We start from the raw sequence: 69,055 nt of genomic DNA, 5'->3' as shown, positions 1-69,055 counted from the left end.
CAACCGCTCCAGCGGGGCCTTGGTCATCTCCTGCTGCTCTTCCAGCTCCTTCAGCTTACACTTCATCTCCTGCAGCGTGGACCTGGTCAGTGAGACAGGGGCACAGGCAGGCTTAGCCTCCACAGGGCCGCTCAGGGGGTGTCCCTTGTCCCCCCGGGCTCCTCCTGCAGGGTAGGAAACCCTGTCCCGTCCTTTTACGCCAGTTGCAGGGTGATCTGGTCGCTGACATCCCCTTTCCAGTTGGCTCCAGCTACCTCCAGCTTTCCGAGGGCATCTTCCAGCTGCCTGATCTGGGAAAGGCAGTGGTGGATGAGTCAGGGCACAGCCCCCTCTGTTGTCCCAGCCCAGGGGCCCTTCAGCTGCCTCCTCCCTGCCCAACTCCCCCCTGGCATCCCCGCAGCCCCCCCAGGGACTGCTGCCAGCTCACCTTCCCATTCTCGCCCTGCAGGCCACTGGTCAGGCCCTGCAGCGAGGACACCTGGCCCTGGAGGTCGGCCAGGATGCTGGCGATGCTCTCCTTGTCTAGATGTGGTCCGAGGGGACATGCTGTCAGTGAGGGGGTCTCGGCCTTGAGGCCAGGCTCTGAGCACAATGAGCCCCCAGCCCAGGGTGTCCCCATGCCAAACACCCCCCTGCCAGCCCCCCCAGGGGCTCCTACCTCCCTCTGAGAAGAGCAGGCGCAGCTTCTCAAGCTCGGCGTGGTCTGACTTGGTGGCTTCCAGCTGGGCCACCTGCTCCTTCAGGCTGGCACAGAGGTGGCTGAGCTGCCCGATCTGGCGGAGAGCCTCCACCGTCTCTGCGCAGCGGTCGGAGACACTGCTGGAGCCTGAGGATCCCCAGGGCACGGGCGGCTCTTGCATAGGGGATGTGGCCCTGGGATCAGTGTCAAGGGGGATCTCTAACCCCTGGGCTGTCGGTGAGAGGGTCCTCACTGCCGGCTGGCCTGCCCAGGCAAGCTGTGTGCTGGGTAAAGCCTTGCCTCCCTCCTTGGGACTTGTGACATCCATATGTGTCCCCAGAGCATCAGGGATAGCTTCAGCAGGGACTTTCTCAGTGCCAGAAAGCCTGGAGTCCATGCGGGAGGGGCTTGGCTGAACCCCTGCTCCTCCTCCTTGGGTCCCTGGAGGTGTTGGCTGCACCCCTGGGGTGGTGGTTTGGATGCCAGGGGATCCTGGCTGCACCCCTGGGGTGGTGGTTTGGGTGCTGGAGGTACTTGGCTGCACCCCTGGGGTAGTGCTCTGGGTGTCAGAGGCCCCTGGCTGTGCCCCTGGGGTGGAGGTCTGGGTGTCAGGGGCCCCTGACTCTGTCCCCAGCGTAGTGGTCTTGATGCCAGGGGATCCTGTCTGTGTCCCCAGGGTGGTGGCACGGGCATCAGAAGTCTTTGTCTCAACTGAGGAAGTGTGGCATCGCTGGAGAACAACGGATATGTTGTGAGCGATCCAGACCAAGGGGCCTCACTGTAACAGCAAGCTGCAGCTGTGTTCAAGGACATAAAAAAGGCCGAGACGGCCTGAGAAACTACATTCCTGGCCAAGAGATAAAGATGTTGGAATGTCGAAAACAGGGGGTCTACCTGGGGGGAGAGCAGCGCGTGGACACCACACTGGGACCAATCATAGAGGGCAGAAGGGCGCGTGAACAAGTAGCTTTAGCCTATTAGCAATAAGATAGCGGCGCGTGAAGCTTGTGATAGAGTATAAATTGCTGCGTAGCCTTTAATAAAGTGGCATCAACTTGATCATGTTGGTCGTCTAAGTTGTGTCCGAGACTTCTGCGTCGGCAAGGAAGCACCTGCCCCCTTCTCAGGGGCCACTGGTGCTCTCTGCGTCCCCGGGGAGCCAGGCTGTGTCCGCGGAGTCCCCTTGCTGGTCCCTTTGCTGGTCCTGGGTGCAGGCTGTGTCCCTGGTCCCTTCAGTCCCAGCGCTGAGCTTGCCCCATGCGGGGTGTCCATGTCTGCAGTGGGGGGCTCGGCGGGGGCAGCCTGGCCCTCACTGCCATCCTGCGAAGAGGAGGCAAAGGGGAGCAGGTTTATGGGCGGAAGTGCAGCGGCAAGGGCCGCCCGCCCTGTCCTCAAACCCCCCAGCTCACGGAGCCAAACTCAAGTACCCCAAAGGCAGAGACTGCCCAACCCACAGGGACCCCCGGGCGCCCCAGCCGCACGGCCCCTCCCCAGTCCCCTTAGTCCTTTGGCCACCTCTGTGCCTGCAGAGTCATTTCAGCAGCCGATCCTGGAGATCAGCAAACCCCCTGCTGATGCCACCTGACACAACAGCAAGGCATTCTTCTCTCCAGCAATGGGATTCTGTACTCCAGAGCTGCTGGACCAGACCCGCTTCCCAGCCTAATGGGCTGCGCCTTCATTTCAGGAGCAGCAGCCCCAGGTAGGATTTGGAAACCATCTCATGGTGCAGAATGCTGGGGTTTGCCCCAAAATGTCCCTCCGCTGTCCCCGGCTCCCACCTACCAGCCCCAGAGAGACCAGGAGGGCAGGGAGCCGTGGTCCTGCCCAACGCTGAGCAAGGACAGGGGGCTGCGCGGTCACCCCAAGGGTTTCGGGCGCTCCCTTGCCCCACGGAGGGGCTGTTGGGGGCTGTCAGTGGCACAGACGATGAGGACGATGAGGAGGTCTCTGTTGGGGCAGCCGAGGAGCTGCCCTGGCTCTGCTGGTGCCAGGTCCTGCCTCCCGGCGGGATGCACAGGGAAGAGAAGTGCTGAGCAAACCTCCGCCGAGGCCCCGGGGGCTGCGGTCCTGCTGAGTCCCACTCCCATAGCTGGGATGCCCCAGCACTCACCACTGACAGAGCTCGGCCTTCTCCTCCTCCTTCTCCTCCTCCCGCTTTGCTGCCCACCAGGCAATCCTCCAGCACCTCCCAGCGCACCAAGTTGCTTACCTGCTCCGGGGCTGGGGAGAGGCTCAGCCTTTCCTTCAGCTTTTTTCTGGGGAAAAAGGGGATTAGGGGGTCAACCCTGGCCACGTAGCCGGGTGAGATGGCACCCACAGGAGCACTGACCCCCTCCAGCATCGCTGCCCAGCCCTGCTGGGACCGTGCCCTGACACCGAGGGACTGGGTGCACCGGTGCCCCGGGCACGCAGCCGCCTCCGTCCCGGAGCAGGATCCGGGCGTGCGCGCGGCCGTACCATGTCACTGTCCAACGCTGTCTGGTCACGGAGGGCCGGCAGCTGGCTGGCAGCGTCCTGGAGATTCCCCTGGAGCGGGACAAGGAGAGGGATGGCAGCCCAGACACAGGAGCAGGATTGAAAAGGAGCATCCAAAAATTAACTTGGGCACAGGACAGAGGGATGCCAGGCAGGGTTGTGGCTGTGTTGCATGGGTAGATCTTTATCTCCTCTCCTTCTTAGCACCCATGTTTCTTTCTTTACAGCTGCTTAGTTAAAAAATGTCTTAGCATCACTTTGGTTGGTGCATGCAGTTACCTCTTCAGCCTTGGGACACGCTTCCTGCTCTTCCCTCCTGGCACCCTTCACGCCGGGTGACACCCAGGGCCGTGGGGCAGGGGTAGCAGGGTGACACAGAGGCAGGGAGGGGGGTGAGGGCCCAGCTGCCTCCTGGGGACACCGGCAGCAGCTCACCATGCCAAGCGTCTCCCGGATCATCCGAATGTTCTCCTCCATGCGGGACTGCGCCGCCTTCATCCTGCCCATCTCCTCGAGGAGATCCTGGGAGAGCGCCACGGTCTGAGAGAGGGGAGTGGCGGGGGTGAGTCCCGGGGGCACTGCGGGCAGCACTTACCATTCATCACACCTTCAGCAGCCAAGAAGCGGCAGCAGCTCCCCAGAGACCCCCCCCAACCCTGCCCTGGGGGGGGCCCACTGCACAGCCCAAGTAAGTGGGGACAGATCCAGCCCTGCCTCCCCACACCGGGCTCTGGGCAAGACTACTGAAGCCGATCCAAAGGGCAAAGAGCTGCTGCCACCCTCTCAACCACAGCCTGGCCCGCGAGGGCAGCGGCAACCGCGGCTAACGAAGCGGGGAAGCGGGGAGCGATCAAGCAGGGGCCTGCCCCGAGGAGGGTGAGCTCAGCCACCCGGGGAAACCCTCCCTGCTGCCTTCTCCCTACATGTCCCAGCCCCAGCAGGATCCGGCCCTGCAGCACTGAAGGTGACCGTTTCCTTGAACGTGAGCTTATTTCTTCCCACTGGGGATGCTCGCAGCCCCAAATGGCTCAGCGTTGTGCAGGATGAGGCCCCTCTCCAGTCCCCACCAGTGCTGGGTCTAGCCCTTGGGCAAGCCAAGGGGATTTGGGCTGGGAGACGAGGCTCATGAGATGCTGATGGAGCCTCTCAGCTGCCTGAGGAGCGGGTGCCGTACCTGGCTGTGGGTCAGGAGTGGGGAAGGGAGGGATGGAGAGTGGTAGGGCTGGATCTCCACAGGTGCTGAGCCTCTGGCTGGTGGAGCCGAGGGCACCGGCTGCTGTACCGGACCCACGACTTGCTGATGGCAACTTGGGGAGAACCCAGAGCAACTGGAGCAGCATTTCAGCCCCAGCTCTTTCTCCCCAAAACTCCATCCCTTTCCCACAGTGAAGCCCCACATACCACCTCGAGCTCAGGCTTAAACCAGACCTAAGGGCACCACAATGGTGGTGCAGACCCCAGAGGAGGGGGTGTCTCACGGGGGGGGCACCCAGGGAACGGGGAAGAGCCTCTACCTTGGAGATGCTGCTCTCGTTCTCTTCAATCTTTGTCGTCATCTGCCCCCTGTCAGCAGCCACGGAGGCGTCCTGGGGAGTGCTCACGGTCCCCTGCAGCGGGTCCTTCGCGGGCGTGAGCGACTCTGTGCCTGGGCCTCCGCCCTGTCCCCCTTCTTCTCTCGGGGGTGACTCGGGGGGCTGGTCCCGCCCCAGGAGGGGGGTCGGGCTGTGCCCTTGGCCCAGGGCAGGCAGGTCCTGTAGGCCCAGGTGCCTGAGCATGGCCTGCAGCAGGCTGTGCAGTGCCGTGAAGTTCACGGTCCCGACCTGGGGCGGCCCGATGGCGACGTCCAGCAGCTGGGACAGGCTGAGCGGGTCCATGGCTGCTGCCCTGCCCGAAAACACAGAGCCTGAGCGGGGGGGACACGACAGCACCCCTTGTGCCTGGAGGGGACCTGGGCGGGTGGGAGGGATGGGCAGCCGCCCTCCTCCTCCTCACCACAGAAAGTGGTCGAAGCGGCGGGGGGGCGGGTGACACGGTGACCCCCCGAGGGCAGGGCTGTCTGGGGGAGAGGGAGGGGTGTCTCCTTCCCCGGCCACCCCCAGCCTCATACCCAGCTCTGCCTGCCCCTGCCCCCCGCCTCACTTTCTCGCCAGCCCCCCGGGCCCCCCAGTCCCCCCCTCCCGACCGCGCACCCCCAACCTTACTCGTCCGTCCCCGCCGCCGCTCTGCTCTCCCCTAGCCCCGCCCCTCACCCTGAGCCCACCCCTTCCCTTTCCTCATTGGCCACCACCCGCCGCTGCCCGCTGCCCATTGGCCGAGCCCGCTGCCCACGTGCCCGTGTTTACAGGGCGGGATAACGCAGCGCCTCCCGTTGCCAGGCGACGCGGCGGCCCCGGCGGCGGGCAGGGCCCGGGCTCCCCGCTGCCTTTTCCACTGTGACGACACAAAATACAACTGGTGACGTCGAATATTTTGACGCAGCTCCCTGCAGCCCGTGGCTGCGCCGCGCACAGAGACCATCCTGCCCGTCCGGCACCCTGCTCCCCCCTGAAACTCTCCCAGACAAGCCCAGTCCCGGCAAGGAAGCACCTCCATTGATTTATTGGCTGAGGTGTCAAAAGCATGACAGATTTTACCCTCTCCCTCAGACGTGGCAATGGTGGAAGGCTGCTGCTGACTGCATCAACACACAGATTTCTCGCACCTTGCACCGAAGCAAAGGAGCCGAAAAAAGAAACGCAGCTAAACACAGGCATCCAGACAGCCCCAGGAAGTATTCAAACACTGGGAAAAATCTTCGAGCCCGAGGGATCCATCAAAGTACTTACAAAAATAATCGACAAGCATTTCTTTTCCCTTAGAAACCTCCAGGTCGGGCCGTCACACGGTCAGAGCACCCCCTTGGGTGAGGCACTCAAAGACCATTTCCAAGAAAGGATGAGGGTGGGCAAGCAGGAAGCAGAACTCGCTCTTCTAAATGACACCAGATACCTGTTCTCAGGCATTAAAACCAAAGCATCTAGTCTGTATTCTTCTCTTCCAAACTGGGAGGACTGAATTCAAAGAGGGAGCAGAGAGATTAAGAGATGGGAACAAGATGCACTGAGGCAAGAAGCTAAACCCTCCTTGGAGTGCCCCTAAGTCTTACCTCCAAGTCAGCGGCAGAGCGGGGGGCTCAGGAGTGCTAAAGCTACGCCCAGGGGCTGCTCAAGCTGTCTAGACAGCACTCGGGACCGGCAGGAAAAGCTGTAAGACTCCCTAAAATAGCACAGGCCCCATCAGCACAGTGGTGCAGCAACAGCAAGGGGAGGGTCTTGGGGCTGGAGAGAAAACGCTGAGGTTTGATGCTGACGGGATGGCAACCTAGGTCTGGGTTGGTCAGGTCGGGCAGATGCCGTGTCCCCAACGCACCATCCCCCCGCCACCCCTGTGGTTTTATTATTATTTTTAGGGGGGGGAGACGGGACATGCTGCCGGGGAGGCCACCGGCCCATGAGAGCCTCTGCAAGAGTCACTAGCTGGTCTTTTCTCCCCCCATTTTTTTTTTTAAATATATAACTATAGTATATAAATAATGTATATAAATCCAGAGAGAAGGAGCAGCAGCACGGAGGTGGCTGCTGGGTGGGTGGGGGGGTTTCCCTGTGGCTCCCCCCCCAGCATCCCTGCAGCAGGGCAGGAGAAGGAAGGGTGGGGGGGAAATAACGGAAAATAAATGGAGGCAGCTGTTGGCACCCCGGATCGTGGCCACAGACACAGAGCCACTGGCCCCCCCATCCCTGGCTCTGGATTTCCTGGACGCTTGTTGCAGCGCCCAGAGCAAACACGCCTCTTCTCTGGCTTCGGAAATTCAGCCTGGCTTCTTGCACAGACCCCCCCGGACCCCCCCCAACCCCATCCTCCCTCCCTCGGCACCCCCAGGGCATAGGGGGATTTATCAAGGTGATGCCCCTCCTGTCCCTGCAACTGCCAATCATGGCCCTTCCCCAGAGAGGGGGGAGCTGGGGGGAGGTTTTTTAGTTTTTAAATCAACCTTGCTAAAAAAAAAAAACCACACACAAAACCCAACAAAAAACAGGGTGAAGGTTTTTTATTAATTTAAAAATAATTAAAAAAAATCACTTTTTTAACACCAGCTGTCCCTGCCTTCTCTCTTTGCTGGCAGCACATCCCTGCAGGGGCACCAAGAATGGGCGTGAGCCCCCCCCCAAGCTGCAGCATTACCAGTGGGGACAGGCCCCCCCCAGGAGGCTGCGCCGAGTCCCACGTGCTGCCCGCGCTCTGCCTGCAGAAGCTCCTGCTGCCATCCCCGAAGGGGGCAGCAGAGGGAAGGGGAGACCCCAGAGCCATGGGGGGGCCACGTGAGCACAACGAGGACCCCCATGTCCTGGGGTGCAGCCCAAACCCCATCCTGCACCCTCACAAAATACTGCGGTTTGCAACCCACCCCCCGGCAGCTTGTGGCCCCCTCCCCAGCGCCATCACCCACCCATGTGATGAGCCCCCCAGGCCTCAGCCCTGCAGGGACCCCTTCGATAGCAGGGCTGCCAGGCTTTTAGGCAAACCCTGCTCTGAGGTGGGGGGGGGGTGATGACTTTTCAGTGTCCCCCACTGCAGGAGGGCCATGGGTGGGGGCTCGCTGGCCACCAACTCCTTTCCCCCCAGGCCCAGGACACTGCTCAGCCCCAGGCCCTGACCTCCCAAGCCACTTGCTGTGCCACCCACCCCCCTTTCTATCGACTCCAAACAATGCACCTGGCAGTGGTGGATGAGTCAGGGCACAGCCTCCTCTGTTGTCCCAGCCCAGGGGCCCTTCAGCTGCCTCCTCCCCACCCAAACCACCCCTGGCATCCCCGCAGCCCCCCCCCAGGGACTGCTGCCAGCTCGCCTTCCCTGAGAAAGCAGGGACTTTCTCAGTTCCGGAACGGCTGGAGTCCATGCGGGAGGGGCTTGGGTGAACCCCTGCTCCTCCTCCCTGGGTCCCTGGAGGTGTTGGCTGCACCCCTGGGGTGGTGGTTTGGGTGCTGGAGGTACTTGGCTGCACCCCTGGGGCAAGGCTCTGGGTGTCAAGAGTACCCTGGCTGTGCACCTGGAGTGGACGTCTGGGTGTCAGGGGCCCCTGACTCTTTCCCCAGCATAGGGGTCTTGATGCCAGGGGATCCTGCCTGTGTCCCCAGGGTGGTGGCACGGGCATCAGAGGTCTTTGCCTTATCTGAGAAAGCACCTGACCCCTTCTCAGGGGCCACTGGTGCTCTCTGCGGCCCCAGGGAGCCAGGCTGCCCCTGTGGAGTCCCCTTGCTGGTCCTGGGTGCAGGCTGTGTCCCTGGTCCCTTCAGTCCCAGCGCTGAGCTTGCCCCATGCGGGGTGTCCATGTCTGCAGTGGGGGGCTCGGCGGGGGCAGCCTGGCCCTCACTGCCATCCTGCGAAGAGGAGGCAAAGGGGAGCAGGTTTATGGGCGGAAGTGCAGCGGCAAGGGCCGCCCGCCCTGTCCTCAAACCCCCCAGCTCACGGAGCCAAACTCAAGTACCCCAAAGGCAGAGACTGCCCACCAGGCAATCCTCCAGCACCTCCCAGCGCACCATGTTGCTCACCTCCTCTGGGGCTGGGTAGAGGCTCAGCCTTTCCTTCAGCTTTTTCTGGGGAAAAAGGGGATTAGGGGGTCAACCCTGGCCACGTAGCCGGGTGAGATGGCACCCACAGGAGCACTGACCCCCTCCAGCATCGCTGCCCAGCCCTGCTGGGACCGTGCCCTGACACCGAGGGACTGGGTGCACCGGTGCCCCGGGCACGCAGCCGCCTCCGTCCCGGAGCAGGATCCGGGCGTGCGCGCGGCCGTACCATGTCACTGTCCGACGCCGTCTGGTCACGGAGGGCCGGCAGCTGGCTGGCAGCGTCCTGGAGATTCCCCTGGAGCGGGACAAGGAGAGGGATGGCAGCCCAGACACAGGAGCAGGATTGAAAAGGAGCATCCAAAAATTAACTTGGGCACAGGACAGAGGGATGCCAGGCAGGGTTGTGGCTGTGTTGCATGGGTAGATCTTTATCTCCTCTCCTTCTTAGCACCCATGTTTCTTTCTTTACAGCTGTTTAGTTAAAAAATGTCTTAACATCACCTTGGTTGGTGCATGCAGTTACCTCTTCAGCCTTGGGACACCCTTCCTGCTCTTCCCTCCTGGCACCCTTCACGCCGGGTGACACCCAGGGCCGTGGGGCAGGGGTGGCAGGGTGACACAGAGGCAGGGAGCGGGGTGAGGGCCCAGCTGCCTCCTGGGGACACCGGCAGCAGCTCACCATGCCAAGCGTCTCCCGGATCATCCGAATGTTCTCCTCCATGCGGGACTGCGCCGCCTTCATCCTGCCCATCTCCTCGAGGAGATCCTGGGAGAGCGCCACGGCCTGAGAGAGGGGAGTGGCGGGGGTGAGTCCCGGGGGCACTGCGGGCAGCACTTACCATTCATCACACCTTCAGCAGCCAAGAAGGGGCAGCAGCTCCCCAGAGACCCCCCCCAACCCTGCCCCGGGGGGGGCCCACTGCACAGCCCAAGTAAGCGGGGACAGATCCAGCCCTGCCCCCCCCACACCAGGCTCTGTGCAAGACTACTGAAGCCGATCCAAAGGGCAAAGAGCTGCTGCCACCCTCTCAACCACAGCCTGGCCCGCGAGGGCAGCGGCAACCGCGGCTAACGAAGCGGGGAGCGATCAAGCAGGGGCCTGCCCCGAGGAGGGTGAGCTCAGCCACCCGGGGAAACCCTCCCTGCTGCCTTCTCCCTACATGTCCCAGCCCCAGCAGGATCCGGCCCTGCAGCACCCAAGGTGACCATTTCCTTGAACCTGAGCTTATTTCTTCCCACTGGGGATGCTCGCAGCCCCAGACGGCTCAGCGCTGTGCAGGATGAGGCCCCTCTCCAGTCCCCACCAGTACTGGGTCTAGCCCTTGGGCAAGCCAAGGGGATTTGGGCTGGGAGATGAGGCCCATGAGGTGCTGATGGAGCCTCTCAGCTGCCCGAGGAGTGGGTGCCGTACCTGGCTGTGGCTCAGGAGTGGGGAAGGGAGGGATGGAGAGTGGTAGGGCTGGATCTCCACAGGTGCTGAGCCTCTGGCTGGTGGAGCCGAGGGCACCGGGTGCTGTACCGGACCCACGACTTGCTGATGGCAACTTGGGGAGAACCCAGAGCAACTGGAGCAGCATTTCAGCCCCAGCTCTTTCTCCCCAAAACTCCATCCCTTTCCCACAGTGAAGCCCCACATACCACCTCGAGCTCAGGCTTAAACCAGACCTAAGGGCACCACAATGGTGGTGCAGACCCCAGAGGAGGGGGTGTCTCACGGGGGGGCACCCAGGGAACGGGGAAGAGCCTCTACCTTGGAGGTGCTGCTCTCGTTCTCTTCAATCTTTGCCTTCATCTGCCCCGCGTCAGCAGCCACGGAGGCGTCCTGGGGAGTGCTCACGGTCCCCTGCAGCGGGTCCTTCGCGGGCGTGAGCGACTCTGTGCCTGGGCCTCCGCCCTGTCCCCCTTCCTCTCTCGGGGGTGCCTCGGGGGGCTGGTCCCGCCCCAGGAGGGGGGGTCGGGCTGTGCCCTTGGCCCAGGGCAGGCAGGTCCTGCAGGCCCAGGTGCCTGAGCATGGCCTGCAGCAGGCTGTGCAGCGCCGTGAAGTTGACGGCCCCGACCTGGGGCGTCCCAATGGCGATGTCCAGCAGCTGGGACAGGCTGAGTGGGGTCATGGCTGCTGCCTTGCCTGACAGTCCGTTGCATCCTCATGGGGCTGGGCAGCGGGAGCCCCCAGCCTCCTCTCATAGCAGCAAGCCCAGGGCTGGGGACTCAGCCTACAGGGACAGAGAGAAAAGACCCAGGCCCTTCAGCTTCGGGGGCTTTCTGGTGGGACCCTCAGCCCCCAAAGGCAGGCACGTGTCTCGCCCGCAGCTGTGCCCCGGCTGTGCTAACTTGCGCACACACAGGAACGCTCTCGGGGAGGTAAAGCCCTGAGGAGAGCATCTCCTCCCAGCCCGGGAACGGCCACCCAGCCCCAGCCTCCTGCAGTCCCTCCTCTACACATCTCCAGCCCAACCCCACTGCTGCCCAGGTGACACTCGGCAGCCCCTACCCCAGACACAAGCACGCTGGGCTCTTCCTTCTCTGCAGACAGACTTGAGGAGAAGACCTTGCGAGGCCTCTGGGAGACAGCGTGTGTCCTGCCACCAGGGCCGGGCCGGGAGGTCCAGCTTCATCAGAAATGGAGGCTTCGAAGTCCAAGCAAGAGCTGCCCTCCCTGTCACAGTCTACGATTCCCCTTCACTTGTCTAGAAACAAGCTCAGAGCATCTTCACCACCAGAACTGGGGAAAACCAGCTGAAGAGAAAGCCCTTCGTCAGCTGCAGCCTCTGATGTCTCATTAATAGGAGACAGAGATGCCTGGGGAACTCTGTCAACACTGCTCAGGCAATGCAGGCTTGTCAATGCACACGATTTACAAAGCAGCCACAGCACACACGCTTTGGCCTGACAAATACAACTGGTGGCATCTCAGGGCTCTCCAAAGCCTTTGCCTCCATGAACACAGGCTCCCAGGGCTGCAAAGCGGGGCACAGCCATCCTCCTGCCCAGGGAGCATGGGCAGAGCTGGGTGACGATGAGTTGGCAGGGGAGGGCTCACGATCACCACCCTGATCCTGCACCTCTTGGGGGCACAGGCCCAGCAGACCTACCTGAGCCAGCGGGGCAGGGCGCTGCGTCTCCTGCTCTCCTGGGAACAAGGCTGCGGGGACTGAAAGTCAACAAGTCTGTGATTCAGACAGGCCAAGGGGAACCATTCCCTCCCAGAGGGATGAGGGCCTGGGTCTCCTCAGCAGAACGAGAAGGGTCCTGCCCCGCTCTGGCAGCTGGGGATGGGGACGGAGGCTCAGACAGGCTTGTCCAGACCCACACCCCTACCCCACCCCACGCACAGTGGCAGGGACTCTGCTCTGCAGAGTAAGTCTGGGGGCAAAGCACGGCTCCTCCTCCACCTCCCTCAACTAGGGAGGAGGCTGGGTCCCCTCAGCCACTTGCAGTGGCCTCTGAAGCGATGCTCAGCCTCAGCCGAGGGCAGGAGGGGGTCTGCCTGCACACAGCACTAGTGGCACGAGTGTTGGGGCAGCACGAACTTAGGCCCACCCATTGCTCAGAGAGAGCAAGTCCCCGGCAGCCCTCTCAAACCCCACAGGCAGCGCTGCGGAGCTCAGTGCGCCCCAGCACCGCGTCCCCACCACACCACGACATGGGCATGGTGGGATCCTGCAGCCTGGCAACCCCCTCCAGCAACGGCTGGGCAAAGCCCGGGCAGCGTTCACATGGACAAGGGCGATGCTGCGGCTCCTGCCTTTCTGTGGCTGCTTGTTTTTGCAGGGCCGGGGCACCCTCTCTGTCTCCTGCTGCCCAAACCGTACAACCACACGAAACTCACCCAAGGCACTGGCGTCTCTGGAGGGATCCCCCTGCGCAGCCTCCCAAGGGGGGAGCTGAGGCTTGTTCCGCGGTGCTGAGCCAGGGGAGTGGTGGCCTGCGTGGGCACAGAGACACGAGTGATGCACAGCAGCGCCGCAGCTCAGGGAGAAGCGCGCAGACATTCTCCTGCTCGGCATTTCAGGGAGTTTAAAGCTTGGCCGTCCCACTGTGACACCCCTCCCGTGGAGTACGCCTGAAACGCGAAGGCGGCCTTACCTGGAGCTGCGTGTGCTCGCTGCCTTGTCCGGCACGGCGGCTGCCTGTGGCTGTGCTCCTGGGGAGGCTGCTGGCGGGCTGCAACCAAAAAGCATCCGATGTGGGAGAGCCAAGGAGGCAAGACAAGATCCTCTCCCCCAACACCAGTTCCTGCCTGGCAGGGGAAAGCCTCTGTCCCACTCAGCTGTGGCAGGATTCAGCCTTTGGGCTGCAGGGGGAGCAAAGACACCTCAAAACCTCCCTCACCGCTGTTTCTCCTTGCTGCATCCACCCCTTCCCCTGGGCAGCACCAGCCCCAGGCAACACAGCCCTGCCCACGCCACAGGGCTCTCTGTCTGCAATTCGCTTCAGAGTCCCCTTCAGTGGCACAAGTCTGGACCTGGCTCCGTGTCGACTCAGCTGGAGGAGGTGCTTTGCCTCAACTAGGAGGAAGGAAAGGGAATGAAGGCAGCAACGAGGAGCACAGGGAGGAGCTCGTGGGGGTGTGCTGATCCAGGACAGCTCCGCGGGACCCACGGCACTGTGTGTCCTCTTGGCTACAATTGGCAGGAGAGCCCAGAGGTGGGAGGGGACTGTGCGCTGGATCACTGGGACACAGCCCCACGTTATTACCCCAACCCGAGACAAGACAGTGCTTAAAATTCATTTCTCACATCCGAGCCCAGGGTTTCTGAGAGCTCCTGCTGGAGCAGCTACACGCGGAGCAGACGGGAGCGCTGCGGCCATCAACCACGCCTTTACCTGACAGGAGAGCCGGGATTCAGCCCTTCGCCTGGGACTTCGGAGGGCTTGGCGGTCCTCTCCTGGGCCTTCGCCTGCGCTTGGGCTTTTTTCCGAGCCAAGGCAGCACTCAGCCAGTCCTCCTCCTCCTCCACCGGGTCAGTTTTAGCGGCTGCCTCCTCTGCAGCCAGGAGCTGTCTGGCAGGGCCGGGCTGCCCAGCTGCGGCAGGGCTGCGGGAGCTCCCTGCAGGACTGGCCTTTGCTGGAGACGACAGCTCCAAATCAAAAAATTCTTCACGTTTCAAGCCCAGCCAGCCACTTCTATTTCTGCAGCCCCATGCGGGGCTCTGGCTGGCTGACAGAGGAGCTTTGGAGAGGGGCTCTGCTTTAAGTTCGCTGTTCTTCTCGGCTGAAAACCTGCTGTGAGGAGCAGCAGTCACATCCCTGTCTGCGAAGGGACACCGGGGACCCTGCCCGCTCTGCTGCAGGGGCAGCGTGCCCGCTGGCTGCAGCTACAGACACACAGAGAGCACAATACCTCAGAGGCTGCCTTCTCGCCGGCCGGCCCTTGGCTATGGAGGCCACCGTGGGCTGGTATGCTCCAAACACAAAATCGTCCTTGTGCCGACCCTCTTCCTTCTCTGTTCAGACAAGCGGCCTTGAGTCAGCGCCCAGAGGAGCAGCCAACGGCAAAGACTCCAGCCCTCCTCCTCCTCCCCCCCTGCAATTCCCACTGACAGTGCTGCCTCTGGGAAAACACAGCTGGAAACGTCTTGCCCAGAAACCGGCGAGCAAGGGGCCTCCTCGGAGTGGCTGTGAAAAACTTTTGTTGGGAATCAGCCCACGGCCAAAGGCAGCCGAGTTACAGCTCCTGTGCAAATGCTGCCAGGCTGCCGCGAGGGCAGAAGGGCATTTCCCCTGTAAGGGCAGTAGAAATCAATCTCGCTCGCCCAGGCCAACGCTGCCACCTCTGCAGCCCTTCCCAGCATCCCTGGCTGTGCTCACCCAGCTGCTTTTGGTACTCCTTCGCCAGTTTGACCTCCCGGCGCTCTCCCAGGTCTGGCTCTTCCAGGGTTCTGGTCATGGAGCCTCGTCCCAGAAACTCATCCAGCTTGGCGCGGGCTGGCCGGACCTCCTCTCTGTTGGGGACACAGCGGCAGATGGGTTTCTCCCGCAGGCAGGGCTGGTCCTCCTCACACAGCCTTGCCAGCCTGCTCTGCCTCTTCTCTGCCACACAAGGCTGCTCCTGCCCCTTTTGGGGACCCACAGGCACAAGCTCAGCATCCCCCACCCACCATGGTGGCACCATCTCAAGACACAAGCCATCCCCCTCCTTTACTCCCCCCGCCCCTTCACCGCCCTTACTCTTCTGCCTTCTTGCCCTGCCTGCCAGCTCTTCCTGGGCCACTGCCAAGTCCCAGGGCAGCCATCAGGTCGTCACTGTCCTCTTCAAAGGTGAGCTCCTTCCGCTTCCACACTGGGGTCGCGGTGCACAGGGGCGTCTGGGCTGCAGGTGGCTCTGTGGGTGGGATCACACATGGTACGAGGTTTGAGCTGGGCTTGGGGCTTGTCTCTTTTTTTTTTTCTTTTCCTTCCTCCCAACAAGAGATCAGAGCAGCCCTGCCTGCTCTTATCTCTCAGGACCGTTTACAGAGCCACTTTTAAATAGCTCTTTTCAGTGACCAAATCTCACAGCAAGTGACAAAGTGGCAACGTGCTACTGCCTGGTCCGTGGCCACTGATGGGACATTGCTGGGTGTCACTGACACTGGGGTTTCCAGCTCTGGCGGACACGAGCAGCTTCTTCAGCTTTGCAAGTTTCCATTCAGACAATTGCTCCCCACCTTCGCACAAAGTCCCTCTTCCACCAACGCACCTTAGTCCTTGCCCCAACCCACCAGCTGCTACTCGTGTCCAGAGGGGATTTTTCAGGGTGAAAGGAGATTTGAGGGGACTACCAGACCCACTGGCATCCCTGCTGCAGCAACAAGAGAGACGAGTGCCTGTAACATGGTCACAGTGCAGCTGGATCCCACCCAGAGGTGCAACTGTGCTTTGGGGTGGACCAGCGACGCCCTCAGCCACCCAAATCCTGACCCAGAACACCGGTTCTCACCTGGCCGTGTGCAGAACAGGCTGGATGAGGTCCAAGGGAAGAGCTGAGGCTCCATTCCCAGAAAGGAAAGGTCAGTTCTGTAACCTGTAGCACCTTTCACAGTTGTCTTCCCTGGCCCAGAACCGGGTCTCGACGCTCCCAGCAGATCCGCTTCCAGGTCGTCCAAACCCTGGAAAGCAACAGGACGGCGACGGGAGCAGGGCGAGTGCTACTCCTGCCTCAGCGCTGCTTCTCCCTTCGGAGGTTGGTGCTGGAGGCCACGGCTGCAGCCCACGCGGGGCTCAGACCAAGGGTATTTCTGCACTGACCTTCAGGCTCTGCAGCAGACCTTGGGGCTCTCCGCCGGAGGCACTGGAGCCCTGCACGCCAAGGAGGGCAGAGATCAGAGACAAGCAGACTTTGGAAACTCCTCACCCCTCGCTTCCATGCTCCACCCCCCGGTTTTCCTCATTGTTTGGATTGGGAGAATACACGCCCAGCTCCTCCTGGTGTGCCCCTCACTGGAAACCCCCCGTGCCTTGATTCCTTTGCTGACATCCTACTGCCTCTGGGAGAAGCGTCAGCAACACCCAGGCTGGTGCTTTGGGTGAGGGTCCTTCCTGTGACGCTTCCTCCCAAGAGCACCCACAGCAGGGCTGGGCTGCAGCACGACGTGCCCCCCTGGCTTTGCTCCAGCCCACCCAGGGCACCCTCAAGCCCTTCTCCCACCAGCCACCCGCTCCCCCGGCCCAGCTCCCCCACAGCCACACCACAGAGGGGTCACCTCTTCAGCCAGACCTCACGGTTCCCCCCGATATCCCACTGCTGACTTGCCTGGGGTGACACCAGGGGCAAGCCTGGCCCAGCTCAGTCCCAGCCCTCAGGATACCCAGGCTCTCTCCCAAAATTCGGGCTCACCTCTGCAGCTTCCACGCCCTCTGCAGGTAATCTGTCAAAGAAATCCTCCGCTACACGGGACCTGTGACACGAGCCCGGGGGTCAGCAACAGCACCCGGGAGCGTTGGGGACAGCCAGGCCAGGTGGCAGCAGGCGGAGGGGACCACGTGGGCACACCGCGGCAGCCACGTCGTGCGACAGAAAAGGAGGCGAACATAGCACCCGCATAAAAGATGGGAGTGCTGGGACTGCTGCAGTTAAGCGAGCAACTCTCCTAAGGCAGATGTACAGGAGATGTACCGGGCTGGGCGCACCCAGCTCTCGCTGGAAAGCTGCAGGCTCTGGGCTCCCAGTTCCCAAAGGCATCGCCAGTAACTCGCCTTCCCGGGCACTCGCTGTCGGGGCAGGGAGCGAGGGGGAGAAGCCGAGGACCTGGGGCAGGTCACAAGGACCTGGGGAGCACAGGGAGATCTCCAAGAGCAAGAGGCTGTGTCTGAAAGGCACTCACTTCTGGCTGGCCGGTGAGCTGGTGCCCCGGGCTCTCCCACTGCGGCCCTTGGCCAGCCAGGAAGTTCTTGTAGAATTCACGGGGCTTTCGTCTGGAAACAAGACAGGGAGACGTGAGGATGATGGACACGGGCATATTCCTGACCTGGGCACCCCAAAGGGGGATTTGCTGTCTCCCCAAGGGACACAGAGGCTTTCAATCAGAGGCGAACTTCACTGGGCCTCCCCAAGCTGACGTCCAGCCTATTCAATGGCCTCTGACTCTGGGAAACCCTGCTTGCTGCTTCCTCCCCCTCAGAGATCACTGGCTGTTGCACCAGCACCTCCTGCTCCCAGCAGGGGACTAAGAGCACAAGGATGCTGCCCTTTCAGCTGCAGAAAAGGTTCCTTTTACCGTCCTCGAATCCCAGGAGGTCACTAAGCAGATCATCGACAGACTCTGAAACCAGACAAACTAAAGGTGTTGAGGCAGGGGAGCTCACCACGCAGGTGCAGAAAAGCTCCCAGTTTCAGTATGCCTTGCTCTTTTGAAAGCCCCCAAGCATACAGGTTTGGGCTCAAGCACCACCAGCGTAAGGCCTTCCTAGAAAGAACTGCCAGGACCTGACCCAGTACTGGGCGGAGAAAAGATTGCGCTTCACCTAGCCACAAAGGAGATCTCTCTACCGAGGAGCCAGCGGCTTCCTGTTCAGTCTCTGGCCACAAGCAGCCCTTCCTCTGGGAGCTCTCGCCCCACAGTGGCTCAGAGGCCCTGGGCAACCCCAAAAGCGCCGCTTCAATTACCAGGGGCTGCAAGAGGCCCCCAAACAGGCACCTGGGCGTCAGGTGAGGCGGAGAACTGAACTAACGACATCTATTCTGCTCTGGACTGGGGAAAGCCCGCAGGAAAGGGCTGTAGCACCCCGGTAAGCAAAGCCCCTCGGATGGCAGAGGCAGGTCAACGTCTCTGCTTCAGGGATGAGACGACGCACCCAACTGCAGCTCTCAGCCAAGGACCAGGAACCACCGCCGCAGCCAGGACCCCCACCTGATCCCGCTGCCCCCCGCCTCCGGCCCCGCGTTCCCGCAGAACAAAGCGCCTACGGACAGCGAAGGGAACGCGCCCCAGGCTACGTACCGCCGAAACTTCTCCGGGGTTTTGTAGCCTACGGAGAGAGACAAATTCCCTCATGAGAAAAGGGCGCGGGGCTGGCCGGGTCCTGCTCCAACCCCGCCGGAGCCAGGGGCACGGTTCTCCAGAGCACCCCGCAAGCAACACCGAAGCCCCCCCGCCCCCCTCCCGGCCCCGCCGCTCGGGAAACGGCCCCTGAACCGCCGGAACCCCGAGACATTCCCAACTGCAGCGGCAGCGGCGAGCACAGCCCCGCCCGCCCCCCGCGGGGTCCCTCCTGCCCCCCCCAGAGGGGCCGGAGCAGCACAGCCGCATTGCCCGGGCCCGCCTCGGCACCCCCCGCACTCACCACCGCGGCGCCCCGGCCTTCCCCTGCTCTCCCGCCGCCTTCCCGGCTCCTCCCGCTCTCCGCCGCTCCCCGCAGGGACACAAGGGTCTCCTCAGCGGCCGGCCCGGCCCGCGGCACCCCCCGTTACCTCTGGCCCACGCGATCGCCTGCTCCTGCCGGGGCCCCTCTCCGCCTCCGCGCTGCTCCGCCTCGCCCGGCCGCTCGGAACAAGGCTCCGGCGCTGCAAAAGAGCCCCGCAGGGCGCGAGTCCCGCCTGTTACTGGTTACTTGTAATTTAGTGGGAAATAACCACTTCTCAAGTTTTAGTGGTCAATAAAAACTTAATAGCAAGCGGCGAGTGAGCAAAACAGCGCTGGGTGTGCCGGGAGTCTCTGCTCTACCAGCACACACACCTCACAGGACAGAGCTGAGTCCTTTTATAGTGTAGGCTTCATCCATATTCATGATGGGCGTACCCTGAGGGGGCTGCAAAGGTGTAAACAAGGTTCGCGGGCTTTTCTCCGGTTTTCGCGGGCTTTTCTCCGGTTTTCGCGGGCTTTTCTCAGGTTTCCATCAGAGAAGGGGGGATGACTCAGCACAGGTGTTTTTGTAGTGGCTTGAAGATGGGGGCCATTTTAGCTCCCTTCTAACAACTGATTTTAACAATAGAAACTATATACATATATCTTATTTCTTATTTACAGAAGAGAATTACAAAACTGTTCGGCCACAACATCCTGACTACAACTTCTTTTTCCCCTTGAGATTTGAATAACAAATACCATATATGTTTTATTATAATTCCCCCCTTTTAACTAATTTTGTTTTTCAAATCTCCTTAACACATCAGAAACTTGTTAAATATACATGGTTCGAAAGTTAACCCAATTAATAATAACACTAGGGGCCTCATAAAATGGGGGCTTAACATCAAAATTGCGATTCCTCCCACAGCCCAAATGACTACTATAGTGAGGAGAGTTGGTGGGTTCATCTTCCAATTACTAGCTAATTGTACAAACGTGTCCCCTTTCTGTCTTGCGACAGGATTTGCATGCTCAGATCTTTTCCTTCCCCATACTTTCCAGTTCTCCTTGCCACAACAATCACCTGAACTGGTTGCTTCGAGGCCTTTCTTATTTTCCCCTCTCCATACGTCTCTGCCTCCTCCGCCTACTCTATTCCTTAGAGCAGCGGGGCTTTCCATCTTCTCGGCAGCAGTCGTATTCTTTGGGGTTAGGGTCTCGTTGTTGACACCTAAACGCCTCCCAGTTCCGGGCTTTCACTTGTGGGATCGTACGGGGCACTTGGAGTATTTGGAATTTGCAAAGAGTTTGTACTATATTCACGTTATGGGGCTTAGGTTCATTGGTATGCACACACCCTTTTTCAGGATTTATCCCTTTTATAAATATAGTCCACCATTCATGGGACTCCTTTACAATTTTTCCTGTTGATACCCCCACTCGTAAGGTTTGACTGGTTAATTTTCTTTCTCTTATATAGCACTGGTCACAGTATTCCTCTGGGGAATAGCCGTGGACGCAGTGCGCCCACCAACTTTCCTCACCAATAGTGCATTTAAAACTCACAAAAGGGTAACAAACACAGTTGGGGGTTTTACAAAACTCATTTAGTCCTTCTTCTTTCGCAACACTAGCTTCAGATCTCCTGATGTTTCAGCTACTTCCCAGTGATCAGGCGTTAAGGGTCCTTTCACTCTGGTAGCATGAGTCCATCCCTTTTCAGCAGTCCGGACAGCAGTCTCTGTTGTGAGTATAACAAGGAACGGTCCCTCCCAACGAGGGGTAAGAGAGGATTCTTTCCAAGTTTTTATTAACAGCTTGTCTCCGGGTCTTATGGAGTGCATACAAATTTCTAATGGAGGTCTCTGTACTACCATGAAGTGCTAAGGCTTGGACAATAAGCCCAAGCCAGAGTTGACCTATAGATGAATCCTGTACATTTTATAACTGATAACCATTGTGCTAATAGGTATTATACTAAGTTATAGCAAACCAACTGTTCTGATGTAAAAGGTGGGAATACTGAAGCCTGAGCAACAGGCCCTGAACTGAAACTGCTAACCCAGTGTGTAGTCATTAGTGAAATATGCATAGAAGATGTAGCTTAAACATCATAAAACATGTCTATCCTGAATGTATCCTTATATTTCTTTATGTGTGAGCAAGATAACAAGGCCACAGAAACAGTTGTCTGGCCTTGTGACCTTGCTCATAAATTAACTAGATAAGCAGGGAAACTCCCTTAGCTTCTCCCTTAAGCCCTGGCCAGGCTCTGGGGGGAACCTAACGTGAGATGAAAACCAGACATTTCCGCTTAAAACAAAGGTGTCAGCTATTCTGGCTTACTGATTTTTAGGTATATAAGGCTGGGCCCGCTCACAGCGACTTTGGAAGCCTCACCTACGGGTGGACGCACCGCGTAGGATTTCCCACTTGCAGGGAAAGGTTCTCCAAATCCTCGCTGTAACCGGGGCTCCCCAGCGACTGCGGATCTGGATGATGGTAAAGTATGCAAGTGGTGATGTATCTTTCTTAATCACTATTCTCTCTCTCTCTCAAGTAGTAATGATTTGGTGCATTACCCTGTATTTTCCTATTTGTTTAAGTGCACTGTTCTGTCTTTTCTTACTGTGTGTTTTCTGTATTATTCTGTTACATTATTTAGTTATTTCTAGTAAAATATGCCTGCTCTTTTCACTCTGGTGTCTGAGTTTAATTGATATCCCTGATCAGCAAAACATAAATTGGAGTCAGAAGTGGGATCCGACAAAAATGCCATTATTTAAAGTAACCATTGGATGTTTTAAATTGTATGAAAAGGTACCTATTGAAAAAGGAAAAGAAACTACAAATTCAGGTAAACGAGGGTGGATTTTGTTAACTGCATGTAGAAAACAACACCAGAGTAAAGAGAGGCTGTTGTTAGAGCGCTCCCAGATGGAGCGACAGAGATGTGATTTGCAGAGTCAAATAGTGATGTTGCAATGCCAGAATAAGTTGTTTGCTGATAAGGTGGATACTTATCAGACAGTGGCAGAGAAAGCTGCGGTGCGAGTAGCACAATATAAGTATAGGAAAAGGAGAAAGTGTAAGAAAGTGCATGCAGTGATTGCAGAAGCGGGTGTGCAGTGGGATCCTGGTAGAGATCCTAATAGTGGGCAAGCTGTGAGGAAGGATATGATAGAGGATCATACACAGTATGAAGTAAATGATATAATTGAAAGATTTAAGCAGAGACCGGGGGAATCCTTGCTCTCTTGGATGGTGCATTTGCAGGATCAGGGAGTGGCAGGGGTAACCCTAAACGCAGGAGATTCTAAAAGGTTTTTGATTTTAAGTTCAAATGCTTTTGTGCAGGATGCATTTCAAAACAACACTCAGGATATTAATTTGTTAGCACTGGCTGCTCTGGGATGTAATACCAAATATCCTACAGAGAATGATTGGCTGGCATCTGACCGTCAGTGGTATACTTTGCGAGATTGTATACAGCGAATGAAAGAGGAAGGGATGAAAGCAGCTGTTTCTGTAGGAGACGCTGACTTTATGATGTGGCATCCTTTGTCGGTCACTATGAGAAACAGAGTGATTCAAACCGTTCCACTGACATATAAAAATGTAATTATGCCCCTTCGCATTAATGAAATGGGGGATCCCCTCGATGAAGTAATAGAAAAAGTGCAACAGTTACGTGACCTTGAAGAGTGGAGCCCCCGAGGGAGTGCAGGGAATCGAGATACTCGAGACAGCCCTAAACGCAGTGAAAACAGGATTTCTCGTAAGGAAATGTTTACGGCTTTGTTAAAAGACAGCATGTCTCATGAAAAAATTTATGGTGTTCCAACTAACGAGCCGTGGCGAATATATACACAGAGAGGGCTGAATAAACCTAGCAAGAGAGTGCAGAGTGCTAAAACTAAGGATCCAGGGACAACTCAGCCTATGGCACCCCTTCTCGAACCTCAACGGGACCCTCCATCTGCCCACGGAGGGTCCCCCATGAGTGGATCACTGGTTCCGGGGGTGAAAGAGGATTGGGCAGCATTTTCTGACTTGTACCCTTTGCAGGAGGCAAGGGAGGGGAATCAATATTATAATCAGCACATATGAATTAATGGCCAAGTTCCAGGGCAGTGAGTGCAGAAGGACCGATGGCCCCATGTAGAACTTAAAGTTTTGGTTTGGTTTTTTTTTTGGTTTTTTTTTTTTTTCTTTTGTTGTTGTTTGTTTTTTATCTAGAACAACCAGTCCCCACAAACTGTAAATACCCTAATTGAGGCTGGAGCAGAGGCCTCCTTAATATATGGGAATCCCAGGAAATCTAAAAGACAACCTGTAATTATTACAGGTTTGGGAGAAAAATAAATTAAAACTGTACAAACACAAATGGAAATGAAAACAGGAAACCTCCCAAAATTATTATATTCAGTCATGATTGTCCCCATTCCTGAATATAAAATCAATATAGACATTCTAAAAAGACTAACTTTAAATCTTTCTGATAGTCAGTATCAGTTTGGAGTTAAACCCTGTATTAGTACCAGACCTGTTATGGTCAGCAAAGTAAAAAAAAAAAAAAAAAAAAAAAAAAAAAAATGCCTCCTGAGCAGATCCTGGCTGCAACTAAGTTAGTTACAATGAGGCAATATAGAATTCTGGGAGGACATGAAGAGATATCACAGACAATTAGAAATTTATTAGATGTAGAAGTTTTGAGGTGGCAGTCCGGTGTGGCCTGTCAAGAAAAGTGATGGATCCTAGAGAATGACAGTGGATTTTAGAGAAGTAAACAAACATACTGCACCGCTTGCAGCAGCTGTGACAGACACTGTCACTTTAATAGAAGAAGTTCAGAAACATCCAGGAACTTGGTACGCTGTAATAAATTTAACTAGTGCATTTTTATTTTTTTTTTTTACTATCCCAATTGCAGAAAAGCATGTGCTTGCACAAGGGTGGCTGCAGAGCCCCACTATCTGTTATAGAATTGTAGCTGAACACTTAGATGAAATACAGCTGCCTCCTCACACACAATTAAGCCACTATATAGATGATATTTTGATTCAAGGAAATGATGAGGAGGAAATACAACAAGTTCTTGAATTAGTGGTAGATCATATGAAACAGAAGGGTTGGGAAATTAACTCTGCAAAAATCCAAGGACCGTCTGAGACAGTGAAATTTCTGGGAATTCAATGGCATTGCGGGCATCAAGCCAGCCCCACATGGCCCTGACCACCCCAGAAATCCATCTCATTTTCCAGGACAACCTGTCTTAGTCAAACTCCCCATGGTGGGAACAGTACTATTAGTATTGGATACCCAAATAAACAAGTATACCTGGAAAGCAAAGATGCTCATGGAAAGGAGCACAAAATTAATACAAGGTGGATTATCCCATCTTTCTAATTATAACCCACTTCCGGTTCTCAAAATGAACCGAGAAGCTTTTCTTTCCTTTTTCTTGCAGGTAAACCCCCCGGAGAAAGATATCCTGAGTCACGACGGGGGATCCTTATATAATGGGTTGTTTTTTTTTTTTTTTTTTTTATACAGTGTTGATGTTCATTGTCTTATTAATATTTCTAGGATGTATTGTCTATTATTGCAAAAATTGCTTTGGGTGACTGTTCCCCTCTCCCTTGGTTCTGGGGGAAGCACCGGCTTCCTAAGTATTAACCAAGAATGGGAGGAAAACGAATTTGTGAGTTTAAGTCATTCTGTTACGAGTATTATGAGCAAACAACAGACACCAAATCAGGGGAAGGTCCCTTTGCTAACGGGGCCTGGCCTTTAAAAAGTCATTACTGGGCCCATGAAGGCAAGATGGAAATACCAAGACCTAAACCACACATGCACTCTGGGCTGGGGGGCATGGAAATCCATCTTCCTGCTGCAAAGGCAGACCCCAGCTCCAGCGAGCCAGACCATCTTCAGCTCCACAATTGACAGCAACAACCAGAATATTTTCCCTTGTGATATGTATGTGTTAGTCTTATAAGTGTTCATGTAAAACATCCTGTAATTGTACTTGTTCATGTAGACAACCACCTTTCTCCCCCCCCCAATCCCCAAGGACCGGGAGTACATCCATTAGGCCCAGCGTGGGACACATTTTAGTTAAATATGTTTGGTTAAAATATTGTTAATTGACATTGTTATTGTCACTGTTACCTTTATTATATGTTTGGTTAGGATGTTGTTAACCATTGTCAGTGTCAATATTGTTTTATTTGTTCTTTGTAGTGTTATTGCTCATTTACCTTTGTTTAAATCTGGGATAGAAGTTTCTAGGCCCAGATGACACATGCGCTTTAGGATAAAGGGGCGTGGAAAACCATTTTCCTGCTGCGTATGCTGACCCCAACTTTGGCAGACCAGGGCAACAGACTGCGTGGGCTACCAGAGCCACAAACACTCAGTGATATATTACCAGAACCATAGAAAAATAATGGATAATATGTTAGTAATAATTTCAATTCACTTTATAGCCTTAGCCTTGATAATCATTTTCTTATTTGTTCTTATAATACTTTTTTTTTTTGTCCCTGTGAATGTCAATCATGTAAACTGCCGTTGTGTTCTTCTACTGATTCCTTGCAACCTTAAAATTGGTTTGTAGAATGTTTTGGTTTTGTAGAGTTAGTTAATTTTGAGCATGACATGTTTGTTAGAGATGTTGTTAGCTATATGCTTGTTAACTGAAGATATTCATATTTGTTAAATATATTGTTAGTTACATGTTTATTAACAGAAAATTTATATATCTGTTAAAGATGTTATTAGTTATATGTTAGTCAGAAATATCGTTAGTTGTCATGTTGCACGCTATTTCTGTCCTTTCTTTCTCTCTCTCTTTATATCTCTATCCTTTGTGCCACCACGAGGACAGCAATGTCAAGCCATGGGGCAGTGTGAGAGACTGTATTGCCTCGACATTGCTGCTGCACCACTACCACTACCTGGCCTCAACATCCTGTCCCGTGAAGGAGTACGCTCTGAAGGAGATGAATTGTCCCCGAAGAAACCACTATATCTGCCTGAAGCCAGAACAACATCATCCTTGGCAGTGCCTGCCAAGCTGCGCTTGTGCACGAGCCAGGTGGAGGAAAAATCAGGGTGAGGAAGGCGTGCAGAAGCTGAAGACACCACAGGCCAACACCCCTTCTCCAGCATGACCACTGAGAACACCTGGACATGCGCACCTGGAGGAGCACGGGGCGGCACGTATGACAATGAGCTCCGTGGAAATGGGCGGACTCTTTGGAGAAATTGTGGGGACTTGGACAATAAAAAGACTGCGTACTCCTCTCTCAGGGCTCAGAGCTGAGATTTCAGGAGAGACTGAACCAACAGGACATCACTGGATTCGTGGTGGTGACTGATTTTGCTGCATCTCTTCTGTTTGCTTGCTTAGGTATTCTGACTTTCTTTCTTCTTTCCTCTGTCCTATTGCTGTTATTGCTTGTTACAGGAAATAGAGTTTACAAGGTTGCATGGTATCTAACCTCGTTTGTGTCTTAAGATCACTACTAAGATCATTTAAGAACCCTCCCTGATATTGGATCGGGACATGCCTGACAAAACATCATCAACTGATGAACGAAAACTAATGTCACTAACCATAGAGATGGTTTGAGAGCCATGATTCACCTATAGGTCAAAGGACCGAATGAAGTGCTAAGGCTTGGACAATAAGCCCAAGCCAGAGTTGACCTATAGATGAATCCTGTACATTTTATAACTGATAACCATTGTGCTAATAGGTATTATACTAAGTTATAGCAAACCAACTGTTCTGATGTAAAAGGTGGGAATACTGAAGCCTGAGCAACAGGCCCTGAACTGAAACTGCTAACCCAGTGTGTAGTCATTAGTGAAATATGCATAGAAGATGTAGCTTAAACATCATAAAACATGTCTATCCTGAATGTATCCTTATATTTCTTTATGTGTGAGCAAGATAACAAGGCCACAGAAACAGTTGTCTGGCCTTGTGACCTTGCTCATAAATTAACTAGATAAGCAGGGAAACTCCCTTAGCTTCTCCCTTAAGCCCTGGCCAGGCTCTGGGGGGAACCTAACGTGAGATGAAAACCAGACATTTCCGCTTAAAACAAAGGTGTCAGCTATTCTGGCTTACTGATTTTTAGGTATATAAGGCTGGGCCCGCTCACAGCGACTTTGGAAGCCTCACCTACGGGTGGACGCACCGCGTAGGATTTCCCACTTGCAGGGAAAGGTTCTCCAAATCCTCGCTGTAACCGGGGCTCCCCAGCGACTGCGGATCTGGATGATGGTAAAGTATGCAAGTGGTGATGTATCTTTCTTAATCACTATTCTCTCTCTCTCTCAAGTAGTAATGATTTGGTGCATTACCCTGTATTTTCCTATTTGTTTAAGTGCACTGTTCTGTCTTTTCTTACTGTGTGTTTTCTGTATTATTCTGTTACATTATTTAGTTATTTCTAGTAAAATATGCCTGCTCTTTTCACTCTGGTGTCTGAGTTTAATTGATATCCCTGATCAGCAAAACATACCATCCCTTTTTTGCGTAGTTCTGTTATAAATGCTGAGGCAGAGCCGAAAATATCTTTTATAAATTTATTTGCAATAAGAACAAGTAAAAAAAAATTGGCACGCTGGGGGGCAGGGGGGGCTTCCTGCTCCGGGTAGCACCGGGTGGGGCTACGTCACTCTCTTTTATAGTCCCATCTTCACATGCGCAGCAGGGTCCCTCAAACTTTCCCGGGCTTTCTGGTGTCGCCGGGGCTCCTGGCAGGGATTCCTCCAATCATATTTCACCTGCACAATCCGGTGTTGCTGGGGACTTCTGACAGGGGTCCCGCCAGTAATTTTCCACCTGCTTAGCATCTGTCACTGAGGAAAAAAAACCTCCAAACCCCTTTTAACAATCAAACTATGACAAATCTCCTTTAACTTATGTACATGGTAAACTCTTAACAAAGTCATCATATTTTAACACGAATCACCACCATATTCTTCACAATCCCTCACCTTTTGTTTTATTAAATTGATTCGTGTTTCGGTTTCAAAACGTGCTAGGGTCTGTTGTATGGGATTTGGGTGTTCTGTTTTCTTGATTTTAACTATCATTAGTGGGTGTATCTTTCCTCCTTTGGCTAATTCAGGATCCATTGGTATTGCAGAGATTTGCATCCCTTGAACGACTGAATGAATCAATCTAATAAAACATGGTATCATACATGGTATAAACATTAGGGCAGCAAATGCACACAACAGGTAAAATAAAAGCTGTTTTACCCACGGGGCTCCAGGTAACCAGGACCATAGATCGCCATTCCAGCCACTCCATGTTTGGACAGGGACATGAGCCAGTTTTCTGATATCTGTGGTCAATTGAAGGACCACTTCTCCTACATCATCTATTTCTAGGCAACAATTGGAGACATTTGATTTTCCACATACCCCTCCCTCTTCAGCGAGCAGGTAGTCCAGGACCATGCGATGTTGGAGGATCGCAGTGCGCATCTGTTGAGCTAAAAGATCTATGGCATTAGCAGTTTTATTCGTAATGATTTCTAAAACTGCTTGCAGTCTAATTATACGATTTAAATTATAAATTGGTTCTCTTGCCCCTGATATTGGTTCATTAGGGTTCCAGGAGGCAGGTCCATAGTGTTTAATTATTCTCTCAGGAGGCCACTCATTTTCCCCCCACTTTTGTGTTCCACCTATTTTGAAATCAATGGATCGCTTTCGACGGGTAATACTCTTATTTCCTAATTTATCATATAATTTTATTCCTAACTGGGGGCCATCCGCCTCTGGAAGAAGGAAAAATAGAGGTCAGATAATCCCTACATAGCAAATTCCTGACCAGTTCATTGGTAATTGTTTGTAGGCAGTATGTCCGCATATCCAATAGTGGCCTTTTTTGACCTTTGTACCTTTGGCAAATGGTCCCTCTGCAGTCCTTGGGGTTTGAAAATAAGTCGTATTTTTGTCACCCAAAGCGCTGAAAACCTCGTTTAAATTATTATTTATCCGTATAGTACAATACCAGGACCCAGTGTCATTTTTCCATTCGCAAGTTCGATTATAAAAATTGTTTCCTCGTAGTTTGGCATATTCAGTTTCATTTTTGTCTGACCAGAACCCCTTGAATCCTTTGCTGCGTCCTTGTTCATTAAGCCACAACCATATATAGATACCTCTATCTTTGTTAATTAATTTATGTGTAAGCGTCCATTGACACTTACTCTCTCCCACATTAACTCCTCCTTTCTGAGTTCGGTTCAGACAAAATTTACCCTTGTTAGGAAATTGAACTGGCCATTTTTCACTATCTTCCCAGGTAGTATTATTAACATCACTATAGTTACTTACAATTTGTGATGGGGAAAGCGGCACAGAAACCCACGGCCAACTTGACAATCCCAAAGGTCCCCCACAAACCCAGCAATGACTTAAATTGAAAGTTTTACTTATAGTTTTTGCTAACAGAACAAACTCATTCTCTTCAAAGGGGTCATATAAGCTGGTAGCGTTTTGACCCTTTTTAGCCATCACGAGGCCAACACACAAAATGAGGGGAAAAAGCCAGTCGCCATCGTGAGGTCCGGTATGGCACGTTTTTCTGTTTATCCCTGGACCCATTGGGTTGCTGCCAACGGTCGGGTTTGTGTCTTCTTAACAGCAAAAATGGAGGCCAACCCGGTCTTGCCCTCACTTGGACTTACTCTCAGCTTTTCCCTCACTCTCTTACTTCCCTTTTCTTTCGGTTTCTTTGTCCAACTATACAAACTGACTTATGTTTTCATGCAAAACAGTCTAAAACCGAAAAAAACCCTGTGAATGTTACAACCTTTTAACATATATACATACACGCAGGGTTCATGTGGATGATTCAAGATCTTTACTACTGTTGATGTCGCTCTGTCTGCCTCGGTAAGTCCAGTCCTATTTTAACTCCGTCGCATTCGGAGCTTCAAATCTCCAGGCGTTGACTTGATCTTCCAATTTGATTCACCTGTGACTGGTCCTTTCACCCTGGAAATATGAGTCCATCCTCTTTCAGCAGTTCTTACAGCTGTCTCCGTAGTCAACAATACCAGGAATGGTCCTTCCCATCTAGGAGATAAGCTTTCCTCCTTCCAGGTTTTAATCATTACTTTACCAAATATAGTCAGGGGATAGTTGGTTAAGTAGCATATAGGGGTTTGCTACCACAGGGAGACGAGCCACAGTTCACTGATTCACAGCCCTTAAATCTTGCACCAATCTGTAAGATCCGTCTGATTTTAGAACTGGTAAAATAGGTGTATTATTATGTGGAGACATGCAAGGTTCCAATGTGCCTTTACTTAGTAATTCGTCTATTATTGGTTCCAACCCCTCTCGACCCTTTAGGGGAATGGGGTATTGTTTTATCCGAATTGGTGTCTCCGGATCAATTAAATTAATTTTAATAGGTTTTATTTCAAGTTTTTCAGTCTCTCCTTTTGTATACCAAACTTTGGGATCTATCTGTTTGTTCATCTTTTTCCGCTAATGTATAAATTTTTAGTTTTCTTGTATTATTATTAATTTTAACTCCGTAATTAAATCTCTTCCCAGAAGGTTATTTTCAGCCTCTGGTAGCAACAATAAATCCCCTATAACGATGCGGTGTTGGGATTCTATTTCTACATCCCCGACAATTGGTACTTTAAATGGTTCCTCTTTAGCTCCTGTTACTAGAGCAGTTTCTTTTTTCACTTTACATCCCCTCAGAATGTTTTTCACAGTTGATTTTTCGGCACCCACATCTACTAAAAACTCAAACTCCTCTCCCTGGGGACCTAATTTCATCAAGGGCTCCTCTGATGTCTTTGTCCCCAGGAAATAGAGCCCCTGACACCCCTATTCTTCTTTAAACATCCTTTCATCCCGCTCTCGCTTTCTACAATTCCGTTGTAAATGTCCCTTCTTTCCACAATAATAGCAGGCTGATGTGTTTTCCCTAATTACTGTCCCTCTCTTTTCACCACCTAATGCTCCAGGTGATTCATTAGGGCGAGATCTCGGAGGCTTCTCCTCTCTCCGCTGAGTTTCTCTGACTGCTGCAACAAATATTTTTGCATTCACTCTCTGCTTTTCTTCGTCCCTTCTACCATATACCTTCTGTGCTTCTCTCAACAGCTCCTGCAGACCCTGATCTTGCCAGTCATCTAACTTTTTTAATTTCTCTCTGGTATCACCCCACGATTTGGCCACGAACTGAGTTTTCAGCAAAGCCTCTCCCACCGGGGAGGTCGGGTCTACCCCCGAACGTATTTGTAAAATCTGTTGCTCGCTCTCTGCTTTATTCCCCGGCCGGGCTCCTCTAGCACCGCGGTCAGACCGCAGCGCTCGGCGCAGCCCCCGCGGGGGTGCAGCCGCCGTCGGGCCCCCTCCCTGCGGTGCCGCGGGGGGGCCGGGTCCTGGTGCGGGGTCGTGCCGCGGTCCTAGGGGCCGCCTGCCGCCGCCAACGCCTTCCCAAACCTCTGCCCCACTATTTGTTGTTTGTTTCTGTTTTTCTTGGTTGCTGGTTCTGCTAGTTGATGGAGGGGAAGGAGCGGTAAGCTTTGGTTCCTCATCCTCTGAGCTTCCCTCATGAGGAGGAGGAAGATTTTCTAAAGGTTCCCATTCTTTTTCTTTGAAAGTTTTCTTATTAGTGTTTTTATTTTTTTAGTAATAACATTTTTGATGTTATTCGGGAACCTCTCCACACCTGAGCATAGTTACATTCTTCTTGATTATAGGGTTTTTTATTACTTAGGTATGAATTTAACGCCTGACATGTCCAATGGTCAGTAGTTCCAAATTTTGGCCAAAATAAATCATCAGATTTGATAGGTTCTTCGGTCCATTCGACCATGCGATACTGAATCATTTTTTCTTTACTTTTCCGTTTTGTTTCTGACCAATTAGCCCAATTTCTTAGCATACAACCCAGGAGACTGTCCTGAGAAGTGTCAGGCAAATCGCTCCCTCTCTGGGAACCTCTCCGTGGGTTCCCCGAGCCGCGGGATTTACTCCCTTTCTGGCCCATAACCCTGGGATAAAACCTATCCCAAATCTCTTGCCGGCAACCCTGGGATAAAACTAATCCCGTATCAACCCTAGGATAATGCCTATCCTGAAAACCCTTGCCTGAGTCCTTTCAAACCTTTTTTTTTCTTTCGCTTCGCCCCTTCGCCGGCCAGGCCTCTTGCGAGACTCTGGAATCGCGGCTAGAAGGGCTCCGCACTCGCTTCGTGACACTGTCACGTCTCAGTCACACCGCACTCACTCAGGCAGAAAATCACCCCTCCTGCACCAAGCGTCGCTCACAGTCCGAGGTCTTCGCCTGGATCCTCCGCGGGAAATCTCCGGGGAGCGTTGTCTGGGGATTTCGCTTTTCTTTTGCTTGTTCTTATTGCCTTCTGTTCGTGATAGTGTCGGTCCGAGGAAGCAAAGGAATTCGGGAGCCACCTAAAAGGTGGGGCGCGCCTCCCCTGGAAACCAATACTCCACGGGTCCCGAAGTATCACGTCGAGGTCACCAAATTGTTATAAATGCCGAGGCAGAGCCAAAAATATCTTTTATAAATTTATTTGCAATAAGAACAAGTAAAAAAAAATTGGCACGCCGGGGGGCAGGGGGGGGCTTCCTGCTCCGGGTAGCACCGGGTGGTGCTACGTCACTCTCTTTTATAGTCCTTTCTTCACACACGCAGCAGGGTCCCTCAAACTTTCCCGGGCTTTCTGGTGTCGCCGGGGCTCCTGGCAGGGGTTCCTCCAATCATATTTCACCTGCGCAATCCGGTGTTGCTGGGGACTTCTGACAGGGGTCCCGCCAGTGATTTTCCACCTGCTTAGCATCTGTCACTGAGGGGAAAAAACCTCCAAACTCCTTTTAACAATCAAACTATGACAAATCTCCTTTAACTTATGTACATGGTAAACTCTTAACAAAGTCATCATATTTTAACACAAATCACCACCATATTCTTCACAGTTCTTTTCTCCTATTCATGAGGTTTATTAAGTATGGTTGCAAATTGTCTTTTTCCAATACTGGGTGATCAGTGGGAAATTCCATATCATAGGACATACCATATAGCATTTCAAACGGGGATATTCCAGTATCAGTTCGGGGCTGGGTCTGGATATTCAGAAGTGCTAGGGGTAAGCACTTAACCCAAGACATCTTTGTTTCTAACATCAATTTGGTAAGTTGTTTCTTGAATTCCCCATTCATTCTTCCTACTTTTCCTGAGCTTTGTGGATGCCAGGGAGTGTGGAATTCCCACTTGGTCCCCAGGGAAGTCAATGTCTCTCTGATTACTTTAGACACAAAGTGGGGACCCCTGTCCGAATCGATTGCTTCTGTATTTCCATACCTAGGGATGATGTTTTCTAAGAGTATTTTTACCACAGTATTTGCCGTAGCTCGAGTGGTGGGAAAGGCCTCCACATAATGAGTGAGATGATCTACCAATACTAGGAGGTATTTGTACCGTCCTACTTTTGGTAGTTCTGTAAAATTGATTTGAATTCTTCCAAATGGTCTGTATGCCAAATCTCATCCCCCTTGAATCTTTTCTCTTAATTGGTGTTTATTAATTTTCTGGCACGTTAAACAGCTTTTTATTATTCCCTTAGCAACATTATAAATCCCTATGCACATGTATTTTACCAACGCTTGTACTCCCCAGTGAGTAGTATGGGGGTTTGTTACTACAGGAAATCTGGTTACAGTTCTTTTGTTGATTTCTTGCACTAATCTATAATTCCCATCTGCCTTCTTAACAGGCAATATTGCAGTATTCCCCTGATTAAGGAGTCTCTCTATTTCAGGCTTTAAGCCTCTCCTGTCTTCTTGCGGCAAGGGATACTGTTTGATTCTAGTCGGGATCTCTGGGTTCCTAATGGTGACTTCGAAGGGGGTGATATCCAATCTACCCACTGTCTCTGGGGTATACCATACTTCTGGGTTAATCTTTTCTTCATCCGCCACTGTGAGGGGGCATAATATGACTTTGAGTTCTTTTTCTTCTACTTTCAGATTAATTCTCAATTCTATAATCAGATCCCGTCCAAGTAAATTATAATCTGCTTCTGGTAATTAATAAAAATGTTCTAATCACTTATTTGCATTTTGATTCAACAATCACATCATGAAGAACCGGGGCCTCAAATGGTTCACCTTTAGCCCCTATTACACTGATTTTTTCTGATGATACTTTACAGCCTGGAGGCAGAGCCTGAATGGTAGATCTTTCGGCTCCTGAGTCCACAAGGAACTCTATCTCTTGTCGCTGAGGACCCACTTTAAGTTTTATCAAGGGCTCTTTGTTCTTTGGGTCCCCAAGCACATAGAGTTCCTGACCCCACTAATCTTCAGAAAACATTTTCTCATCTTGGATTCTCCTCTGGCAAACCTTCTTCACATGCCCCTTCCTTTTGCAATAAAAACATTCCACTTCCTTCATATTAAAGTAGGCAGAACCATTCAATGAATGAAAATCTCTGATCCCAAAGAAACCATGGCCTCCAGGTAAACATCACATAAAACATCCATGTTCTGCACAGCTTTATTACATGCAGGCACTGGGGAATGCACAGAACAGTTTTCAGGCTAAAATAATGCAGTTTGCTGCATGTTTGAGCTGTTACACACTCTGCATTGCCTCCTCTCAACCTGAAACTCCTACTGGGTCTAGACATTTAGAGCAAGGGTAGTTTAAATCTACCTAGACTGTTGCACATGTACTTCCAGATGCAATCAAATAAAGCATCTGGGCAGCTATACCACACACGTGCTGCGCGGTGTTTATGTAGCACATCACAAATTACAAAACTGGCAAGCTCTAGGCCACGGCCTGTTGAGGAGAAAGTCTGCAAAGGGCACAGCAGCATCCTCCTCCTTTGGAAAAGACACAACATTTATGAGCTGCCTAGTCAGTGTGCTACAATTATGTTAGTTCCCCGTCTTTTGGCTAAGAAGTACAAACCAGATTAGCAGCTCCAAAAGAATGTGGTCCGGGGGCAAATTAGCTGGAACTTGGCTCCCCAGCCCATATACCTGCCTGTATGCTAGAACCCTGATTCTGTTGTGTTTTTTTTTTTTTTTTTTTTTTTTTCCCCCAAATCCTGTCAATGATGTAAGAGAGCTGCCTGCTTGAAGAACAGGCAGCTAGATTAAGCTGCAGATCTGCTCACTTCTTTCCCTCTTGGACTATTGCTTTCACTCTGATAATATTTTACTCCGATTTTCTTTATTTAAATTGATTCATCACTGCTAAGAAGAAAGCTGCTGAAGCTAGCCAAGGGCTTGTATCTATCACAGTGATCTGTTGATCCTTGTCTACAGTCCTCAAAATACCAAGAGGACAGAAAGTTATAAGCTGTCACCTTCTGATCACCAAGTCAAGCAGGCAAAGGTATACTGAATAATAAACGAGTCAGGAAGAAGTGAAACAACATTTAAAAAGATCATTATCTGGGTATTCAAATTGATAACGAGAACAATACCACCACTTCAAGTAGGAATCCACCTAAACTTTCTGAGCTTCTCTCAGCAATTAATCTATTCCTCTCCCTTGCCAATCTTCGATCTTTTCTAGCTTCTTCCTAATATCTGCCCAAGACTTAGCCACAAACTGAGTCTTTAATAATGCCTGCCCCACAGGGGTGGCAGGATCTACTCCCGAGTACAACTGTAAACTTTTTCTCGTCCTTCTTCTGTTGTTCACTAAGAGCCTTATTAATATTCTGCCCTCGGGGAACTGACTCTCTAATTCCTTGAATTATGATCATTCTTAAATCTGCCATGTGGGTTCGGTGGCCTGGGTCTTGATTATTCCAGTTGGGTTTTACCAACAGCCACTTCTGATCTGCTGTGGGACCCACTTGATGTTGCTGGTCCCAAAGTCTCATATCTGCCCTCCTGATCATATCTCGTTCCTCCATAGTAAATAGAATTCCTAGGATAGATTGTAATTCATCTCAGGTATATAAATTTGGGCCAAGAAACTGGTCCACCCGTTCGGCTACGCCAAGCGGGTCCTCTAATAGGTTCCCCATTTCTTTTTTAAAATCTCTCACATCTCCAGTGTTGAGGGGAACAGCAACATACCCCGCTCCCGGTTCCCCTTGTGCCCCCACTCCTGGCACAAGCATTTCTCTAAGGGGGTATAACCTCCCTTCCTTAACTTTGCTTCGGGTAACCCGCTGAGGGGGTCTGGGAGATTTGGGGTCAGAATCATTGGTTACAAGTATGAGCGCGTTAGAAAGGGGGGGGCTCAGCACAGAGCCCCCTTGAGACAGTTTACTGCAGCCTGTCTCTGAGCAGAAACCTAAACGCTAATTTGGCATTACGGAGCCTCACTAGGGCCGCTCGGTGCCCCCTGCCCCAGCCCCACCCCCCCCAGGGCAGCTGGGTGCTCGGGACGGGCCCTCCCGGCTGGGGAGGGGGCAGCTCTGCCCCCCCCCCGCTCCCCCACGCTGGGCCAGGCTCCGCGACACTGCTCCAGGGCTCGGCTTGGGCACACTGCTCGGGTCGGGCCGGTGGCGCCCCGGGAACAAGCCCTCTCCCAGCTGGAGCCAGCAGCGGGAGGAGTTCAGCTGCCTCCACCCCGAAGGCAACGCTGCCCCGGGGCGGGGGAAGCTCCTCAGCCCCGGGGAGTTGGGGGGGGCGGGGGGGAGGTGGATGTCATGACTTCTTGGGGAATTTTTCCAATTCTCTAACATAACTCCTAAAGGACTATCTAGTGGGATATCCGGCAATTCTTCCTTGCCCCCACCCATGGATCCAGAGGGCTTGCTTTCCCTCTGTCCCATCTTCCAGAGTGCCTTCTTTCACACACACACACGCGCTCCCCTTATTCGTGACTCGCTCCCTCGCGGGCTACGAGAATTGCACGACTAAAGGGTCCGCACTCGGGTGATCTCTTCGAGACCTCTCACTCACTCGCACTCTGGGATTACCAACCCCAACCGAACGGATAACCGCACAAACGCAAATACTTACTCCTCCCCGGAGTCTTCGATCGGTCTTCATGCACAAAATTTAAGGGGTTCTGCAGATTCTTTTGCTCACTCCCGAGTCCGAATTAAAAGGGGTTCGGATATCCAGCATTTTGGCCACGAGATCCTCAGACTGAGGCTATCCGAAGATAGGGCGCCTCCCCTATCCGGGGTTTCGCACCAAAAGATCTGGATCCGAGTCACAGCACCAAATTTGTTATTGATTACTTGTAATTTAGTGGGAAATAACCACTTCTCAAGTTTTAGTGATCAATAAAAATTTATTAGCAAGCGGCGAGTGAGCAAAACAGCGCTGGGTGTGCCGGGAGTCTCTGCTCTACCAGCACACACACCTCACAGGACAGAGCTGAGTCCCTCTGCAGTGTAGGCTTCATCCATATTCATGATGGGCGTACCCTGAGGGGGCTGCAAAGGTGTAAACAAGGTTCGCGGGCTTTTCTCCGGTTTTCGCGGGCTTTTCTCCGGTTTTCGCGGGCTTTTCTCAGGTTTCCATCAGAGAAGGGGGGATGACTCAGCACAGGTGTTTTTGTAGTGGCTTGAAGATGGGGGCCATTTTAGCTCCCTTCTAACAACTGATTTTAACAATAGAAACTATATACATATATCTTATTTCTTATTTACAGAAGAGAATTACAAAACTGTTCGGCCACAACATCCTGACTACAACTTCTTTTTCCCCTTGAGATTTGAATAACAAATACCATATATGTTTTATTACACCGCCTGCCGCCGCCCCGGGGAGCCCCCACCTCTCCGCCGCCGGGCGCCCAACGGCCCAACCGCCGCCTCTCCGCACCCGCTGCACGGCGCGCGCTGCCCGCCCGCGCGGCTCTTCACGAGACAGACCCCCCCCAGCCGCGGGCCGAGGAGCGCGGCAGGAGACGCTGCAGCGGCGCCGCAGGGAGACACACGCGAGAGGCTGGCGGGGCTCAGAGCAACGTCTGTGCCCGGGAAGGGGTTTGCAGGGGGACACCCACCATCGGGGATTTGATTTCGCTCCTTTCTTGCCCTTTGAGGGAACTTCCTGGTGTCCTCCCCTCTGCCACCAGAACCGCCCCGGCTCCACAGGGCTCCCTCCTCCAGCCCACCCTGTGCTGCCCAGGCAGCCTCATCAGCTCCACACTCTGCACCCCACAACCACAGTTCCGCTACTCGCAAGTGCTTGAGACGTTCCCCGGCTGGGAGGGCCTCCACTCCCCCCATCCCTTCTCTCTCTCAGGCTGTTTGTTCTCACAGGCATCCTTTTTCCCGAGCTCTGCTGGAGGAGTTTCTGCCTGCTCCGCCTGGGACTTCCCTGAGCCAAGCAGCGTGCGGCTGCGAGGTGCCGTACTCACGCCAGCCAGCGCAGGTGCTCCGAGTCCGCATCTCTTCAATGTCCATCTGCAAACGCACACCACAGGGAAAGGTGACTTAGGGACACCCTGATGTTTGCACCAACCCCATGCCCGGATCCGCTCTGAAGGGAGGGGGCAGCTCGAGACCTCCCAGCACTCCTTTCCTACCAGAAAAGTAACTCAACCTTATAGGATTGAGCTTAAAAGGAGGAGCAAAGAACTCTACACATGGAATTCCAAGCCTAAAAGGACTTCTTGCTCAGCTGCTTCACGTCACTGTGCTTTGGTTTCTCAGGGCAAACAGTGTCAGCTAACCTACCCCCCAGGCAGACTGCCAAGGGAGAGAGGGCTCTGGGGGGTAAACAAAAGACGGGAGTCAGGGAATTCTTCCCTCTACACTCTGACACAGGTCCCGTTGCATCACTGTTCCATCTCTCAACCGCCAGAAATTTGGGGAGGCTACAATCTCTCCTGCATACGTAAGATGTCCCTGCTTTCCAGATATCACCTCACGTCAGCTTGTGCAGCCAAAAGAAACAGGAGCTGACCAAAAGCAGAGTGAAACAACCCAGCTCAAAGATTTTTTTTTAAAGAACCCGCTACTCACCTGGATTTGTCAGCAACAAAGTCCAGAGGGAGCCTTTATCTGCCTCGTATGACACTGCAGGGGGACTGGAAGCCTAAAAGAGCAACAGAAAGGGAATGTAAATCGCTCAAACAACAGCTTCCATTCAGACCAGATCACAATTTCCAAGGCAAAGAACGTGCACTTGTCACGGGCATGGCCAGGAGACTGGGCACAGCCACACCACCACCCAGTAAGCCAGCTCCACCCGGAGAGCCCCCAGGGGGCTTTAACAAACACCAGCCTGCTGACAGACAACGACCCTGTTGCAAAGCTCTGTCCTTGTCGTGTCCAAGAAACATATTTCCTTCATCACAGGGGAAATACCCTTGCAAAAGAAATCCCCAGAACAAGCAACGCCTGTTAGAAGCATCTGACAGAAACACACATGGGCTCGAGGCTGCTCCCAGCTCCCCTCACACACCTCTGACGGCGTCACCACGTTCCCATAGCAGACCGGCATGAGGTACTCGTCCTCTGGGCTGTACTCCACCCTCAAGGGAACCCAGGGGGTGAACGTGGCCCCCTTGAACAAGTCACGAAATATCCCGCAGTGCTCCGCCACACGCTGCTTGTGGAAAGGGCCGCTGGTGTTCTCCCACTCAGCTCTGACTTCGTCGAGGGGAGTCAGCACCGCAAGGAGAGAGAAACGCTGCAGGAGGCAGCTGGGCGCCCAGAGCGGCCGGGGCAGGGAGGGAGGTGGTGCGGCACAGACCAGTCCGGAGCCGCGCTGCTCTTTCCATCTCGGCACTCTGGCGGTTCTCCCTCAGGATCTTTTTTCTTTCCTTCCTCTCCTGTGCCCGCAGCAGCTTAGCACGCGGCAAGCTGATGTTGGTCTTTGGCTCTTCAGAGAGGGGTGAAAAAATCATGTATGGGAAAAACATGAATCTCCAAATACCCAAACACAAAACCCCTGCCAAACGGTAGGGAGCACGTGAAAGAGACACAAACTCCGAGATGTCAGAGACTCGATTCTACCACCTCTGCCCTCCCTCTGCACCTCCACCCTTCTGCTCCCTCCTCCCTCCCCAACCATCACACTCCCAGGCCCACAGGTTTGCCAGCTGGGGAGCAGCTCTGGTCTCTGAGCCTGCTCAGCAGAGCAGCCAAATTTGCTATTATTTGCTGCAGCTCTAAAGCTCTGGGTCCTCATCTGCTTTCTCTGATACTACTGGGGTTCCAAGGACTCACGACTTTACTTTGCTCCACGTCTTTTAGCAGGTCCCGGCCAGCCGCCCTCCTTCCAAAAAACTAACATCCATTTCCCCTGAAGACATTTGCACTCTGCAAACTTCTGCACCGGGTAAGGGCCAACCTCATGCCAAAGCACCTCATCAGCTCCTTACAGGGCAGGCTTTGGGGCAAACCCAACCACAGCTGCCCCGACCTTCAGCAGCAAAACCTCGCGCGGAGCAGCTCCTCCCACCAGTACCTGGCGGGGGGCAGGTGTGCTGCCGGTACGTCTTTCACCAGCGGGGCTTCCTGCTCTCCTTCTCCGCCAGCCTGAAGTAGCGAGTGAAACTGCGGTATTTTTCCAGCGCTTCCAAGTTGTCCACGTCAATCTCCTCGCTGGGCATCGGCCCCAGCGGGGCCGCCCGCTTGCAGAGCGCAGCTGGAAGAGGACAGAGTTCCCGCTTTAGACAGAAAGCGAGAAACAAGACCAAGAGCGCCCGGGGCGGGCGGAGAGCGGGAGAGCGAGAGAGCGGGAGCGCGGTCCCTGGCCGCTGCCACCCACCCCTCCCGGAGCCGGCCCCGCCAGCACTCTTGCGGAACCCAGGCGGCCGAGGGCTCCCCGCCCCGCCACACACACACTCCAAACGCCTCCCACTGCCCGCTCACGGGGAACCGGAGCTCCCCGGCCCGCGCCTCACCGACCGTGCCGAACGCCCGCCCGCCCCGCAGCGCCGCGCTCAGCAAAGGCGCCGCCATGCTGCGCGCCGCCAGCAGTCCAAGGCCCCCGTTCCCATGGCGACAGGGGCTGCGCCGCGCACCGCCGGCCCTGCAAGGCCCCCGCTGCCAGAGCAACGGGGCTGCCTGGCACCGCGCCTGACTACAAACGCCCCCACAGCCCCGCAGGGACCCGCTCTTCCCTCCGCCCTTGCCCCTCTGCCCCACGCCCAGAGCGGCCCTTGCTGCCACCCCCAGAGATGGAGGCCACACACACCGTGGCTCTTGGCACACTCCACATCTGCTCGTAGCCGTGGTTAAGGATCGCGCCAGGGGCTACAGGTACCGCACCCAAGGGGTTGAAGCTCGGGCAAGTGGGACTTTGAAGCGTGGTCAAGAAAACCTGCGCTAGTGATGAGAAATTCATACAGGATAGACTGTGATCTCCAAACCCTAGGAAACAAGTGGAACACCCTGGAACATAAAGAGAAGGTCTGGGATTGTGCTGGGGATGAAATATTGGACAACCTAGCACAGTGAACAACCGATTAAATTAACGTGGCAATAAAACTAACTTTTGAGTGTCCTGGAAGTGAACTACCTTCGTTATAATACTAAAAACCACACACACACACACACAGAGGTTCAGAAGACGCTGCCCGGTGTGAGACCCTTTCCCTGAGCACACGCAGTAGCAGAAGCATGCAGGATGTTAATCACTAACCAATCCGTATCCAATAGGCGTATTTGGAAAAGCCTCTGATTTTTGTGTATAAAAGCAGCACAAAAACCTGCTGTTGCTGTGCTTGATTTGTGGAAAGGTCCACCGAGCACCCAGGCCTCAATAAGTACAGTAACTCTGGTGATCGTGTGAAGATCGGTTTATTGCTCAGCCATCCCTTGAGCACGGCCTGGGGACGCCACCCCTTCAGCCTGGCACAAAAGGAGCATTGTAGGACGCTTTTCTTCAGGGACTCCAGGAAGAGCTGCTCATTATCTAAGTAAGCGTGGTCCTGAGAAGAGAGGGATGGATGGAAGGGGTATCAGAGAGTGCCACAGAAGGGGGCTGACAGTCCCGGGTGTCACTCATGAGGGAGGGAAGCATCCCAAACCCTCCTTCCTGCAGTCAGCAGGGGGCAGCTACCATCCGTGGTACCCCCTGGGGTGTGGGGGCTCCCCCCGCCCCGAGACCACAACCTCACACTCTCAGCAAGACCCACAGCGGAAGCCTCAAAGAGCAGCCCCACCTGGGGAAGGGCCCAGCAGGGAATCGGCGGGCTGACGGGAGAGACGGGGACATCATGACGCCAGAGGCCAACAGAGTTGGCTTCTCCCATCCACGGACAGGGCGAGGACAAGGGCAACCCCATGGAGGACGTTCTCCATCAGCCTGAGACCAGCTGTGAGGAGGATCCACCCGTCCTTGCTTCTGCCATCACTCCTCTAGGTGCCCGGGGCTTCTCCAAGCCCACCCAGCCCCACAGCTCAGTAATGATCTGAGCCACAGCCTGGGCTGTCTCCTACCAGGCTCAGATCAGGCTTCACCCAGCCCTGCTCCCACCCAGCGGGTTTGAAGCCCCTTCCCACCCCTGTCTCCCACCAACTCACCTGCAGGGCTCGGAACTTCATCATCGCCAGGGTGGCACTGAGCTCGGCGGAGCTGGCCCTGGCCAGGAGTTCTTGGATACCTCCTGGGCTGCCGATGGGAGGTGGAAAGCCTGGAACAGAAGCCCAGTTGTGTGGTGCTGCCGCCGTCAGAGGAACCGCAGATGGAGACGACACAGCATCCCTTTGGGTGCTGCCTGCGTGTCCCTGCAGCAGGATCCTCCCCACGCTCCCAGTGCAAATGGGCTTCAACCCACCGGCCTCTCCCTTCCTGGCCTCCCTGCCCTCTCCTGGCACTGCCCTGGCTCAGAGCTTCGCTGAGCTCCTTCAGAGGACAAGGCGGCCAACACCCATCTGAGGTTTATATACAGGGGAACTAAAACAGCCCCCAGGAACGGACCAAGCCTCCTGAGAAGTGGAATACAAGTGCAGCTGCCCCCCAGCACGTCCCTCCCCACCAGCAGCAAGCACAAAGCCTTACACAGCATGCTGGAGAAGCCACTCTCAGGGGCACTGGAGTCCCAGCCTGTGGTCCGCAGCATCATGGGGCTCTTGGACAGCTCCTGGCGCAGCTGTTGGAGCTGGCTCCTCTGCTGAGCCATGCTAGACTGGTCCTGCCCCATCCCGGGGAGAAAGGGAGAGAGAGAAGCTGTTGGCAAAGGTTCAGGCCCTTGGCACGGCGGCCCCAGGCCCACAAGGGAAGGCGAGGGGGTATTTGCCTGGTGCGGACGCTCCTGCTGCTGCTTGACCTGCTCCAACTGCCACTGCAGGGACTGCAGCCTCGACTGGTCCTGCGACTCGACCCTGTGTGCCTCCTGCAGGGCTCGCTGCCCTTCCTCATACTTCTGGGAGGAGAGCTGCAAGGCAGAGCAGCTGGGGAGGCTGGGGACAGGGACCCGCGCTGCCCTGGGGCACGACTCCTTTGGGCATCCCCTCCTTCCCCTTCCAGGACAGGCTTTCTGTCCCTGCTTTGGCAGGGCTGTGAAAGCCCAGCTTTGCTGCCAGCCCGTGTGCAGCTGGGAACGGAAGCGCAGATGCTCCGCTTACCTTGGTCACGCTTTTCAGCTCCTCCTCCTGCTGCCGGACGCGCAGTGCAGCCCCATTCACCTCCTCCCTGTCCGCCTTCAGCTCCTGCCAGGCCTCATCCAGCAGCTCTTTCTCTCTCGCCAGCTGCTCCTCTGGGCTCTCAGTGCGCAGACCCGTATCTTCACCTCTGCCCGCTCCTAGGATGGGCACAGGGGAAACCAACGTATGACCTGCTGTCCTGGACACTCTCTCATGTCTTCCCAAGAGATGGCAAAGACCTGCCCCTGCTGAGCTTCTCGTGTGTGCCAGTCTGGGGTGCAGAGCAACACCAACTCCAGCAGCACCCTCACCCACCCAGCCTTGGGCTGCTCCCGGAACAGCCTGATTCTCACCACCCCGAGTTATGTCTCTGCCTCCAACAACTCCATGTCCTCCGCTCCTCCCTGCCCAACTCCCCCCTGGCATCCCCGCAGCCCCCCCAGGGACTGCTGCCAGCTCACCTTCCCATTCTCGCCCTGCAGGTCACTGGTCAGGCCCTGCAGCGAGGACACCTGGCCCTGGAGGTCGGCCAGGACGCTGGTGATGCTCTCCTTGTCTAGATGTGGTCTGAGGGGACATGCTGTCAGTGAGGGGGTCTCGCCTTTGAGGCCAGGCTCTGAGCACAATGAGCCCCCAGCCCAGGGTGTCCCCATGCCAAACACCCCCCTGCCAGCCCCCCCAGGGGCTCCTACCTCCCTCCGAGAAGAGCAGGCGCAGCTTCTCAAGCTCGGCGTGCTCTGACTTGCTGGCTTCCAGCTGGGCCACCTGCTCCTTCAGGCTGGCACAGGGGTGGCTGAGCTGCCCGATCTGGCGGAGAGCCTCCACCGTCTCTGCGTAGCGATCGGAGACACTGCAGGAACCTGAGGATCGCCAGGGCACGGGCGGCTCTTGCAAAGGGGATGTGGCCCTGGGATCAGTGTCAAGGGGGATCTCTAACCCCTGCTCCTCCTCCTTGGGTCCCTGGAGGTGTTGGCTGCACCCCTGGGGTAGTGCTCTGGGTGTCAGAGGACCCTGGCTGCACCCCTGGGGTGGTGGTTTGGGTGCTGGGGGCCCCTGGCTGCACCCCTGGGGTTGTGGTTTGGGTGCTGGGGATCCCTGGCTGCACCCCTGGAGTGGTGGTTTGGGTGCTGGGGATCCCTGGCTGCACCCCTGGGGTGGTGGTTTGGATGCCAGGGGATCCTGGCTGCACCCCTGCGGTGGTGGTTTGGGTGCTGGGGGCCCCTGGCTGCACCCCTGGGGTGGTGGTTTGGGTGCTGGGGATCCCTGGCTGCACCCCTGGGGTGGTGGTTTGGGTGCTGGGGATCCCTGGCTGCACCCCTGGGGTAGTGCTCTGGGTGTCAGAGGACCCTGGCTGTGCCCCTGGGGTGGAGGTTTGGGTGTCAGGGGCCCCTGACTCTGTCCCCAGCGTAGGGGTCTTGATGCCAGGGGATCCTGCCTGTGTCCCCAGGGTGGTGGCACGGGCATCAGAAGTCTTTGTCTTATCTGACGAAGCACCTGCCCCCTTCTCAGGGGCCACTGGTGCTCTCTGCGTCCCCAGGGAGCCAGGCTGCCCCTGTGGAGTCCCCTTGCTGGTCCCTTTGCTGGTCCTGGGTGCAGGCTGTGTCCCTGGTCCCTTCAGTCCCAGCGCTGAGCTTGCCCCATGCGGGGCGTCCATGTCTGCAGTGGGGGGCTCGGCGGGGGCAGCCTGGCCCTCACTGCCATCCTGCGAAGAGGAGGCAAAGGGGAGCAGGTTTATGGGCGGAAGTGCAGCAGCAAGGGCCACCCGCCCTGTCCTCAAACCCCCCAGCTCACGGAGCCAAACTCAAGTACCCCAAAGGCAGAGACTGCCCAACCCACAGGGACCCCCGGGCGCCCCAGCCGCACGGCCCCTCCCCAGTCCCCTTAGTCCTTTGGCCACCTCTGTGCCTGCAGAGTCATTTCAGCAGCCGATCCTGGAGATCAGCAAACCCCCTGCTGATGCCACCTGACACAACAGCAAGGCATTCTTCTCTCCAGCAATGGGATTCTGTACTCCAGAGCTGCTGGACCAGACCCGCTTCCCAGCCTAATGGGCTGCGCCTTCATTTCAGGAGCAGCAGCCCCAGGTAGGATTTGGAAACCATCTCATGGTGCAGAATGCTGGGGTTTGCCCCAAAATGTCCCTCCGCTGTCCCCGGCTCCCACCTCCCAGCCCCAGAGAGACCAGGAGGGCAGGGAGCCGTGGTCCTGCCCAACGTTGAGCAAGGACAGGGGGCTGCGCGGTCACCCCAAGGGTTTCGGGCGCTCCCTTGCCCCACGGAGGGGCTGTTGGGGGCTGTCAGTGGCACAGACGATGAGGACGATGAGGAGGTCTCTGTTGGGGCAGCCGAGGAGCTGCCCTGGCTCTGCTGGTGCCAGGTCCTGCCTCCCGGCGGGATGCACAGGGAAGAGAAGTGCTGAGCAAACCTCCGCCGAGGCCCCGGGGGGCTGCGGTCCTGCTGAGTCCCACTCCCATAGCTGGGATGCCCCAGCACTCACCACCGACAGACCTCGGCCTTCTCCTCCTCCTTCTCCTCCTCCTGCTTTGCTGCCCACCAGGCAATCCTCCAGCACCTCCCAGCGCACCAAGTTGCTTACCTGCTCCGGGGCTGGGTAGAGGCTCAGCCTTTCCTTCAGCTTTTTCTGGGGAAAAAAGGGATTAGGGGGTCAACCCTGGCCACGTAGCCGGGTGAGATGGCACCCACAGGAGCACTGACCCCCTCCAGCATCGCTGCCCAGCCCTGCTGGGACCGTGCCCTGACACCGAGGGACTGGGTGCACCGGTGCCCCGGGCACGCAGCCGCCTCCGTCCCGGAGCAGGATCCGGGCGTGCGCGCGGCCGTACCATGTCACTGTCCAACGCCGTCTGGTCACGGAGGGCCGGCAGCTGGCCGGCAGCGTCCTGGAGATTCCCCTGGAGCGGGACAAGGAGAGGGATGGCAGCCCAGACACAGGAGCAGGATTGAAAAGGAGCATCCAAAAATTAACTTGGGCACAGGACAGAGGGATGCCAGGCAGGGTTGTGGCTGTGTTGCATGGGTAGATCTTTATCTCCTCTCCTTCTTAGCACCCATGTTTCTTTCTTTACAGCTGTTTAGTTAAAAAATGTCTTAGCGTCACTTTGGTTGGTGCATGCAGTTACCTCTTCAGCCTTGGGACACCCTTCCTGCTCTTCCCTCCTGGCACCCTTCACGCCGGGTGACACCCAGGGCCGTGGGGCAGGGGTGGCAGGGTGACACAGAGGCAGGGAGGGGGGTGAGGGCCCAGCTGCCTCCTGGGGACACCGGCAGCAGCTCACCATGCCAAGCGTCTCGCGGATCATCCGAATGTCCTCCTCCATGCGGGACTGCGCCGCCTTCATCCCGCCGATCTCCTCGAGGAGATCCTGGGAGAGAGCCACGGCCTGAGAGAGGGGAGTGGCGGGGGTGAGTCCCGGGGGCACTGCGGGCAGCACTTACCATTCATCACACCTTCAGCAGCCAAGAAGGGGCAGCAGCTCCCCAGAGACCCCCCCCCCCCAACCCTGCCCCGGGGGGGGCCCACTGCACAGCCCAATTAAGCGGGGACAGATCCAGCCCTGCCTCCCCACACCGGGCTCTGTGCAAGACTACTGAAGCCGATCCAAAGGGCAAAGAGCTGCTGCCACCCTCTCAACCACAGCTGGCCCGCGAGGGCAGCGGCAACCGCGGCTAACGAAGCGGGGAGCGATCAAGCAGGGGCCTGCCCCGAGGAGGGTGAGCTCAGCCACCCGGGGAAACTCTCCCTGCTGCCTTCTCCCTACATGTCCCAGCCCCAGCAGGATCCGGCCCTGCAGCACCCAAGGTGACCGTTTCCTTGAACCTGAGCTTATTTCTTCCCACTGGGGATGCTCGCAGCCCCAAACGGCTCAGCATTGTGCAGGATGAGGCCCCTCTCCAGTCCCCACCAGTGCTGGGTCTAGCCCTTGGGCAAGCCAAGGGGATTTGGGCTGGGAGATGAGGCCCATGAGGTGCTGATGGAGCCTCTCAGCTGCCCGAGGAGTGGGTGCCGTACCTGGCTGTGGCTCAGGAGTGGGGAAGGGAGGGATGGAGAGTGGTAGGGCTGGATCTCCACAGGTGCTGAGCCTCTGGCTGCTGGAGCCGAGGGCACCGGGTGCTGTACTGGACCCACGACTTGCTGATGGCAACTTGGGGAGAACCCAGAGCAACTGGAGCAGCATTTCAGCCCCAGCTCTTTCTCCCCAAATCTCCATCCCTTTCCCACAGTGAAGCCCCACATACCACCTCGAGCTCAGGCTTAAACCAGACCTAAGGGCACCACAATGGTGGTGCAGACCCCAGAGGAGGGGGTGTCTCACGGGGGGGGCACCCAGGGAACGGGGAAGAGCCTCTACCTTGGAGATGCTGCTCTCCTTCTCTTCAATCTTTGCCTTCATCCGCCCCGCGTCAGCAGCCACGGAGGCATCCTGGGGGGTGCTCACGGTCCCCTGCAGCGGGTCCTTCGCGGGGGTGAGCGACTCTGTGCCTGGGCCTCCGCCCTGTCCCCCTTCCTCTCTCGGGGGTGCCTCGGGGGGCTGGTCCTGCCCCAGGAGGGGGGGTCGGGCTGTGCCCTTGGCCCAGGGCAGGCAGGTCCTGCAGGCCCAGGTGCCTGAGCATGGCCTGCAGCAGGCTGTACAGCTCCGTGAAGTTGACGGCCCCGACCTGGGGCGTCCCAATGGCGATGTCCAGCAGCTGGGACAGGCTGAGTGGGGCCATGGCTGCTGCCTTGCCTGACAGCCCGTTGCATCCTCGTGGGGCTGGGCAGCGGGAGCCCCCAGCCTCCTCTCATGCAGCAAGCCCAGGGCTGGGGACTCAGCCTACAGGGACAGAGAGAAAAGACCCAGGCCCTTCATCTTCGGGGGCTTTCTGGTGGGACCCTCAGCCCCCAAAGGCAGGCACGTGCCTCGCCCGCAGCTGTGCCCTGGCTGTGCTAACCTGCGCACACACAGGGACGCTCTCGGGGAGGTAAAGCCCTGAGGAGATAATCTCCTCCCAGCCCGGGAACGGCCATCCAGCCCCAGCCTCCTGCAGTCCCTCCTCTACACATCTCCAGCCCAACCCCACTGCTGCCCAGGTGACCTGGCTCCGTGTCGACTCAGCTGGAGGAGGTGCTTTGCCTCAACTGGGAGGAAGGAAAGGGAATGAAGGCAGCAACGAGGAGCACAGGGAGGAGCTCGCAGGGGTGTGCTGATCCAGGACAGCTCCGCGGGACCCACGGCACTGTGTGCCCTCTTGGCTACAACTGGCAGGAGAGCCCAGAAGTGGGAGGGGACTGTGCGCTGGATCACTGGGACACAGCCCCACGTTATTACCCCAACCCGAGACAAGACAGTGCTTAAAATTCATTTCTCAGATCCGAGCCCAGGGTTTCTGAGAGCTCCTGCTGGAGCAGCTACACGCGGAGCAGACGGGAGCGCTGCGGCCATCAACCACGCCTTTACCTGACAGGAGAGCCGGGATTCAGCCCTTCGCCTGGGACTTCGGAGGGCTTGGCGGTCCTCTCCTGGGCCTTCGCCTGCGCTTGGGCTTTTTTCCGAGCCAAGGCAGCACTCAGCCAGTCCTCCTCCTCCTCCACCGGGTCAGTTTTAGCGGCTGCCTCCTCTGCAGCCAGGAGCTGTCTGGCGGGGCCGGGCTGCCCAGCTGCGGCAGGGCTGCGGGAGCTCCCTGCAGGACTGGCCTTTGCTGGAGACGACAGCTCCAAATCAAAAAATTCTTCACGTTTCAAGCCCAGCCAGCCACTTCTATTTCTGCAGCCCCATGCGGGGCTCTGGCTGGCTGACAGAGGAGCTTTGGAGAGGGGCTCTGCTTTAAGTTCGCTGTTCTTCTCGGCTGAAAACCTGCTGTGAGGAGCAGCAGTCACATCCCTGTCTGCGAAGGGACACCGGGGACCCTGCCCGCTCTGCTGCAGGGGCAGCGTGCCCGCTGGCTGCAGCTACAGACACACAGAGAGCACAATACCTCAGAGGCTGCCTCCTCGCCGGCCGGCCCTTGGCTATGGAGGCCACCGTGGGCTGGTATGCTCCAAACACAAAATCGTCCTTGTGCCGACCCTCTTCCTTCTCTGTTCAGACAAGCGGCCTTGAGTCAGCGCCCAGAGGAGCAGCCAACGGCAAAGACTCCAGCCCTCCTCCTCCTCCCCCCCTGCAATTCCCACTGACAGTGCTGCCTCTGGGAAAACACAGCTGGAAACGTCTTGCCCAGAAACCGGCGAGCAAGGGGCCTCCTCAGAGTGGCTGAAAAACTTTTGTTGGGAATCAACCCACGGCCAAAGGCAGCCGAGTTACAGCTCCTGTGCAAATGCTGCCAGGCTGCCGCGAGGGCAGAAGGGCATTTCCCCTGTAAGGGCAGTAGAAATCAATCTCGCTCGCCCAGGCCAACGCTGCCACCTCTGCAGCCCTTCCCAGCGTCCCTGGCTGTGCTCACCCAGCTGCTTTTGGTACTCCTTCGCCAGTTTGACCTCCCGGCGCTCTCCCAGGTCTGGCTCTTCCAGGGTTCTGGTCATGGAGCCTCGTCCCAGCAACTCATCCAGCTTGGCGCGGGCTGGCCAGACCTCCTCTCTGTTGGGGACACAGCAGCAGATGGGTTTCTCCCGCAGGCAGGGCTGGTCCTCCTCACACAGCCTTGCCAGCCTGCTCTGCCTCTTCTCTGCCACACAAGGCTGCTCCTGCCCCTTTTGGGGACCCACAGGCACAAGCTCAGCATCCCCCACCCACCATGGTGGCACCATCTCAAGACACAAGCCCAGAAAGCAGACGCACCTCATCGATGGAGGATTCCTCTATGAGACGGGGGGCATCTGCTGACAGGAGCCCGTGAGTAGCCATCACAAAAATCTTGTAGGCTCCACGCTCTTTCAGGATCTCTGCAGCAGCTACAAAGCTTTCCACATCATCGATGATGTCATCCTGAGAAGAGACAGAAATAACACCAAAACCAGAAGTTTACCATGCCTGCAGGGCAGGAGTGGATCTGCAAGGTACTGCAGCTTTGGCCACAAACATAGCCAAAAAGAATATAATCCCTGGCTACTTCAGCTGCTGTTGAGATTCAAGCACAGCCACGTGCACAACTTAAATCTGTGGACACCGTTTCCCTAATTTACAGACCCTTTTGCTAGTGTGCAGAACAAACATTGTGTCTTGGAAACAAACTAGTCCCTGCACATGCTCACAGGCAAACAGAGCTTATCTTCAGCAAGGTATTTTTTTTCACAGCGATAGTAGCTGCATGTTGATTAGTTACACTGCAGCATGGCACAGCATGTAAGAAAAGCTCAGCGAGCTTTTTTTATGGTTGGTTGGTTTGTTTGTTTTTTTTTTTTTAAATACTTCAGGAGATTTCTCTGCATGTCCTGGATTTGCTGAGTATTTGTACACATCTGATATTTGTAGATTCAAGGGAGCAAGGAGATTTCAGAGCTTAAAGCACTGAAATACGAAGGGTTTTCAGCAGAAAGCTGAAATAACCAAAGCCACCAGCAAAACTGGAGAAAACAGTGGTAACAATCCTGTTCCCACCCCTACACCAGCAGTCCCTCCTGCCCTCTGGGATAAAGCAGCTCAAGAAAAGATGCTGGGAGGAAGCCACCCCCCCGCTCCTCTCCATCACACCCATACCACAATGATGGCAATTCTTCCTCCAACGTCTCCAACCACAGTTATTGGCGGTTTCTCCTTGGCCATCATCACTAAAGAAGAAAAATAAAAGCCCAGGTCAGTTAGCCTTGAGTCAAACCGCAACAGCTCCACCACACAAGAGGCCCTTAACTGTGTCTTACTGGTGCACAGATACAGGCACGTGCTTTACATTATCCTGACACCCACCTCAGTGGGGAACCACTCGTTTAACCATTGTTTTCCTCCTTAAATGAATAGCACTGCTGCGTAAAGATGAAACTCTCAGTTTCTGTGGGCACCTCGTACTGACCTCAGAGACAGTAAGCAAATCCAAATAGTTCACAGATCCCTGTGCAAGGAGAGCTACAAAGCAGCACCTAGTTTATGGGAAACGTCAGTGACTTTCTTTGTGCTCCAGAACAGGACTTGGAATTAAAAAAAAAAGGGTATTTCATGACTGGGCACAACAAAGGGACTTGTCTGAGCAACACCTCTCAAAGGGCACATGCTTTACCAGGTGCAATTTTTCACCTGCTGGACTCACTAATTCATCTGAAGGATTTGTGACTCGCACTGCAGCTTGCTTGCTTTCTCTCGTATCACCAAACACACAAGGCTCTTTCAGAGGGCATAAGCACCTTAATAATATCTGCTCAGGCAAAGAAAGCTTAAGGAAATTTGCAGGAGCAAATTTGCTGGTGTTTTTTTTTTTAAGTGGATTAATGGAAAGAGCAGGACAAAGTTCAGTTCAAACTCAGTTCTACAAGCTCAGTGCAATCAGCAGTTTGAAGCAAAAGGATGCATGGATGAGCTGTGCTATCCGACACACAGTGAAGAGATGTACTGGGAAATAAGGTTCCACTCCCTCCTGACTCTACTTTTGCACTGACATGGTTCATGGAAAAACTACATGTGTAGCAGGCTTTGTCCTTTATCCTGAAAAACTTCCAGCAGCACTATAAAAAATAACAGAGAGATGAACTAGGATGCACTGAGAGTGTCCAGACGTAACACAGTCTTCAGACTTGCACCGAACAGCAACCAGCCTCTGATACGGGCCAGGGACTTGCTGTCCATAAGCCAAACCTCTCGCCTGCCAGAGGTGCTGGTTTATACAGGGAATGCGGTACAAAACCTCCAGCACGGACAGGACACGGTGATGGGCACGCACGTGTCATTAGGTGATAATCTGGGCTGATCTAACCGCTGAAGCAAAGAGGAACATCCAGCATTTTGTAACACTTACCTGGCCCACCTGCACCCCCCAGATTTTATGCTCTCTACGGGGAGTGCAGCAAAGTGTCCTACCAACGCACTTTGTGCCTCTCCTCTTTGTAAGCTCAGGTCTTGCCAGGATTCTAGCCACAGAGGCTTCTCAAGCGCCAAGTTTTGGACACCCTGGCTAGCAAGACTTCTCCCCTTTAAGATAACCTACTTCAATATCCTACTTGAGCAGCACGAGAACACAAGCCCTCGCCTGTCTGAATATTGATTTCTGCCCTCCTGGGTCAGAGAAGTCCTACACGAAACTCCCCATCCCGCACAGCAGGCTGATCCAGTAGCATTCCCACAGCTCAGTGACTGGGAATGCCTGGAGCGCAAGCACAGCTGGGTGAGTGAGTCAGGCTGAGGGGTGGGATGGAAGCAATTATAAGGACCACTGTAGGGAATGGCACTCGGAAGATCTCGCGATGTACGGAAAGAGTAGTTACAACCTCCCCTCCTTTCCTTTGTTACTAAATAAGGTAATAGGTAAGCCTGTAATGCCGAAGGCGCACCCACGGAGGAGGTGCTTGGCGAGCATATATATGCAAGTTGTGCAGTTCAATAAACGGACGTTTTGTAACCACCACATTGGTGTCTGTACTGATGTCCCCGAGAAGGTCTTAACCCCCTGCGGTATCTGGCCCTGCGACCTGAGCGCCACCAACAGGTGGATAGGCAGGCTTAAAGATGCAGAGCCGGCTACAATAAGTGGTGGCCCCGACGTGATCTACAGTTACCGTCGTCGGTGCCCAGCAGGGGGTGGAGGAGCTCCACGCAGGACGGGAGACTCCGCGGCCAGCGCGCCATGGATGCCATAATTCAGGTACTGAAAAGATGGGGCGAGCAACATAAGGCTTCTGTGAAGTCGAAGACACTGAAAGCTATGCTACCCATAATTAAGGTACTGAAAAGATGGGGCGAGCAACATAAGGCTTCTGTGAAGTCGAAGACACTGAAAGCTATGCTACAAAATTTGATGGGGCTCGGCGTGTTGCCGGAGCCAATAGACGGCACGAAGCCGGAGCTCTGGCCGCAGATAGAGGCGGTGCTGACGGAGCAGGCCAAGCTGGGAAGGCCACAGCACTTAGTGGCTTGGGGGAAGGCAAACGCGATGATGATAGCTACCCCGGAGGAGCAACAGGCATGGCGCGATGCGAAGAAGGGTCTGCGGGGTCTCGCGGAGGAGACCACCCAAACGGAGGAGCTCACGGCGAGCTCCGACGATGAGGAGGGGGAAGACATAGTAGGGAAGCTAGAGGCGTGGCCCATAGAAGGCAAGCCATCGGGGGGAGACGGGGGTGGAGAACACGGGAAGAAGGGTGCGATCCCGTCTGCGCCCCCGGCACCCCCCCTGTGTACCCTTGGGAGGAGATGCAGAGGGTGGAGACCGACGTGCGTAAACAAGAACCAGCAGAAAAGGGGCGCGCGAACATGCATCGTTCGGGGGTAGATATGGGGGCGGCCAGGCAACCACAAGAGCAGGGGCAAGTCGCCCAAGGGCCGGGCCAAGGAGGGCAACCTGGGCAGGACTCGCTCCTTGATTGGTTGCCGGGCGCTCCTCAAACCCCCGTGCGTGCCCGCCATGGAGTGCAGTGGGGCCGGCAGAGCCTCGCCATATAAGGGAACCGAGCGACCCGTTCGCTCATTGGCGGGAGCCAAGGTCCCGGATAGGGTCGGATGGCGAATCGGAGAGCGACGAAGCAGAACATGACCAAAAATGGAAGCATGAGGGAGGTTGGGGGGCGCGGCCCAACCAGCGGGAGGTCCAGTGGCTGTTAGAGCCGCCCGGAGGGAATGAAAGGGCTGACGACGGAACTGGCTAAACTATCCGCTGCAGTTAGAACAGGCGGCTGGTGGGGGGGGGCTTGGCGCCATCCCCTGCGCCGAGGACACCCACAGATTGGCAACGTATAGCCAAGGAGTGCATTATGTCGGGGGTGAAGCTTGAGCCTGCAGCAATACATGCCTACCCAGTCAGGGTTACCCCCACAGGGCAGCAGGAGTGGTATCCGCTTGACGCGAAGGCCGTGCAAACCCTATTTAAGGCAGTTGCTGAACACGGCTTAGGACACCCAGAAACAACTTTGCTATTAGAAACCATTTTGGCATTGCCACTGACCCCCTCTGACACGCAACAGCTGGCGAAAGCGGTGTTAAAACCAGCAATGTATTTGCTGTGGAAGGAGGCATGGGGAAGCCGAGTTACTGCTGTAGTCCATGCGGCCGCCAATCAACAGCACCCCTTACACGGGCCTACCCATGACCGCCTATTAGGGCGGGGTGCTTTTGCAACGATGCCGGCTCAGTTACGACTGCGGCCCAGAGAATTCACGGCCACTACCGAAGCTGGCAAACAGGCCTTTATGGACGTAGCCAAATTGGAGAAGAAGGAGCCCGCTTGGACCTCCATCAAGCAGGGGACAGGGTATGAAGAACTCGCCTGTCATTTGCCAGCTATATGTGGTGTGGTGGTTTAGCCCCTGCCGGGGTCTGAGACCACGCGGCCGCTGCCCCTCCCCCACAAAGGGAGTGAAATACAAAGCCCCAAGACTGAAATAAGGAAAGGTTTAATACAACAATGCAACAGCAACACAACCAACAACAACAATAACAATAACAGTAATAGTGATAGTGATAGCAATGAACAGAGCAAAATAGCTACCAAATACAGCAGTGGGAAGCACGATGTACAAAACCACGAGTGCACCGCGCTCCGCGCCAGGAAAATGTGACCTGCCAGGATGTGACGTCCGCATGGTATCTGAATAACCCGGCTAGAGCTCCCCCCCACTGCTGGGGAAACTTAACCCTATCCTGGTTAAACCAGGACACGTGGCCAGGGCCATCGCACCCTTAAGAGAAGGTGAGCCTAAGCACCATGTAATACACTATATGGACGACATACTACTAGCGGCACCTACAGAACAGCAGGTAGAACACCTGTTCCAACGCGCCAAGGCCTTACTTCAACGACATAATCTGAGCATTGCCGAAGCAAAAATTCAACGTGGTACGCGATTACAATACCTGGGCATGACGTTGACAGGGAACAACATAAGTTCGCAGCCAGTGGCTCTCACCCCGAGCGTTGCCACTCTCCATGAAGCTCAGAAATTAGTTGGGGCCTTACAGTGGCTCTGCACCTTTGTCTACATCCCCTTGGGATTTATGAAACCCTTTTATGAACTACTAAAAGGCGAACACCTGTGGGAGCCCAGAACACTCACGAAAGAGTGTCAAAACAATTTGGAACTCATATAGGCTATCTTACGACAGCAGCAGCCGTTGCAGCGATGGGACCCGACACAGTCAGTCGCAGCAGGCTGCTTCATTTCTGAACATGGGACAGTAGGCATCCTGTTCCAAGGCACACATGGTAAGCCCGTGCCCTTAGCCTGGGCTTGCCAAAATACCAACAAAGCTGCTTTTGTCACCATTGTTGCTGTTTTGGCTCTGTTACACTTTGGAAAGGAACCTGATACGATCCTCGTCCGCTGGAAGCAACAGCTATGGGAAAATATGGTTGCTCGTTCTGAAGATTAACAATGTGCCACCTTTGACTTTCCGGGCTCCATAACAATAGGAAAAGGCCTACAATGGATTACCCACCTGAAAACGCTCCAATTACAACTTACCCTACCTCTATCAATGCGCCCTCTCCAAGGCACAACATGGGGACTGGGGGTACCAGCAAGGACAGAATGGGGGTGTTCCTGTACCTCTTGCTGGGGTACAAACGCCGGGCCTGGGGGATGCAGGATTCCCATATTTTTCAGGATGAGTTTTGTCACAGCTGCCCCGAGGACAGGGACACGCTCGCCTCGGCCCTGCGGGCACCTCCGAAACCTGGCAGCTGCCTGTGGCTGCCCAGGGCAGGCAGGGATGGGAGGTGAAGGGCGCAGGCACCCATAGCTGCCATCCCAACCAGCCCTCACACCGGTTTCATCACTTCGTCAGCGCTAATTACCCCCCTGCCCCTCGCCAGGAGGGCAGGTCACAACCCAGCTCTGCGGCGCCGCGTGTCACGCCCCTGCCCAGGGGGACAAGTCGCCGTTCCCCACCCTTGCTCCAGAAAACCTTTGCACCCACATCCCACTTTTGGTTCGGGAGGGCTCCATCCTGCACGTCCCCCTCCTCGTGCCTCCTTTAACATCGGGAACCTGCTACCGGTGGGAGGAGAAGCCATCGCCACCCCCATCGCACTCACTTCTTCATCCCAGCTGCATCGTCAGCCTCCGTCAGCGGCTCCTTCTCCTTGAGCTGCTCCAGGATGCTCCTCCAGTGCCCCTCCAGCTGCTGCCGGAAAGGCCCCAGCTCCAGGCGGTCCAGCTACGGACAGACACACACCCTCAGCCAGCTGCCCCGGGCTGGGACATCATGTTCCCCATGAAAAGCCAGGAGGGGGGATCCTCAGAGGGATGCTGCCTTAGGCTGCCAAGCCCCGAAGGTGCCAGTTTTGCGCAGCGGGGACGTGTCACCCCTCACCTTGGAGTCCATCTCTTCACTGAGCTGCCGCTGGACCTGGTGCCAGCCCTGCTCCTGCCCCGCCACCCGGCTCAGCGTCTCCTGCATCCTCTCATTCAGCCGCTCCATGCTCGCCTCAAACTGGGTGCGACTCACTTTGCCGGCCAGGGCGGTTTTGTCTGCTTTCTAGCAGCGGGGAAAGGCAGGAGAGCAGTGAGGAAAGGATGGAGGGATGACGGGCAGGGCCAGCTCGTGGCAGGAGGACAGGGAGAAGTGGCTACGTGGCCCCACTCGCCCCATCACCCCCGTGGGGTTGGTCACACCAGCTGAAGGGACCCAGGGGAAGACAGAGGCACGTGGGGAAGGAGCCACAGCCCGTCTGGAAATCCTCCCTCCCCCAGGCCAGTTCTGCCACTGAGCCCCCAAGGCACAAGGGGTGTTTGTCACCCTGCCCAGCGCCCCCTTGGGTGGTGCCAGGACCCCCCAAGGCCATACCGCATCAATTCCCAGCACCAGGTCTTCCTTGTTCGCTTTCTCCTTCTCCAGCCTCTCCAGGGACCGGAACAGAGCCTTCCAACACAGAAAAGCATCCCATGACACCGCGGCAGGGTTGGAGCTGCCTCCTGGCCAGCTGAGCAACCCCCGCTCCCCCCACCTCACCCAAACCTCCAGGAAAGGTACATTGAACCTCCACAGGGCTGCAAGGTTTGGGGGGGTGCAGACAAATCCCTTGTGGTCCCCAGCCTGGGGTCTGCCTGGAGGATGCTCTGACCCCGAGGGGGTTTCAGCCACCTACCTCCATATCTTTCTCCTTCTGGTGACGGTCATTCAGGAGGTTCCCGGTGACAGAATTGAGCTTCTCGTAGTCGCCTTGCACCTGCGTGACGGTGGCCTGGATGCGCTTCAGCAGCTCCTCGTCCTGCTTCAGGGAGGAAGATGACAAGGTGGTGCTGTGCAAGGCGGGGCTGGCTGCCCCCGTGGGGACAGACCCGGGTTACTTGCCCGGTGGCCATGGGCTCTCAGTGCCAACAGGACATTTGCATCAAAGCTTTAATTTCCTTCCATGCGGCTCGCTTGTACGAACCAATCTGGGAGGCGGTGAGGGGCGCCCCCACATTACAGTGAAGCACAACCAGCTGGGGGGGTGCTGGCAACCCCCTCCCAAGCCCCCCATGCTGGCATCTCCTTACCTGGCTCCTCCGTGGCAGCTGCCTTACCACGTTGCCCACTGCCTGCCGCGACGTGAAATCGTCCACCACCTCCTGGAGCTTCTCGTAGCGCTGGAGGAGCTGCCCCGCCTGCTTGCTGATGTCCGTGCTGCAGACGGGGCACGCTGCCTGCGCCTCTGCCTGCTCCTGCCCTGTGCTCCCCACCATTGCCCTCGGCTCGCCCAGCTGCAGGAAGGGGAGAAGGAGTAGGCTCCGAGATGAGGTGGAGGCAGGCAACAAATCCGGGTGCTGTGGCACCAGCCAGTCTGGAAATCCTCCCTCCCCCAGGCCAGTTCTACCACTGATCCCCAATGCACAAGGGGTGTTTGTCACCCTGCCCAGCACCCCCTTGGGTGGTGCCCGAGTTCTACCACTGAACCCCAATGCACAAGGGGTTTTTGTCACCCTGCCCAGCACCCCCTTGGGTGGTGCCCGAGTTCTACCACTGAGCCCCAATGCACAAGGGGTGTTTGTCACCCTGCCCAGCACCCCCTTGGGTGGTGCCCGAGTTCTACCACTGAACCCCAATGCACAAGGGGTGTTTGTCACCCTGCCCAGCACCCCCTTGGGTGGTGCCCGAGTTCTACCACTGAACCCCAATGCACAAGGGGTGTTTGTCACCCTGCCCAGCACCCCCTTGGGTGGTGCCCGAGTTCTACCACTGAGCCCCAATGCACAAGGGGTGTTTGTCACCCTGCCCAGCATCCCCTTGGGAGGTGCCAGCACCCCCCAAGGCCATACCACATGGCTGGGGATGTGGCTGGGAACCCCTCCAGGACCACCCCACCATGCTGTGGCGGTGGGAGCGCTGACCCTGGACCTCACCTGCTCCTGCAGCTCGTCAGCCGTCTTGGCCACCAACCGCTCCAGCGGGGCCTTGGTCATCTCCTGCTGCTCTTCCAGCTCCTTCAGCTTACACCTCATCTCCTGCAGTGTGGACCTGGTCAGTGAGACAGGGGCACAGGCAGGCTTAGCCTCCACAGGGTAGTGGTCTGGGTGTCAGTGGCCCCCAGCTCTGTCCCCAGCGTAGTGGTCTGGGTGTCAGGGGCCCCCGGCTCTGTCCCCAGCGTAGTGGTCTGGGTGTCAGGGGCCCCCGGCTCTGTCCCCGGGGTGGAGGTCTGGGTGTCAGGGGCCCCCGGCTCTGTCCCCGGGGTGGAGGTCTGGGTGTCAGGGGCCCCCGACTCTGTCCCCGGGGTGGAGGCCTGGGTGTCAGAGGACCCCGGCTGTGCCCCCGGGGTGGAGGTCTGGGTGTCAGGGGCCCCCGGCTCTGTCCCCGGGGTGGAGGTCTGGGTGTCAGGGGCCCCCGGCTCTGTCCCCAGCGTAGTGGTCTGGCTGTCAGGGGCCCCCGGCTCTGTCCCCAGCGTAGCGGTCTGGGTGTCAGGGGCCCCCGGCTCTGTCCCCAGCGTAGCGGTCTGGGTGTCAGGGGCCCCCGGCTGTGCCCCCGGGGTGGAGGTCTGGGTGTCAGGGGCCCCCGGCTCTGTCCCCAGCGTAGTGGTCTGGGTGTCAGGGGCCCCCGGCTCTGTCCCCGGGGTGGAGGCCTGGGTGTCAGAGGACCCCGGCTGTGCCCCCGGGGTGGAGGTCTGGGTGTCAGGGGCCCCCGGCTCTGTCCCCGGGGTGGAGGTCTGGGTGTCAGGGGCCCCCGGCTCTGTCCCCCGCGTAGTGGTCTGGCTGTCAGGGGCCCCCGGCTCTGTCCCCAGCGTAGCGGTCTGGGTGTCAGGGGCCCCCGGCTCTGTCCCCAGCGTAGCGGTCTGGGTGTCAGGGGCCCCCGGCTCTGTCCCCGGCGTAGCGGTCTGGCTGTCAGGGGCCCCCGGCTCTGTGCCCGCCGTAGCGGTCTGGCTGTCAGGGGCCCCCGGCTCTGTGCCCGCCATAGCGGTCTGGCTGTCAGGGGCCCCCGGCTCTGTCCCCGGCGTAGCGGTCTGGCTGTCAGGGGCCCCCGGCTCTGTCCCCGGCGTAGCGGTCTGGCTGTCAGGGGCCCCCGGCTCTGTCCCCGGCGTAGCGGTCTGGGTGTCAGGGGCCCCCGGCTCTGTCCCCGGCGTAGCGGTCTGGGTGTCAGGGGCCCCCGGCTCTGTCCCCGGCGTAGTGGTCTGGGTGTCAGGGGCCCCCGGCTCTGTCCCCGGCGTAGTGGTCTGGGTGTCAGAGGACCCCGGCTGTGCCCCCGGGGTGGAGGTCTGGGTGTCAGGGGCCCCCGGCTCTGTCCCCAGCGTAGTGGTCTGGGTGTCAGGGGCCCCCGGCTCTGTCCCCGGGGTGGAGGTCTGGGTGTCAGAGGACCCCGGCTGTGCCCCCGGGGTGGAGGTCTGGGTGTCAGGGGCCCCCGGCTCTGTCCCCGGGGTGGAGGTCTGGGTGTCAGGGGCCCCCGACTCTGTCCCCGGGGTGGAGGCCTGGGTGTCAGAGGACCCCGGCTGTGCCCCCGGGGTGGAGGTCTGGGTGTCAGGGGCCCCCGGCTCTGTCCCCGGGGTGGAGGTCTGGGTGTCAGGGGCCCCCGGCTCTGTCCCCAGCGTAGTGGTCTGGCTGTCAGGGGCCCCCGGCTCTGTCCCCAGCGTAGCGGTCTGGGTGTCAGGGGCCCCCGGCTCTGTCCCCAGCGTAGCGGTCTGGGTGTCAGGGGCCCCCGGCTGTGCCCCCGGGGTGGAGGTCTGGGTGTCAGGGGCCCCCGGCTCTGTCCCCAGCGTAGTGGTCTGGGTGTCAGGGGCCCCCGGCTCTGTCCCCGGGGTGGAGGTCTGGGTGTCAGAGGACCCCGGCTGTGCCCCCGGGGTGGAGGTCTGGGTGTCAGAGGACCCCGGCTGTGCCCCCGGGGTGGAGGTCTGGGTGTCAGGGGCCCCCGGCTCTGTCCCCGGGGTGGAGGCCTGGGTGTCAGAGGACCCCGGCTGTGCCCCCGGGGTGGAGGTCTGGGTGTCAGGGGCCCCCGGCTCTGTCCCCGGGGTGGAGGTCTGGGTGTCAGGGGCCCCCGGCTCTGTCCCCCGCGTAGTGGTCTGGCTGTCAGGGGCCCCCGGCTCTGTCCCCAGCGTAGCGGTCTGGGTGTCAGGGGCCCCCGGCTCTGTCCCCGGCGTAGCGGTCTGGGTGTCAGGGGCCCCCGGCTCTGTCCCCGGCGTAGCGGTCTGGCTGTCAGGGGCCCCCGGCTCTGTGCCCGCCGTAGAGGTCTGGCTGTCAGGGGCCCCCGGCTCTGTGCCCGCCGTAGCGGTCTGGCTGTCAGGGGCCCCCGGCTCTGTGCCCGCCGTAGCGGTCTGGCTGTCAGGGGCCCCCGGCTCTGTCCCCGGCGTAGCGGTCTGGCTGTCAGGGGCCCCCGGCTCTGTCCCCGGCGTAGCGGTCTGGGTGTCAGGGGCCCCCGGCTCTGTCCCCGGCGTAGCGGTCTGGGTGTCAGGGGCCCCCGGCTCTGTCCCCGGCGTAGCGGTCTGGGTGTCAGGGGCCCCCGGCTCTGTCCCCGGCGTAGTGGTCTGGGTGTCAGGGGCCCCCGGCTCTGTCCCCGGGGTGGAGGTCTGGGTGTCAGAGGACCCCGGCTGTGCCCCCTGGGTGGAGGTCTGGGTGTCAGGGGCCCCCGGCTCTGTCCCCGGGGTGGAGGTCTGGGTGTCAGGGGCCCCCGGCTCTGTCCCCAGCGTAGCGGTCTGGGTGTCAGGGGCCCCCGGCTCTGTCCCCGGCGTAGCGGTCTGGGTGTCAGGGGCCCCCGGCTCTGTCCCCGGCGTAGTGGTCTGGGTGTCAGGGGCCCCCGGCTCTGTCCCCAGCGTAGTGGCACGGGCATCAGAACTCTTTGTCTTATCTGAGGAAGCACCTGCCCCCTTCTCAGGGGCCACTGGTGCTCTCTGCGTCGCCGGGGAGCCAGGCTGTGTCTGTGGAGTCCCCTTGCTGGTCCCTTTGCTGGTCCTGGGTGCAGGCTGTGTCCCTGGTCCCTTCAGTCCCAGCGCTGAGCTTGCCCCATGCGGGGTGTCCATGTCTGCAGTGGGGGGCTCGGCGGGGGCAGCCTGGCCCTCACTGCCATCCTGCGAAGAGGAGGCAAAGGGGAGCAGGTTTATGGGCGGAAGTGCAGCGGCAAGGGCCGCCCGCCCTGTCCTCAAACCCCCCAGCTCACGGAGCCAAACTCAAGTACCCCAAAGGCAGAGACTGCCCAACCCACAGGGACCCCCGGGCGCCCCAGCCGCACGGCCCCTCCCCAGTCCCCTTAGTCCTTTGGCCACCTCTGTGCCTGCAGAGTCATTTCAGCAGCCGATCCTGGAGATCAGCAAACCCCCTGCTGATGCCACCTGACACAACAGCAAGGCATTCTTCTCTCCAGCAATGGGATTCTGTACTCCAGAGCTGCTGGACCAGACCCGCTTCCCAGCCTAATGGGCTGCGCCTTCATTTCAGGAGCAGCAGCCCCAGGTAGGATTTGGAAACCATCTCATGGTGCAGAATGCTGGGGTTTGCCCCAAAATGTCCCTCCGCTGTCCCCGGCTCCCACCTACCAGCCCCAGAGAGACCAGGAGGGCAGGGAGCCGTGGTCCTGCCCAACGCTGAGCAAGGACAGGGGGCTGCGCGGTCACCCCAAGGGTTTCGGGCGCTCCCTTGCCCCACGGAGGGGCTGTTGGGGGCTGTCAGTGGCACAGACGATGAGGACGATGAGGAGGTCTCTGTTGGGGCAGCCGAGGAGCTGCCCTGGCTCTGCTGGTGCCAGGTCCTGCCTCCCGGCGGGATGCACAGGGAAGAGAAGTGCTGAGCAAACCTCCGCCGAGGCCCCGGGGGCTGCGGTCCTGCTGAGTCCCACTCCCATAGCTGGGATGCCCCAGCACTCACCACTGACAGAGCTCGGCCTTCTCCTCCTCCTTCTCCTCCTCCCGCTTTGCTGCCCACCAGGCAATCCTCCAGCACCTCCCAGCGCACCAAGTTGCTTACCTGCTCCGGGGCTGGGGAGAGGCTCAGCCTTTCCTTCAGCTTTTTTCTGGGGAAAAAGGGGATTAGGGGGTCAACCCTGGCCACGTAGCTGGGTGAGATGGCACCCACAGGAGCACTGACCCCCTCCAGCATCGCTGCCCAGCCCTGCTGGGACCGTGCCCTGACACCGAGGGACTGGGTGCACCGGTGCCCCGGGCACGCAGCCGCCTCCGTCCCGGAGCAGGATCCGGGCGTGCGCGCGGCCGTACCATGTCACTGTCCAACGCTGTCTGGTCACGGAGGGCCGGCAGCTGGCTGGCAGCGTCCTGGAGATTCCCCTGGAGCGGGACAAGGAGAGGGATGGCAGCCCAGACACAGGAGCAGGATTGAAAAGGAGCATCCAAAAATTAACTTGGGCACAGGACAGAGGGATGCCAGGCAGGGTTGTGGCTGTGTTGCATGGGTAGATCTTTATCTCCTCTCCTTCTTAGCACCCATGTTTCTTTCTTTACAGCTGCTTAGTTAAAAAATGTCTTAGCATCACTTTGGTTGGTGCATGCAGTTACCTCTTCAGCCTTGGGACACGCTTCCTGCTCTTCCCTCCTGGCACCCTTCACGCCGGGTGACACCCAGGGCCGTGGGGCAGGGGTAGCAGGGTGACACAGAGGCAGGGAGGGGGGTGAGGGCCCAGCTGCCTCCTGGGGACACCGGCAGCAGCTCACCATGCCAAGCGTCTCCCGGATCATCCGAATGTCCTCCTCCAAGAATTTCTTTTCCCTTAGAAACGTCCAGGTCGGGCCGTCACACGGTCAGAGCACCCCCTTGGGTGAGGCACTCAAAGACCATTTCCAAGAAAGGATGAGGGTGGGCAAGCAGGAAGCAGAACTCGCTCTTCTAAATGACACCAGATACCTGTTCTCAGGCATTAAAACCAAAGCATCTAGTCTGTATTCTTCTCTTCCAAACTGGGAGGACTGAATTCAAAGAGGGAGCAGAGAGATTAAGAGATGGGAACAAGATGCACTGAGGCAAGAAGCTAAACCCTCCTTGGAGTGCCCCTAAGTCTTACCTCCAAGTCAGCGGCAGAGCGGGGGGCTCAGGAGTGCTAAAGCTACGCCCAGGGGCTGCTCAAGCTGTCTAGACAGCACTCGGGACCGGCAGGAAAAGCTGTAAGACTCCCTAAAATAGCACAGGCCCCATCAGCACAGTGGTGCAGCAACAGCAAGGGGAGGGTCTTGGGGCTGGAGAGAAAACGCTGAGGTTTGATGCTGACGGGATGGCAACCTAGGTCTGGGTTGGTCAGGTCGGGCAGATGCCGTGTCCCCAACCCACCATCCCCCCGCCACCCCTGTGGTTTTATTATTATTTTTAGGGGGGGGAGACGGGACATGCTGCCGGGGAGGCCACCGGCCCATGAGAGCCTCTGCAAGAGTCACTAGCTGGTCTTTTCTCCCCCCATTTTTTTTTTTTTAAATATATAACTATAATATATAAATATATCTAATGTATATAAATCCAGAGAGAAGGAGCAGCAGCACGGGGTGGGTGGGGGGGTTTCCCTGTGGCTCCCCCCCCAGCATCCCTGCAGCAGGGCAGGAGAAGGAAGGGTGGGGGGGAAATAACGAAAAATAAATGGAGGCAGCTGTTGGCACCCCGGATCGTGGCCACAGACACAGAGCCACTGGCCCCCCCATCCCTGGCTCTGGATTTCCTGGACGCTTGTTGCAGCGCCCAGAGCAAACACGCCTCTTCTCTGGCTTCGGAAATTCAGCCTGGCTTCTTGCACAGACCCCCCCGGACCCCCCCCAACCCCATCCTCCCTCCCTCGGCACCCCCAGGGCATAGGGGGATTTATCAAGGTGATGCCCCTCCTGTCCCTGCAACTGCCAATCATGGCCCTTCCCCAGAGAGGGGGGAGCTGGGGGGAGGTTTTTTAGTTTTCAAATCAATCTTGCTAAAAAAAAAACAAAAACAAAAACAAAAAAAACCCCAACAAAAAACAGGTTGAAGGTTTTTTATTAATTTAAAAATAATAATAAAAAAAAATCACTTTTTTAACACCAGCTGTCCCTGCCTTCTCTCTTTGCTGGCAGCACATCCCTGCAAGGGCACCGAGAACGGGCGTGAGCCCCCCCCCAAGCCGCAGCATTACCAGTGGGGACAGGCCCCCCCCAGGAGGCTGCGCCGAGTCCCACGTGCTGCCCGCGCTCTGCCTGCGCTCTGCCTGCAGAAGCCGCCGCTGCCATCCCCGAAGGGGGGAGCAGAGGGAAGGGGGGACCCCGGAGCCGTGGGGGGGCCATGTGAGCACAGCGAGGACCCCCATGTCCTGGGGTGCAGCCCGAACCCCATCCTGCACCCTCACAAAATACTGCGGTTTGCAACCCACCCCCCGGCAGCTTGTGTCCCCCTCCCCAGCCCCATCACCCACCCATGTGATGAGCCCCCCAGGCCTCAGCCCTGCAGGGAGCCCTGCGATACTCAGGGCTGCCAGGCTTTTAGGCAAAGCCTGCTCTGAGGTGGGGGGGGGGTGGGGGGGCGGTGATGCCTTTTCAGTGTCCCCCACTGCAGGAGGGCCATGGGTGGGGGCTCGCTGGCCACCAACTCCTTTCCCCCCAGGCCCAGGACACTGCTCAGCCCCAGGCCCTGACCTCACAAGCCACTTGCTGTGCCACCCCCCTTCTAACGACTCCAAACAACGCACCAGCCCCTGGCTTTGTGCTTAAATATCCAAACTAAATTAAAATTGAATAAGAACACGGCACACACACCCCCCCCCCCCCTTGCCACACTGCTCACACACCAAGCAACTGGGGTAAAAAAAGCCCAAAATGGGAACGCAGCAGCTCCAGAGATGGCAGCAAGGGCTGGGGGGGCTCAAAGCACAACAGCAAGTCATCCCCCAGGGAACAGGGAGACCCCCAGCACAGCCCAACCTCAGAAGGAAAAAGGAAAAAAGGGGAAAAAATGCCCCAGCTGGGGCTACTCACCTGCTCCAGCAGCGCAGGCAGCACCCAAAAAGGGATGTGGGGCTGGGTGCTCATGTTTGGGGGGGTGGGGGTGTTTGTTTATAGGGTGCAGCTGGGTCCCAGCAGCAGCAAATGGGACAGTGGGTGGGAGAGGGGGTGAGCTGGGGACACACACACACACACCCCAAAGGGCTCAGCCCCAGCTGGGCCAAATCCTGCAAATGCAATTAGTCCCAGGGGGTGGGGGGTGTTTTTAAGCCCATCAATGCCTGACCCCCCTCCTGGGGGACAAGATGGTCCTCTGCTGGCTCTATTCTAGTGGTCACCACTTTGCTCTGAGTGCTCCCAGTTATCCCACTGGAGGTGGCACTGAGGGAATCCCAGATCCTGCTGGAGCCACCTGGGCACCCCCAAGGCGGGTATTTAGCACCTATTTTTCCCCTGAAAAAACCAAACATCCCCGGCAGGGGGGGCTCCCTGGGGGCCAAGGTGCCTGGAGACTGCAGTGGGGTGGGCAGGGTTGGGGTCTGCCATTGTGGGGGGCAGGTTTGGGTGCTCCCCCCCTCGCCCGAATCTGGGGAGAAGATCTACCAGGGGAGCAGTTTTTCCACAGGGCAGCCCCCAAGCACGCACCATGGCAGGGTGAGGGGATGCTTCCCCACGTGCCTGGGTCCCCCCCGGCTGCCTCTGGGGTTCCCCTCAGGGTTTCTCACCCTCCCGAGAGGTGCCACCAGCTTGGTGTGTCCGTCCCCGTTCCCCCAGGGGAGTTGGGGCTGTCCCCGGTGCTTTGCACGTTGTGCTGGGACAGCCCCGGCTCCCCCATACACACGGCCACATGTCCCCAGCCGTGACACCCCCAGGTCCCCCCGCCATGTCGCTTCTAGGGACTGCAGTTTCCCTGCCCAGTACCTCTCCATTCGTGACACGACTTATGCCAGGTCTCAGCACACCTTTCTCCCATCTGATGGTGAGGGGTGGCAGAAGGGGGCTGGGGAAAAGCACCCCCAAGCAATGGGGGTGGCGTAAGAGAAAGGAGGGGATGTGTGTCCCCAGGGCTGGGGGCAGAGAAGGGGTTATGGTGCTTCGCTCCGGAGGGGGGAATCATCAGCTGCCCCGAGCCCGGCAGCAGTGGGGTCAGTGCCTTCCTCTTTCCATCAATGGCCGCGTTGGAAGAGGGACAAGGGGGTGACAATCCATGAGCAGATAAGGAAACCTGCTCAGTGATGCTCATCCCGCGGGATAAGCGATAGCCAACCAGCGGGCTTGGGGGGGGATTCGCTTTTGGCGTTAAAGCCATGTCCTGCTGCCACCCTTCCCACCGCGGTCCCCATCTCCCACCACAGTCCCCATCTCCCACCACCTTCAGCAGCAACGGAGCGTCATCATCCTCCTGCTTTAGTGTGGGCTCCCCCGGACCCTTTTGGGGGCCACAAGCTCCCTGTCAGGAGCCATCGGGGCCGAAAAGGGGTTCATGGAGGCCAGGGGGTGTCAGGGAGAGCGTGGCAGCACGGGGCCGGCACAGACCCTGGGAGGGGGGTTGGACAGGGGCTGGTTTCAGCTCCTCTGGCCACACGTGGCCGCAGGACAAGGGATGCTGCGACCCCTCCTTATGCATGATGGGAAGATCCCAGCCCAGGGCCACCCCACTCAGGCCACGCAGGTGCTTGGCTGCCCATCGCCCTTTATTGCTGCTGGCCAGAGATGCTTGCTCGCCTGCTCGGTGGCCGGGGTGGTGGGGGTTCAGTCGGGGACCCCCAGTCCTGCCTGGCTTCCGGGGTGCTGGATCCGTCCCACGAGGGCTGGGGGGGCAGGAGGAGCCCCCGTGCCTGGGAGAGGCGGCCGTGGGAGGAGGCTGGCCTGTGCTCTGGCGAGGTGGGGATGCCTGGGGGCGAGGGGCAGGGGTTAGCCCCCCTGCAGCCCCTGGGGCAGGCACCGCCCATGGGCACCTGCCTGGCCAGAGACACCCAGAAACGGGGTCCTGGCCCCCACCCTGAAGCAGACAGGCTGTTGTCCCACAGTGGCCAGGACCACCCCGCCACACCCCTCCACCTTGCTCTGGCTCCAACACGGGGATCGATTGCCCCATCTTCCAGTCCTCCCCCTCCATCCTGCTCCCACCCCACTCCACCCCAAACCCCCATCCCACCCTGCTTGCCCCCACCCACCAGGACACAGCAGGGTGCCCTCTCCCCCCACCCCGGTGCCCTGGCAGGGCCGTACCTGGCTGGCTGAGCGAGGACGCAGTGCTCTGGGGCCGGGAGAGCAGGCGGCTGGTGTCCCTGGCATCCCACTGCCTCGGGGACAGCTTGGGCTTGGCCCTGGGGAAGTCTGGCAGGAGGGAGCAGAGGGAGCTGGGCTGGGGGGAGCCAGGGAGAACACACGGGGGGGAAAGGGGGAAAACCTGGCACCCCGCGGGCACCCTGCCCACTCCACTGCCCAGTTCACCCCCGCCAGATCTGCTCCCCAAGCGTGGCCCAGCCGTACCCTCCTTGCCCACGAGCACAGGCAGCTGCCTGCCCCGCCGGCCCCTGTAGATGTGGCCATCCTGGCCCAACAGCTCCGTCTCGTCGTGCTGGGAAGGAGAGAGGGGGTTGGCTGAAACACGGGGCCCAAATCAGCATCCCCAGGCAAACCCCCCCACCCAGCTCCCCCTGGGGAAACTGAGGCACGGATCCCCCCCACCCCCACCCTGGATGCTCAGCATCACCCTCCCAGCCTCGCTTGCCCCCGCTGTATCCCTACCTTCGTCATCCTTACCTTGATGGGGAGCAGGGTGCGGGGCTGGAGCGGCCGCGGGGCGCTGGGTGGGTGGGGCTGGGGGTGCGGGCAGCGCTGCAGCGGGTGGGTGAGGGTGTGCCGGCCCCCGCAGAGCCGTGGCACGCGGGGGTACCTGCACTCGCCCACCCGCTCCCTGTGGGACGGAGCACAGGGATGCTCAGCACCCAGCACCGTGGCACCCCGTGCTTCACCCTACTATGCCAGGGAGGGGGCTGCGGGTGCTCCCCGGTGGGGTATGTCCCTCCCGGGTGCCCTCCGACTGCTGAAGGAGACCCACGCCTGTCCAGCTGTGCTGGATCTGCTCTTTCCCCGTGGCCCTGGTGAGCTGGTCACGGCCATGGCAGGTCCCTGCACCCTACGCAAGGGACACCGGGAGGCAGGAGCTGGGCTGTCCCAGCTGCAGTGTTTAATTTCGGTGACTTGTTTCACAGGAGGCAGCTGACTCCCCAGTGAAGCCTGAGGTCAGGCTGAGACCAGACACAGCTCATCACATGTGGCTTCGGCACCACTGAGACACAGACCTGGGCTAGACAGGGCAGCGCAGGGAGGGCTGTAAAACGCCACAGACCGGGGACAAGCACAGCTGACCCCTCTGCAGCACATCTCTGCTCCCCTGCCCTGCCCAGGCCCCCCCTGCATCCCTTCACCCCCACCCTGGGAAGGGCTCTCCCTCTCCAGGGCAGGGTCAACCTGCACCCCAGGGACCGGGTCCCCGTGTCCCCTACCTGTGGCTGTGCTGCCGTGTTTGCTCCAGCTCCACGACAGTATGGGAGCGCCCGGCAAGGTGGGGGGGGAGCGGTGGCATGTACGGGAT

At 56.9% G+C, this 69,055-nt stretch overlaps 2 protein-coding genes and 1 pseudogene across 2 annotated transcripts; all 3 read right to left on the bottom strand.

Annotated features, from left to right (window-relative positions):
- Positions 1-12,848: 12,848 nt before the first annotated feature.
- Positions 12,849-37,777, bottom strand: LOC141952073 (fas-binding factor 1 homolog). The gene is made up of 18 exons (XM_074889097.1): positions 37,727-37,777; positions 36,627-36,692; positions 36,498-36,504; positions 35,664-35,768; positions 31,273-31,460; positions 30,681-30,956; positions 27,939-28,049; positions 18,189-18,216; positions 17,680-17,685; positions 17,073-17,163; positions 16,586-16,646; positions 15,997-16,047; positions 15,782-15,857; positions 14,938-15,091; positions 14,578-14,711; positions 14,111-14,213; positions 13,594-13,989; positions 12,849-12,930 (listed from the first exon to the last, which is right to left on the bottom strand). The coding sequence occupies exons 1-18, from the start codon at positions 37,775-37,777 to the stop codon at positions 12,849-12,851; spliced, it is 1,986 nt and encodes a 661-aa protein (XP_074745198.1).
- A 127-nt stretch (positions 37,778-37,904) lies between these two features.
- On the bottom strand, positions 37,905-40,462 carry LOC141952072 (large ribosomal subunit protein mL38-like; annotated as a pseudogene).
- Positions 40,463-47,023: 6,561 nt separating this feature from the next.
- LOC141952188 (fas-binding factor 1 homolog) lies at positions 47,024-51,221 on the bottom strand. Its single transcript, XM_074889347.1, has 7 exons — positions 50,721-51,221; positions 49,863-50,009; positions 49,528-49,661; positions 49,063-49,165; positions 48,546-48,941; positions 47,702-47,921; positions 47,024-47,095 (listed from the first exon to the last, which is right to left on the bottom strand). Exons 2-7 carry the CDS (start codon positions 49,865-49,867, stop codon positions 47,024-47,026), a joined length of 930 nt encoding a protein of 309 aa, XP_074745448.1. The 5' UTR covers positions 49,868-50,009; positions 50,721-51,221.
- Positions 51,222-69,055: the final 17,834 nt, after the last annotated feature.

This window comes from Strix uralensis, chromosome 19 (assembly GCF_047716275.1).
Source record: "Strix uralensis isolate ZFMK-TIS-50842 chromosome 19, bStrUra1, whole genome shotgun sequence".
In the NCBI taxonomy this organism is placed as follows: domain Eukaryota; kingdom Metazoa; phylum Chordata; class Aves; order Strigiformes; family Strigidae; genus Strix; species Strix uralensis.
Note: the sequence above shows the minus strand (reverse complement) of the source record. Positions and strands in the feature narration are given on the sequence as shown.

What these genes read in the sequence shown, in the direction of transcription:
- LOC141952073 (XM_074889097.1), bottom strand. Translation starts at nt 37,777, where the DNA reads ATGGGGGGAGTGGAGGCCCTCCCAGCCGGGGAACGTCTCAAGCACTTG. An exon ending in TGTTGAGAGAAGCACAGAAG is followed by an intron (nt 28,050 to 30,680) that starts GTATATGGTAGA and finishes TTAGCTCAACAG; the next exon opens with ATGCGCACTGCGATCCTCCA. An exon ending in AGGGCGTGGAAGCTGCAGAG is followed by an intron (nt 16,048 to 16,585) that starts GTGAGCCCGAAT and finishes CTTGGCGTGCAG; the next exon opens with GGCTCCAGTGCCTCCGGCGG.
- LOC141952188 (XM_074889347.1), bottom strand. An exon ending in GGAGTACCAAAAGCAGCTGG is followed by an intron (nt 49,166 to 49,527) that starts GTGAGCACAGCC and finishes TTGTCTGAACAG; the next exon opens with AGAAGGAAGAGGGTCGGCAC. An exon ending in ATGCTCAGGCACCTGGGCCT is followed by an intron (nt 47,096 to 47,701) that starts GCAGGACCTGCC and finishes CTCCTCGGGCAG; the next exon opens with CTGAGAGGCTCCATCAGCAC.